Source organism: Lepidochelys olivacea, assembly GCF_965140295.1.
Source record: "Lepidochelys olivacea isolate rLepOli2 genome assembly, chromosome: 6".
Classification (NCBI taxonomy): domain Eukaryota; kingdom Metazoa; phylum Chordata; order Testudines; family Cheloniidae; genus Lepidochelys; species Lepidochelys olivacea.
In genome coordinates, this window is record NC_140416.1 from 10427184 (window position 1) to 10496931 (window position 69748).

The 69748-nt window shown below is 49.9% G+C and overlaps 4 protein-coding genes across 5 annotated transcripts in view; 3 read left to right on the plus strand and 1 right to left on the minus strand.

The window, feature by feature from the left end:
* Nucleotides 1-6386: 6386 nt before the first annotated feature.
* On the plus strand, nucleotides 6387-37878 carry LOC311521436 (membrane-spanning 4-domains subfamily A member 4A-like). Its single transcript, XM_084629770.1, has 8 exons — nucleotides 6387-6436; nucleotides 32805-32974; nucleotides 33387-33504; nucleotides 34077-34187; nucleotides 34750-34806; nucleotides 34920-35069; nucleotides 36572-36694; nucleotides 37094-37878. The coding sequence occupies exons 3-8, from the start codon at nucleotides 33445-33447 to the stop codon at nucleotides 37139-37141; spliced, it is 549 nt and encodes a 182-aa protein (XP_084485896.1). The 5' UTR covers nucleotides 6387-6436; nucleotides 32805-32974; nucleotides 33387-33444; the 3' UTR covers nucleotides 37142-37878.
* Nucleotides 7874-11808, minus strand: LOC311522761 (uncharacterized protein). The gene is made up of 4 exons (XM_084632235.1): nucleotides 11714-11808; nucleotides 8923-9080; nucleotides 8388-8506; nucleotides 7874-8176 (listed from the first exon to the last, which is right to left on the minus strand). Exons 1-4 carry the CDS (start codon nucleotides 11790-11792, stop codon nucleotides 8152-8154), a joined length of 381 nt encoding a protein of 126 aa, XP_084488361.1. The 5' UTR covers nucleotides 11793-11808; the 3' UTR covers nucleotides 7874-8151.
* Nucleotides 37879-46938: 9060 nt separating the features above from the next.
* Nucleotides 46939-53017, plus strand: LOC311521434 (membrane-spanning 4-domains subfamily A member 4A-like). Of its 2 annotated transcripts, XM_084629767.1 has the most exons (8): nucleotides 46939-47010; nucleotides 49190-49313; nucleotides 49621-49731; nucleotides 50189-50245; nucleotides 50913-51068; nucleotides 51469-51591; nucleotides 51966-52087; nucleotides 52811-53017. In XM_084629767.1, exons 2-7 carry the CDS (start codon nucleotides 49254-49256, stop codon nucleotides 52050-52052), a joined length of 594 nt encoding a protein of 197 aa, XP_084485893.1. In that variant the 5' UTR covers nucleotides 46939-47010; nucleotides 49190-49253; the 3' UTR covers nucleotides 52053-52087; nucleotides 52811-53017. The 2 variants fall into 2 exon arrangements, with proteins under 2 accessions (XP_084485893.1, XP_084485894.1); XM_084629768.1 differs by lacking the exon at nucleotides 49190-49313 and having other exon boundaries at nucleotides 46940-47010.
* A 15380-nt stretch (nucleotides 53018-68397) lies between these two features.
* Nucleotides 68398-69748, plus strand: part of MS4A1 (membrane spanning 4-domains A1) — a 14933-nt gene continuing 13582 nt past the window's right edge. Inside the window, exon 1 of the mRNA XM_084629771.1 lies at nucleotides 68398-68478. The gene's annotated coding sequence lies outside the window, so the exon portion shown is untranslated. The remainder of the gene's footprint in view (nucleotides 68479-69748) is intronic.

The following is a 69748-nucleotide window of genomic DNA, read 5'->3' on the forward strand; positions in this document are numbered from 1 at the left end:
CTAGGGTTCATCAACCAAACTATGAGCAAAGACCTACCCCAGCAAATTGGGCCATGTCCTTTCCCTCGGGTTCTTGAGTCCCACAACCCAAACGTCTCTTGAGTCCAGCAATCCAAAAATCACCCAAAGTCCAAAAAGTCCAACAACCCAAAAGTCCAGCCCCAGAGCTCAAAAGTTCATCTGCAGAGTGACAGGTTTCAGAGTAACAGCCGTGTTAGTCTGTATTCGCAAAAAGAAAAGGAGTACTTGTGGCACCTTAGAGACTAACCAATTTATTAGAGCATAATCTTTCGTGAGCTACAGCTCACTTCATCAGATGCATATCGTGGAAACTGCAGCAGACTTTATATATACACAGAGAATATGAACCAATACCTCCTCCCACCCCACTGTCCTGCTGGTAATAGCTTATCTAAAGTGATCATCAGGTGGGCCATTTCCAGCACAAATCCAGGTTTTCTCACCCTCCACCCCCCCACACAAATTCACTCTCCTGCTGGTGATAGCCCATCCAAAGTGACAACTCTTTACACAATGTGCATGACAATCAAGTTGGGCTATTTCCTGCACAAATCCAGGTTTTCTCACATCCCCCCCACCCCCATACACACACAAACTCACTCTCCTGCTGGTAATAGCTCATCCAAACTGACCACTCTTCAAGTTTAAATCCAAGTTAAACCAGAACATCTTGGGGGGGGGGTAGGAAAAAACAAGAGGAAACAGGCTACCTTGCATAATGACTTAGCCACTCCAAGTCTCTATTTAAGCCTAAATTAATAGTATCCAATTTGCAAATGAATTCCAATTCAGCAGTTTCTCGCTGGAGTCTGGATTTGAAGTTTTTTTGTTTTAAGATAGCGACCTTCATGTCTGTGATTGCGTGACCAGAGAGATTGAAGTGTTCTCCGACTGGTTTATGAATGTTACAATTCTTGACATCTGATTTGTGTCCATTTATTCTTTTACGTAGAGACTGTCCAGTTTGACCAGTGTACATGGCAGAGGGGCATTGCTGGCACATGATGGCATATATCACATTGGTGGATGTGCAGGTGAACGAACCTCTGATAGTGTGGCTGATGTTATTAGGCCCTGTGATGGTGTCCCCTGAATAGATATGTGGGCACAGTTGGCAACGGGCTTTGTTGCAAGGATAGGTTCCTGGGTTAGTGGTTCTGTTGTGTGGTATGTGGTTGTTGGTGAGTATTTGTTTCAGGTTGCGGGGCTGTCTGTAGGCAAGGACTGGCCTGTCTCCCAAGACTTGTGAGAGTGTTGGGTCATCCTTTAGGATAGGTTGTAGATCCTTGATGATGCGTTGGAGGGGTTTTAGTTGGGGGCTGAAGGTGACAGCTAGTGGCGTTCTGTTATTTTCTTTGTTAGGCCTGTCCTGTAGTAGGTGACTTCTGGGAACTCTTCTGGCTCTGCAGAGTGTTACTTCCCAGTCTGGGTGAAAAATGTGCATGTGTGGGGAGGAAGAGGTAAGGGGGCACCTTACGTGATCTGAAGCTGACTGCCCCACAGCTCCATAGGGCTTCACTCCAATCCGCTCCACAAGCCGTCCCACAAACTGCTCTGCTCAGCGTCCCACAAGCAGCTCCCACCTTCCCAGGAACTGCTCCACCAGGCAGTCCACAAACAGCTCCCCATCTACTTAACACAGTGCTCAGTGATTTCAGCTCTTAGTAATTTTAGCTCTTTAGTGATTTCAGCTTGTAGTAGTGGGAGCCTTAATGCACTATAAGGCCAAAGTGAATTCAGCTCAGCACCTGTAGCTAGACTCCTAATAGACCCAAAATTAGCTCTGATATTCTACAGTGGAGAGAGACAGAGGTGCAATTGATGGGCCTGGACCAGTACTAATACCTGTCTCCAAACTCTCTCCATTCACAGAGTTTTGGAACCCATGTCCCTTGCCTAGCGAGTGCTACACAGTTGATGGCGAGTCCCTCTATCATAACAAAAGGCCAAGTACAGTTCCACTGTCCTTGATTCCCATAATCAGGGTAATAACAATTTATTCTTCCTGTCCCAAAAACAGAGACACTGGGGATCCCACAGCAGCCAAAGTGACCATTTGGGCAGCTATGGCCTCATTCTAGGCGGGGTGGGTGTACCTATGCAAATGAGTTCAGCCCCTGAAGTTCTTTTCCACAACTTGCCACACCTCACCACCAGATGTCAGGGTGGAGCTCATCCTGACTCTGCTTACACAAGGATAGAACTCAAAACTGGGTTTAGAAGGCCGTTGATTTCACAGAGGGAGGGAGGAGAAAATGAATACAAAACAAATTGGGTCTATTTCTTGTTTTGATACACTTCATCTATCTTTATACATCTTGCTGGCAGCAGACGGTGCAGTACGACTGCTGGCCACCATCATCTCCTGGGTGCTCAGCAGAAGACAGTGCAGTATGACTGCTGGCCATCATCGTCTCCTGACTGCTCATTAGAAGACGGTGTAGTAGGACTGAATCGCCATGAGATGAAACTTAAAAGGGTAATGACCTGGCTGAATCACTCCCATGTTTGCCCAGGAGCCCCTGACAGACCTCACCAAGGTTGGCTATTAAAAGAGCACCCTGGAGTACGTCAACGACGGCTACCAGTCATACTGCATTGTCTGCTGCCAAAAGGCAATGAGCTGCTGCTGTGTAGCAATGCCGTACCACGTCTGCCAGCACCCAGGAGACATACGGTGACAGTTAGCTGAGTGGGCTCCATGCTTGCCGTGGTATGGCGTCTGCAAGGGTAACCCAGGAAAAAAGGTGCGAAATGATTGTCTGCCGTTGCTTTCACGGAAGGAGGGAGGGAAGGGGGGGCCTGACGACATGTACCCAGAACCACCACGACAATGTTTTAGCCCCATCAGGCATTGGAATTTCTACCCAGAATTCAAATGGGCGGCGGAGACTGCGGGAGCTGTGGGATAGCTACCCACAGTGCAATGCTCCGGAAGTCGATGGTTGTCTCGGTACTGTGGACGCACTCCGCCGACTACATGTACTTAGAGCATTTGTGTGGGGACACACACAATCAACTGTATAAAAACACTTTCTACAAAACCGACTTCTATAAATTCGACCTAATTTCGTAATGTAGACATGGCCGTGGTTGTGATTGGGAAGGTGAGTGGAAAGTGAAGCTGTAAATAGGGGCTTAACAAGCAGTGTGCTGGAGTCAGGATATCTGTGCGAGCTAAGAAAAACAGGAGCACCCTGATGCCAGGGTCAATGGACAAGATAAACCTGGAATGTAAACATGAGGTTATACCTGAGCAGCACATGGACAGAGCACGTGGCACAGGGTTAACCAAAGCCGATCCCAAAATGTGTGATGCAATGGACACTAAATGCAATGTAATGTGTGAATGTATCTAAAAGAGGAGGTTTGCTGGGTGCCTTTGGATGCATGGTACACCCTACACTCACGCCCTATGCTTGAATCTGATCAACTCAGTGTAGCTTTGCTGTATGCCAACTAAAGGAACCTGAGTGACAAAATCTGCAGTCAGACAGGGTTTTGGGACCCCAGAGAACTGCGTGAAGTGTTCTCCCAGAACAGAACAATTCTGGATAAGCTGAGTAGAAAAGGCCTCGGAGGGAATCCAACACGGACACCCTAAGGAGTCAGCTAGGTGCCTGGTGGATTGTCTTGCCTGATTTTCTGAGGAAGCCAGCAGGCTGGCCCTTAAGCCCAGCAGCAGCAGTAGCTCTCTGGCTGCTCAGTGCAGACACCCATGGATTCTCTACCTCCCTGTGCTCATCTCTCTCCAAGCACTGTTCCTGCTTTGCTTTTCCACTGCTCTAGTTCAGATCCTGCCCCGCATCCAAGTCTTGTCCCCGCCCTGCTCCTGCCTCACAACCAGTCCTGCTCCTGCCTTCTCTGACTCCTGGTAATCCGGTTCCGACCTTTGGCTCTGATTCCCCACTCCAACTCTCTCGACCCTGGGCTCTGGCATTCAGGCTCCAACCACTAGCCCTGACTGCCTATGACCCTGTCCACTGACAGTTTGAGCAGCCCCAAAATAAAACAGAGGGGATGAGGCTGACAAGTCCAGATCGGTGGCTAGTATGGATCCCTCCCTGACCAATGTTTTCCTGCTGGACATACAGGTTGCCTTACAGACCCTGCAGGCTCAGGTCAGTGCCCGGCAGGCCCATAATGCAGCACTGCATAAGCAGGCGGCACCACCCTCCCCGGCTCCACGTGAGCCAAAGACTGCTCTGATACGTTAAACATGAGTGGGGCACACTTCTGGGGTTTCTCAGTCAATGCCAGCTCCTATTTCTGCTGTGCCCATAGTTCCCCACTGAGCAATGCAGGGTGAGGCTGATTATCAGCCTGCAGACTGGGAAGGCTCTGGCCTCGGCATCCCTGCTCCTAGAGAAAGCAAGCCCACGCCTGCACCAGCTCAAAAACTTCATTCGAGCCATGGCCGTGATCTTCAATTACCCTAGTTGTCAGCATACAACCACAGCCACCCTTCAGGGGCTGAGGCAGGGACACCAGCTGGCTGCTAAGCACGCCATGGAGTTCCATCGCTTGGTAGTGGATACTGAATGGCATGAGGCCATGGGGCATTATCATTTCTGCTTCGGCCTTAATGATAACATCGAAGATGGGCTGGCACAAGTGGACTACCCATTCTGGATGCCTCGACTGACCTCCGCATAAAGATTGACAACCATCTGATGGGCCCCCTCAGGGAGTCCACTCGCTCTGGACCCCTGGGGCCTCCGCTCCCAGAGGGAATAATGCAACCCTGTGCTCCAGACTGGAGCGATTCTCAGCCAGCGTAAAACAGGAGGGTTTATTGAGCATCTCAACACAGCATAGGAAACGCTCAGGGCCCTCAGGCCTAGCCTCCCTCAGCACAGTACATCTAAGTCTCCCCTGCATCCAGGTGGGCTCTGCCTGCTCTCTCTCTCCAGTCCAGAGACCCTGCGCTTTCCAGCTGGGCATCTGATATCCCCTGCCCCCAAGCCCCACCTCTGTCCTTTGTCTTCTGTCCAGGTAAACAGGGTCACCTGGGCCTCCTCTCCTCTCAGCCATCCTTTGTTCCCCACTGTCTGGAACCAGCTGGTCAGGTCACAGGTCCTCTCTCCGCAGCCCATTGTCCTCCCACTGGCCAGAACTGGCTGTGACATCCGAGCTGGGCCTCCTGGTCACCAGATCACCTGTCCCTGGGGTATCCATTCTCCCAGCCATTGGCCGGAGTCCCAAGTTCCGTCGCGGGTCCTCTGTAACAACAAACTCCCTCTCCCATCACCTCGTTAAACCAGTAACACCCAGGGAAACTGAGTCCCACCTCCTCTGCATGCAAACCATTGAAAAAAAACAAGAAAAAACCAAGGAAATCCCCTACTTCTCCACAGGGGTGACTTGGTAGAATGTGTAACCCAGGTTAATGGGTCTGATGAAAAAGGGAGCCAAGTTTGTTGATGGGGAAGAGTGCTCACCTCACGAAGGGGGTTGAGCCTTGTGATTGATTGGGCTAGCCCTGGGGGCTGGAAGACTGACTAAGCCACTCAAAGGGGATGAGAGGAGAACTACTGTGCCTCCGGGGAGCTTGGGCTCTCCCTGGGCCTGCCTGAGGGGAATGCTGGCCCTCCCACTGCCGCTGCCCTCTGGCTGGAGTGTTGCCTGTTTTGCCTTGAAAGGTGTTTTCTGAACTACTCTGAGAGAGCGCAACTGGACTCGGAAACTCTGAGGAAGCCCCCTGTGCCATGGAGACTTCATCCACTGAGTAATGCCTGTTGTTGCTGCCGAGAGTTTGGGCCCCTGAAAAAATCGGCGCCCTCAGCACCTCACCCCACCCAAGCACCAACAGGCCTGCAATGCCTCATCAAGGTACATAGGTTCCTCCGTGTTACAGAGCCCACTAGTGCAGAGTAAACCGGACTCGCAAATCCAGGGAAATCCACCCTGCAGGTTGTGTGGTGTTACTGATGTACCCACTCCACATCCATCTTTCCCTTCCCTTGATATGCTTCCTCTGTATTTCCCCTGGTAAATAAAGTGTTGGTTGCCGGTTCATGCATTACAGAGGTGTCAGAGTGTATGTACAAGGTATCCTGGGGGTAAGTGCCGGGTCAGGGACGGTTGAAACCACATGGTGGTGGTGGTGTGTGTGTGGGGGGGAGAAGGGGTATGGCAGAGTTCCTGACTCCCTTAAACAGTCAAGAGGAGGCATCACCACTTAGTAGCTAAGAACCCAGGCTGCTGAAACCCACTGCGGCCAAAGCAGAGGGACACCGGGTAATGGTCCCTGTTGATAATTAGCTGCCCATAGGCGTCTGGCATCCTGTAAAACCCCCTTACGGGTGCCTTTCAACACTCCCTCCCCTGCTCTGCATAACTCTGCATTTGTTGCATGCTGATCACTGCAGGGTCTGGATCCCAGGGGGCTGCTGCTGCATCACATTTCCCAAAGGTAGGAGGACCTCACCCACAGCTGTGCGGATTCCTCCGTCAGCTCCGATCCTCCCTGTGTTGTGTTAATAGTGCAGGTGGTGTCCTTGCTTTGCTTACCATTGCTCTGCATCAAAGGGTGGCTGAGGGGGAGGCCTGGGCCAGTCTCCATAGGTTTCATTTTAAAAGGCAATTCTGTTCACAGGCTTGTTTTGTCCTTTGCTAGGAAAAAGATGCCTTGCCCCTCTATTGGCAGCAGGGGGAGCTCTTGCAGCTGCAGAAGGCAGAGAGGCAGCTGCCACCAGGTTAAGCATTAAAGCACCAAGACTTTGCAGGCCATCAGGGCTGTGGTGCTCTATGGGACTGCAAGGCCCTGTGCGGGGTGCACAGAACATTAATCTCTAGCCCTGGTGCATCCAGTCAAAACAGGCCAGGGTCAAAGGGGCAAGGGGAGGCAGGTGTCAATCTGAGTGCATTGGAAAAAAACCTTTTTCACTAGAAAGCCTTGACCGGCTCCAAGTCCCATCGCTCTCTCTAGCCCCCTCCCCATAATTTCCCCCCCATCTCCCTAGTCAATAATCTCAGAGTGGGTCATGGTGGCAGGAGTGGAGTGCTGGGAGGGGAGGTGCTCACAGAAAGAGCCATCTCCAAAGACACAGCCCACAGCATGGGCGCCTCCTCTAACCCAAGTCCCTGATCCAGGACTCTGATTCCTCTCGGTTCTTTCTGTGGCGGCTTTCTGGGTGGGCCCACAGCTCTAGCCCTTTTCCCTGCAGTCCCAGGGCAGTTTCCACACAGACTCAAGAGGAGAACCCCCCAGCGGCACTTGTTGCTGACCAGACTGGTTTTGAATCGAGAAACCTCAGCACTAAAAGCTGGGACCACCACTGCTAGGGCTAAAGGATTATGTCTGCAGGCTGGCACCTGAAGGAAAGTCATCACCCTCCCATTGAGACCAGCCACTGGTAGGGGACTTGGACTCAGCATGACCCAGAGTGGGTGAGACAAGGAGCCCAGGCAGCGCTGCTGCTGGGGATCCAGGCAGAAGGAGGGTTTAGCTGGGCTGTTGACACCATTAGCCTCCCATTCTCCACCAGCAGTGCCCTCCAGCCTGCCCTGCTACACCAAAAGCCTTAATGACCAGCCACTAACGATGCTACACCTAGTGCCACAGCAAGGGAGAGTCCAGGCCTGGGGACTGACTACTCAGTGCCCCGTTGGCCAGGGCCCCAGAGGGGATGGTGTGGTGACTCCATGGTGAGCCCAGTGCTCCATTGGCCAGGGCCATACGTTAAACGGGGTCTCGAGGGTAAGCCCTTAACTATGTGTAGGTATGTGACTCTGCTGTGATGCAGCCCTGTGGCTGTGCTGTGTTTCCAGATGGAGGTTGCCCTCCAGAGGCCCTGTTGCCCACATTCCCAGTTTCTCTTTGCCTGGAATAACTCTCACGGCGCAGACGGCTGTTGCAGAGGGTTTATTTCAGGAGTGAGGGACAGAGACAGGCAGAGTTTGGGAAACAGTCACAGACATGAATACAACACACAGTCATCCCCAAGGGTCCATCCCACCAAGAGGGAGATACCTGCTCTGGGGGAATGGGTGGGGCTGCTGAACCCTGGCATCCCTCACAGTAGAAAGGCCAGGACAAGTTTTGCCTTCATGAGCACTCCTTGTCCTCAGGCTGGCCAGTGCCCTGGAGCTGGGTATTTGGAGAACCTGACCTCCAGCCTCTCCCCATCAGGGACGGCGTAGCACCCAGCACCTGGAATATGAGGAGAGGAAAGGGAGGGTAAGGGATGCAAATGAGGTCAGTGGCCCCTCAGTGCCAGCCACCCACCTGCATGTCAGCCCCTCCCTGGGTCGGTCTGTCTTCTCCTGGTTCTCAACCGCGTTCTCTTGTGCCTCTCACCCTCCGTTCTTCCCCCTCCCCCCCCCACACTTCCCCCTGCCCCCACTCTCCCCTGCTGTCCCACCTAGTGTCAGCGGGATGTCGTTGCTCAGGAGCTGCCAGTAGGTGTGCTGGTTGCTGTCTTCGTGCAGCCCCTGCACGGAGGTGATGTATGCGCCCCACACATACAGTGTGTACGTGAATCTACAGAGAGACAGAGTGAGTCCTGCAGGAGCCCTGGTTACCATTGCCTCATCGCCTCCCCAACCCGCACTCCATAGGGACATGCAACCCAGGCCACTGTGAGACTGAACCCCCATGCCATATGGGTGGGGGATTGAGAAGCAGCCGAGTTGGCCTCTGCATGAGTTCTGATCTCCCCACCCCAAGGAGACCGTGTCCAACTGAGTGATGTGGAGGAACCAGCCTTGATCCCCCGATACTTTAACTCGCCCACAGCAAACTGCTAGTTCTGGGAGTCATGCAGGGTGGGGTAGCAGGGGCATTTCCCCCCTGTGATCCTAGGGACCCCCTCCAATTTTTCCATCTCAGTTGCCCTAGTAGTGCCATGCTGCCATCTAGCCTGCTCTCTGCCAGGGGTTGCCAGGCCGAGCAGGTACCTGAATCTTCTGCAGTCTATGGGCGACCGCCATCACATCAAAGAAGGAGGAGCCCTGGGGCACGGTGAGAAAGATGGAGTCATTAAAGGAGTGGTTCATGCCATCCACAACAGTGTAGTAGACATCAGTTTGGAGTTGAAGATGGGTGCGTGGAGCAGCTGTGGGGGTGGAGAGAGGGAGGTTGTCTGTGTGGGTAGGAGAGAGGGTGAAGACCAGCCACTTATACCTTGGAGGGGGGTGAGTCTCCCACTGCAGGGACTCCTGTACCATTGGAGTCAAGGGGAGATCCACAGATCCTACCAGGAATGGGGTGGAGGTACAGGATTGCAAAGGGAGAAACAAAGACAGAGAGGATCTGGGTGATGGCCCTGTGGCCAGGAGGTTAGCTGGGATTGAAGACAGGGCTTCTGGATCTATGACTCTCTACTGCTTGAGCTAAAAGCCAAGGAGCATTAACTTGAGCACTAGAGGAGATCCATACATCTCTAGGTCATCCAGCCACTAGAAGGAGACACAGGACTACCTATAGAGCTGGCCTGGAATTTTTCAGTGAACAAATTTTTCACTGAAAAAGGCCAAATCAGTGTCAGAACTGTTCAGGAAGCACTGCTGGATTGGAAGATACTCTCACCTTGAAAAATGTTTGGTTAAAAAAATGTCCATATTGGAAAGCTTTGGTTTTTCAATTGAAGCAACTTTTCATTCAGAGATTTTAGTAAATTTACACAGAAAAAAGGGAGAAAAGTGTGAAGTTGAAACATTTCAAAGTTATCAAAAGGACACATTTTGATTGACCCAAATTGTGGGTTTTGCGTTGGTTTGTTTTAATTTGTTTTTTTGGATTTTCAGTTCATGAACATTTTTGAGATTTTTTTTTACTTTTTGGCCTCATGCCAAAATGTTTTTGAAATGTAAACCAGTCTCATGGAACAGGAAAACAATCCCACCCCACCCTCCGCCAGCCTTGCTGCATGTGCTTCTGTCTACCTTCGATACTTTAGCTGGCCCTATCACCATCCTTAACAACCCCCAATGAGGCAGGGCAGTGCTATTAACCACATTGTACAGATGGGACTGAGACACAGAAAGACACAGGGTACATCCACACAAGAAAAAAACAAGCAAACCAAAAGCCTTGTGACAGCAAGTCTCAGAGCCTGGGTCAACTGATCTGCACTTGCACTGTGGAGTTAAAAATAGCAGTGTAGACACTTCATGCTTGGGCTGGAGCCCGGGCTCTGAGACACAACCCGCTTGCCTGACACACACCCCCCCCCACCTCCACATCCCTCACTGGCATTCCAGCTATGCAGAGATGCTCTGTACAGGCTGTTCCCACGTGGTGAAGGGAGGGCACAGTCTCTGCAGCCCCCCAGGTTGATGTGGTATGACTCTGGCACCTGAGTCAGACAGCATCTCCAGTGCCCAATGCTGGCACAGTCCCATGCTGCAGGTCACCTGTGTATTAGCCCAAAGGCAGCTGCATCCTTGATCCCTGCCCCCCAGTGCCATGTGTGAAATTTCCCAGGCCGGGTGCAAGAGGCAAGAGACAGGGGAGGCGAGAGGCTGCCATGGCCTGCATGGTAGGGACAATGGTTTGGACGGTGGGTCAGGAAGGGAAACTCCTCCTGAGTCACCAGGAGAACTGGATGGCCCAGCTTCTAGGGAGTCACTGTGTTTGGGCAACATCCACACTGCATGCCGGTGTCAGCAGCAGGGACGGCAGGTGTAGCTGGTGCCACAGTGAAAAGCAGGCCATGCCCACACGGTGGTGTGCAGCTACACGTGTGAGGGGAAGCCTCCAGCAGCTCCCCACTGGTGGAGCCTTTCACTGCTGCAGGGGTCTTTCCTTGTGGTGGGAAAAGGCTCTAGCAGTGCTGATGCAGCAGGACACTGCACTGCTAAAAATAACAGTGCAAACTAGGCTAGGACAAGCAAAGAGCCAGGTAGGGTGTGTGTGTGGGTACGTACCCAGGCCCCTTCGGGTGTGTCTTTGCTGTACGCGCCTAAGCCACAAGCTGGCCACTCACCCGTTCCTGGAATACCGGACGTTCCGGTACTTTGGGGAATGGCAGGGGCCTGCCCTGTCAGCATGACCGTGCATGCAAGATCCTGCTCTCTGTGGGGGGAGGGCACCATTTTTAAGAATTGGAGGGGTAGAGTGGTGTTTCCCATCGGATACTGGACAGAGCAACGTTCGGTTTGGTCCCTGTACAGATCAGGAAAAACCTCTGAAAAAGAGGACTGTCTGGTTTAATATCAGACAAGTGGCCTCCCTACTAAGCCATTCCTCATCAGCTACACTACGACTTATACCTGTGCTAGTGGGGGCTACTCGTGTACGCACTCTACATGCCCCCAAAAGCAGGTAGTGTAGATGCACCTATAGACTCAACCTGTTTCCTGGGGGGAGGGGGGTGTCTCTTTGTATCACTATCACTGTGAGCGAAGCTGGTCTGACTCTGAACTCCATCCCCCCGCCCGCCCCTAAAGTGATGCTGGCATCGCTGGGTCTCTCCCATGCTACTGAGCTGGGGCATGGGGAGAGGGGCACTCTATCCCATGGAGCATGCAGGGGGCAGTGTGTTCTGGAGGGAGGAGTCCAGAATCCAGGGTTCACACCCCAGCTGGATCACCCAGTTTCCCCATGCATATGAGGAGCTCTGCAGAGGAAGGATTATTGACATCCTGCAGAGGGCCTATCACTCTCTGGGTTCTTTCCCTTCCCCCGCCACCCCAGCAGACACACCACAGAGGGGAGGGGTACATGGCACAAGGCCATTTGACTCACCACAGCCCTGGCACAGCCCCCCAGGGGCAAGGTGCAGGAGCAGGAGCCCTGCTAACATGATCACCAAAGTCTTCATCATCTCTCCGTCTCCAGTCACTCCCTGGCTGTTCTGAGACCTGGACTGGGACCTGGTATTTATCAGCTGGAAGGAGGTGGGGACACTAGGGTGCCCTGCCCTCCTCCCCTGGCTTGCCTCACCCTGCTGTTTGCCCAGAGCAGATGGGAGACATTATGCAATGCCCAGCAGCATGGGCAGGTCTGTGCCCCAGAGACCAGCACAGACAAAGATGTCCGGGGCTGTCAGACCACTACTCCCTCCCCATGGCCTCTGGGTGCTGCGAGGAGCCAACTGCACCAGAGACCTAGATGGAATTCTCCCTGTCACAATCCATACTCCCACTGACCCAGGTGACTTGGTGTCACAGGGCCCCGGTCACATCTCACTGGGGGCCATAGGACTGTGAGACCACAGCTGGCTAACGCCTCCGCCCAGACACATGGACACCATGGGCCACCCCAGGGAAGTTGTGCACCAGTGTAAGTGAGAGGGAATTTGGGCTGCTTGGTTTTATCCCTGCCTGGTTTCCCAGGTCATTGTGTGCAGTTGGTCCTGGCTGTAGGTGGGAATGAGGGGCATTAGCAGAGCTGTGGTGGGGAGCTCAGGGGTGGGCTAGCAGGGGACTGTGGGTTGCAGTTGAGGGGTATCAGTCAAGCAGTGGGTGGGGGGAGTGCAGGGCTAGGATACCAGAGTATTGAAGTTTGGGACTGAGGGACCTCTGCAGACTTGTGGGGGAGGCCAGGGCTGGGGGGACAGGGGACTGTGGGTTGGGATTGAGGCTCATCACCAGAGCTGTGTGTGACGGGGTCCCAGGGATGGGATAGCCGGGGTCTAGGGTCAGGTTTGACAGGCATCGGCAGAGCTGCGTGGGGGCTCATGATGGCACTGAGGTGGGTGGTTCTGGGGTCCAGGAGTCAACTGATTTCAGCTGAAGCCAGGGCTGCCCAGCACCTCTGAATAGCAGGCCCCAGGAGTCTCAAATTAGGCACCCAAAACTAGTGGGTGCTTGAAAAATTAGCCTTTGAATGTTCTGTGCCTCAGTTTCCCATCAGTATAATGGGGGTGGTCATCCCTTCCTCACTCACCAACTGAAGTGGGGGGAGAGTTAGTTCATCCATCTGTGCGTAGCACTGGGAGATCCTTGCCTGGGAGGTGGGGTGTCATGGTCTTGCCTGTGTATGAGGGTTTCATCCCCCAGTGCTGAAGGGATACAGGGAAACAATGGGCAGAAACTTTACAAACAAACAAACCCAGTGTTATCACAAAGGGGCTGTGAACAGACATAAAGTCTCTTACAGAAGTGGGTAGGTAGCTTTTAGTTTACCCTCACTAGGAAAGGGGGCAGAGTTACCATCCCTGGGAACTGATGCTACAACCACAAGGGCTCAGGGTAGCACACATCTACTAGATCAGGGGTGGGCAAACTTTTTCGCCTGAGGGCCACATTGGGATTGCAAAACTGTATGGAGGGCCGGGTAGGGAAGGCTGTGCCACCCCAACAGAACAATCCCACCCATCCAACCCCCCCTGCTCCTTGTCCCATGACCGCCCCATCCCAGGACCCCCTGCCCCCTGAGAGGCCCCCCTGGGATTTCCCCCCCGACTGTCCCAACCCCTATCCGCACCCCTGCCTCCTGACAGGCCCCCCGGGACTCCCACGCCCTATCCAACCCGACCTGTTCCCGTCCCCTGACCGGCCCCCCAAAACCTCCGCCCCATCCAACCGCCCCCTGACAGGCCCCCCAGGACTCCCACACCTATCCAACCACCCCCTGCCCCCTGACTGCCCCCCCCCAGGATCCACCGGCTCCAGCCCCCTTACCGTGCCGCTCAGAGCAGCATGTCTGGAGCCATGCCGCCTGGCCGGAGCCTGCCGCGCTGCCCTGCAGGAGCGCACAGCCCCGCAGCCCAGAGTGCTGCCCGCGCGACGGCAAAGCTGCGCAGGGGGGCCGGGGACGAGCCTCCCGGGCCGGGAGCTCAAGGGCCGGGCAGGACAGTCCCGTGGGCCGTAGTTTGCCCACCTCTGTGCCAGATGCAGCTCTCCTGGCTTTGGCTGGCTACTCTCATCTGCCCCTGTCAAAGCTGCAGAGGATGGGACCAGAGCTGTGGCCCATGCTGGTAATGGAGGAATCGCGGGCACCTGAGTGCTGCTGCCCCTGGTATTAAACCAGCCACTGGGGGCAGCTTCTCCTCTTAGGGCTGTTTCCTGTGTGGGGAGTGGAAGATGGGAGCTCCTGTGGGGAGCTGGGCTTCGCGCCTCTTAGTCACTGGTGCTTGGGCTCAAAATGCTTTGGGTAAAGTGGGGGGAATGAGGGGTGCCGGGTGCAAACTGAGCTTCTTGCTGTGGCTTATCCTCCAGCTTTGTGGGGCCTTCCTGCTCTAGCCTCAAGGAAGGGTTGCTGTGGGGCAGAGTTGGATCCAGGTCCTGTTGTCTTCTTGTAACTCTGGGAAAGTAGAGCCTGGGGTCTCTTGATAGGCATGTATTCTGGGCTCCTGCTCAGTGACTTATCTGCTGGCAGGGTGCTTACCAAACTTCACTTATCCCTGGCCTACATGGGAAACCTCAGTCTCCCCGCAGATGCTGGATGCGGAAGTGGCTCCGTGCGGTCGGTCAGTCCATATAAAACTCCACCCCCTGTGCAATTTCCCTAGGGGTTAAATGGCCACTCTCCTGTTCAGTAAACAGTGGAGGCTGCTGGTTAAGCCAGATGTTTAACAGTCTACACTCCAGCCTGCTGGTGATGGGGGTTGGGGTAACTGCTATTGAGCTATAAGCTGCAGAAAGGCGATGAGATACGGCTGGGGTCTGCAGTGACAGATCAACTGAACCCCAATGCTTTGACTTTGTCCCAGGCAGGATGGGTATGAGCAGTTCTTGGGTTATCAGACCTGCCTGCTCAAAGAACAAAACCCAGCACTGCTTCCACTGACCCAGGAAGACCGCCACCAAAAATGCATAGAGACAATAGGGAAGGTTTCTCTTGCGGTGGCTAAATTGGTGCTTCTGGTTGCATGAGGCCTACAGCACAAACAGCTACCAGCTGGACACTCTGCCTACCTGAGAGGCTTGTGGGGTAGTGTCCCTTGGTAGCTAGGGCGGGTGGGAGCTCTGAGTCTGGGGCCCTGGGTTCTAGTCCTAGCTCTGCAGGAGTGATGGTGATGAAACCAAAGCTTTCCAGAGCAGCTGCTGGATTTCTGGGTACCTCATTTTGGGGGTGTCTGGCTTGAGGCACCCGCAGATTCAGTGGCGCTGCCCCCCTCTGGCATGCCTGGTGGCAAGCTGCTGTGTACGTGGCATGGTGCTGTTGGAAGCATTAGTGCTTCTGGATGCCTTTTGGGTCCTTCAAGGAGTAATGCTCTCACTTTCTCCTGCCTCTAACCTGGCTTTATCAGAGGGATCTGTCTCAGCCGGAGAAACCTGCTGGCTGATGCAGAGCTTCCTTGTTCCTCCTCCACAATCAGGGGTAGATGGCTGAAGGCGGCTGTCTGGTATTTCAGCTCTGGGGTTGGTAAAGCCTGGCACTGCTGTGGCTCCAGTTTCCACTCCCCTGAAATGGAGAGGATTCCTGACGGCCCATGTGTGCGAGTAGGGAAGACGTGGGTGGCTGGGGACTGTTTGGAGACCTAGTGTTGGCAGACTGGGGCCAAGTGAGAAGTCGGGGGAACCCACATCCCCTAGCCAGGTATGCTGGCAAGCCCCCAAATGTAGATGCAGCTATGATAACAGAAGAGAACTTCTATCAGGTTAGCAAATGTCATTTGGGGATGGTGACAGTGGTGGTATTACTGTGCAGACATGAAAATCATCTTCTGTTGGCCTAAGCTCAGCCCACACTAGAGCACTCTGCTGGTATAGTTGTACTGGCAAAGCACTGTAGTGTAGATGGGGCCTGAAGCACCATAGACCCTGCATGTCCACAGTGGGCCATTGCAAATCAAAAGCCATCTGACCGCTGGGGATACGTCTGCACGGCAATTACACACCTGTGGCTGGTGCGTGTCAGCTGCCTCGGGCTTTGGCTGTAAAACTGCGGTGTAGACCTTCAGGCTGAAGCATCGGCTCCAGAACCTGATGCTCTAGCCCGAGCCTGAACATCTACACAGCTATTTTACAGACCGAGCCAAAGCTAGCTGACGTGAGCCAGCTGTGGGTTACTAATTGCAGTGCACACGTACCCTAGGAACTCCAGGGACTCAGTATAGGTCTCCAAGGACTAGAATCAATAAATATCAGGGTTGGAAGGGACCTCAGGAGGTCATCTAGTCCAACCCCGTGCTCTAAGCAGGACCAATTCAAACTAAATCATCTCAGCCAGGGCTTGGTCAAGCCTGACCTTAAAAACTTCTAAGGAAGGAGATTCCACCACCTCCCTAGGTAACGCATTCCAGTGCTTCACCACCATCCTAGTGAAAAAGTTTTTCCTAATATCCAATCTAAACGTCCCCCACAGCAACTTGAGACCATTACTCCTTGTTCTGTCATCTGCTACCACTGAGAACAGTCTAGATCCATCCTCTTTGGAACCCCCTTTCAGGTAGTTGAAAGCAGCTGTCAAATCCCCCCTCATTCTTCTCTTCCGCAGACTAAACAATCCCAGTTCCCTCAGCCTCTCCTCATAAGTCATGCGTTCCAGTCCCCTAATCATTTCTGTTGCCCTCCGCTGGACGCTTTCCAATTCTTTCACATCCCTCTTGTAGTGTGGGGCCCAAAACTGGACACAATACTCCTCACCAGTGTTGAATAGAGGGGAACGATCATGTCCCTCGATCTGCTGGCAATGCCTCTACTTATACATCCCAAAATGCCATTGGCCTTCTTGGCAACAAGGGCACACTCTTGACTCACATTCAGCTTCTCGTCCACTGTCACCCCTAGGTCCTTTTCTGCAGAACTGCTGCCGAGCCATTCGGTCTCAAGTCTGTAGCGGTGCATGGGATTCTTCCGTCCTAAGTGCAGGACTCTGCACTTGTCCTTGTTGAACCTCATCAGATTTCTTTTGGTCCAATCCTCTAATTTGTCTAGGGCCCTCTGTATCCTATCCCTGCCCTCCGGCGTATCTATCTCTCCTCCCAGTTTAGTGTCATCTGCAAACTTGCTCAGGGTGCAATCCACGCCATCCTCCAGATCATTAATGAAGATATTGAACAAAACTGGCCCCAGGACTGACCCTTGGGGCACTCCGCTTGACACCGGCTGCCAACTAGACATGGAGCCATTGATCACTGAGCATATCTGGGTCCTGGAAGTGGTAAATTCCAGGATAGGGGCTCTGGGGCTGTTGTGTCAGGAGGATGCTGTGGTTGTGATTCTGTTAACCCCTGTGTGTCCTGTCTGCAGTGTCGGTGGTGTGCGGTAGCTCGCAGCTTCAGATCACGGTGCTGGCGGATCTCTTTGGGAACAGCGTGACCCTCATTCCCAGGGAGCTGATGCTGGGGGCTGGCTGTGTTATGATAGCTGTTGGGCCAGATAGTAGGTTGTCATAAATATAAAGGGAAGGGTAAACACCTTTAAAATCCCCCCTGGCCAGAGGAAAAACCCTTTCACCTGTAAAGGGTTAAGTAGCTAGGATAACCTCGCTGGCACCTGACCAAAATGACCAGTGAGGAGACAGGATACTTTCAAAAGCTGGAGGGGGGGAGAAACAAAGGCTCTCTCTGTCTGTGTGATGCTTTTGCCAGGGACAGAACAGGAATGGAGTCTTAGAACTTAGTAAGTTATCTAGCTAGATATGCATTAGATTCTGATTCCTTTAAATGGCTGAGAAAATAAGCTGTGCTGAATGGAATGGATATTCCTGTTTTTGTGTCTTTTTGTAACTTAAGGTTTTGCCTAGAGGGATTTTCTATGTTTTGAATCTAATTACCCTGTAAGGTATTTACCATCCTGATTTTACAGAGGTGATTCTTTTTATTTTTTCTTCTATTAAAATTCTTCTTTTAAGAACCTGATTGCTTTTTTCATTGTTCTTGAGATCCAAGGGTTTGGTTCTGTGTTCACCTATGCAAATTGGTGAGGATTTTTATCAAGCCTTCCCCAGGAAAGGGGGTGTAGAGATTGGGAGGATTCTGGGGGGAAAGACGTTTCCAAACGGGCTCTTTCCCGGTTATATGTCTGTTAGACGTTTGGTGGTGGCAGTGATAAAGTACAAGGGCAAAAGGTAAAATAGTTTGTACCTTGGGGAAGTTTTAACCTAAGCTGGTAAAAATAAGCTTAGTAGGTTTTCATGCAGATCCCCACATCTGTACCCTAGAGTTCAGAGTGGGGAAGGAACCTTGACATAGGTATTCTAGCTGGAATCTATCGGTATGCGGAGCCACCATGGAGGTGAGAGCAGAGACCAGTAGGGGCTGGGTTTGTGGGTGAGTGTCAATTTCTTTTCCTGCTGAGGAAAGCCTGGTTTCAATCCTCAGGCCCCCCGACTTCCCCTTTATCCTGGGTAATGGAAATCCAGGCCTCTACATTCACCCACATCACTGCTGAACACTGCAATGAGCTCTTTTAAAAACTGGATACACCCTGTCCCATGCAGAAGAGGACTAATACGGGATCTATCTTGGAGCAAGCCCTTGGTGGAGGGGAGCCTGGGGGAGAGGCTTTTTGGTATTGGATGGGTAACCCAGAGCATATCATTTCCTGGCTACAGCTAAACTGGGGGTGTTGTCGGTCGGCTTGCGTCTGTGTTCTCTCCATGTGCTGTCCCAGCTCTGCGCAGGTAGCTGACGCAGCAGACCTCGATGGTAATACACAGAAAGACCACTGACTCCATCGGTGGAGAAGGGGCTCTGCCACGTTTACTGTCAACGAAGCGCAGTGTGATGCTGTGTATAAGAAAGGTGACTGTTTATATCACTGTTACCATAAATCTTGTACCAAGTAATTGTGTATGTCATGTAAGGTATCAATAGAAAAGTTATGAATTGCTAAGTATGATTACCTTATTTATATGCATATATCGTCTTTGTATCTGAAGTTATGGATATTGGCCATGTACTTGTATTTTATATGCACGTTGTATTCCTGGTTGACACCCCCAGATAGATCTAATCCAGGGTTAGAAAGTTATGTCTTGATGGCCCATTAAAGACACTCTACTCTCACAATGGGTCATTGGAGAATTTCATCCACCCAGTAGATCTTTCTGTGGACACCTCAGCCAGTGAGAAGCCAATGGCCACCCCAGGTGATTCAGCAAAACATGTAGAGGCAGGTAATATGCTCATGTAACCCTGGACTCCATCTTGGGTGGTATTTGGGTAAGACTAGAGATCCAGATTGACCTGGGGATAAGGGTCTGATCCTTTGGGATCAGTAAGAACCTCACATATGGTGAACTGGGTTTTCAGTTATCAGGGGGTAGCCGTGTTAGTCTGTATCCACAAAAACAGCAAGGAGCCCGGTGGCAACTTAAAGACTAATAGATTTATTTGGGCATAAGCTTTCGTGGGTAAAAAACCACTTCTTCAGATGCATGGAGTGAAAATTACAGATGCAGGCATGATATAATGACACATGAAGAGAAGGGAGTTACCTCACAAGTGGAGAACCAGTGCTGACAGGGCCAATTCGATCAGGGTGGATGTAGTCCACGCCCAATAATAGATGAGGAGGTGTCAATTCCAGGAGAGGCAAAACTGCTTTTGTAATGAGCCAGCCACTCCCAGTCCCTATTCAAGCCCAAATTAATGGTGTTAAATTTGCAAATGAATTTTAGTTCTGCTGTTCCTCTTTGAAGTCTGTTTCTGAAGTTTTTTTGTTCAAGTATAGCTACTTTTAAATCTGTTATAGAATGTCCAGGAAGATTGAAGTGTTCTCCTACTGGCTTTTGTATGATACTGTTCCTGATGTCCGATTTGGTCCATTTATTCTTTTATGTAGGGACTGTCTGGTTTGGACAATGTACATGGCAGAGGGGCATTGTTGGCACATGATGGCATATATAACATTAGTAGATGTGTAGGTGAATGGGCCTCTGATGGTGTGGCTGATATAGTTGGGTCCTCTGATGGTGTCGCTCGAGTAGATATGGGGACAGAGTAGGCAATGAGGTTTGCTACAGGGATTGGTTCCTGGGTTAGTGTTTCTGTGGTGTGGTGTGTAGTTGCTGGTGAGTATTTGCTTCAGGTTGAGGGGTTGTCTGTAAGCGAGGACTGGCCTGCCTCCCAAGGCCTGGGAGAGTGAGGGATTGTTTTCCAGGATAGGTTGTAGATCATTGATAATGTGCTGGAGAGGTTTTAGCTGGGGGCTGTATGTGATGGTGAATAGTGTTCTGTTATTATCCTTGTTGGGCCTGTCCTGTAGTAGGTGATTTCTGGGTATGTGTCTCGCTCTGTCAATCTGTTTCCTCACTTCTCCAGGTGGGTATTGTAGTTTTAAGAATGCTTGATAAAGATCTTGTAGGTGTTTGTCTCTGTCTGAGGGATTGGAGCAAATTCGGTTGTATCTTAGGGCTTGGCTGTAGACAATGGATCCTGTGATGTATCCTGGATGGAATCTGGAGGCATGTAGGTAAGTATAGCGGTCAGTAGGTTTCTGGTATAGGGTGGTGTTCATGTGACCATCACTTATTTGCACTGTAGTGTCCAGGAAGTGGATCTGTTGTGTGGACTGGTCCAGGCTGAGGTTGATGGTGGGCTGGAAATTGTTGAAATCCAGGTGGAATTCTTCAAGGGCCTCCTTCCCATGGCTCCATATGATGATGTCATCAATGTAGCGCAAGTAGAGGAGGGGCGCTAGGGGACGAGAGCTGAGGAAGCGTTGTTCTAAGTCAGCCATAAAGATGTTGGCATACTGTGGGGCCATGCGGGTACCCATAGCAGTGCCATTGACTTTAAGGTATAAGTTGTCCCCAAATCTGAAATGGTTGTGGGTGAGGACAAAGTCACAAAGCTCAGCCACCAGGTGTGCCATGGCCTCATCAGGGATACTGTTCTTGACAGCTTGTAGTCCATCCTCATGTGGAATATTGGTGTAAAGAGCTTCTACATCCATGGTGGCCAGGATGGTGTTTTCAGGAAGATCACCAATGCATTGTAGTTTCCTCAGGAAGTCGGTGGTGTCTCGAAGATAGCTAGAATTGCTGGTAGCATAGGGTCTGAGGAGCGAGTCCATATAGCCAGATAATCCTGCTGTAAGACTGCCGATGCCTGAGATGATGAGGTATCCAGGGTTTCCAGGTTTATGTATCTTGGGTAGCAGATAGAATACCCCTGGTCGGGCTTTGGTGGTGTGCCCTTGCAGATTCGTTCCCATGCTGTAGCAGGGAGTTTCTTGAGCAGCTTGTGTAGTTTCTTTTGGTACTCCTCAGTGGGATCAGAGAATAGTGGCCTGTAGAATGTGGTGTGGGAGAGTTGCCTGGCAGCCTCCTGTTTATAATCCAACCTATTCATTATGACTACAGCACCTCCTTTGTCAGCCCCTTTGATTTATAATGTCAGAGTTGTTTCTGAGGCTGTGGATGGTGTTGCGTTCTGTATGGCTGAGGTTATGGGGCAAGTGATGCTGTTTGTTCAAAATTTCAGCCTGTGCACATCTGCGGAAGCACTCTATGTAGAAGTCCAGTCTGTCATTTCGACTGTCAGGAGGAGTCCACGCAGAATTCCTCTTCTTGTAGTGTTGGTAGGAGGGTTCCTGTGGGTCAGTGCACTGTTCAATGGTGTTTTGAAAATATTCCTTGAGTCGGAGATGACGAAGGTAGGCTTCCAGATCACCGCAGAACTGTATCATGTTCGTAGGGGTGGTGGGGCAGAAAGAGAGTCCCCGAGATAGGACAGACTCTTCCGCCGGGCTAAGTGTGTGGTTGGATAGATTAATAATATTGTTAGGTGAGTTGAGGGTACCACTGTTGTAGCCCCATGTGGCATGTAGGCTCATTCACCAGGATGCCTACTAATGTGATATATGCCATCATGTGCCAGCAATGCCCCTCTGCCATGTACATTGTCCAAACCAGACAGTCCCCACATAAAAGAATAAATGGACACAAATCGGACATCAGGAATGGTAACATACAAAAGCCAGTAGGAGAACACTTCAATCTTCCTGGACATTGTATAACAGATTTAAAAGTAGCTACATTTGAACAAAAAGTATAGCCTCATTTTGCACCAAGCCCAGCGCTCCAGGCTCGTGCTCTCTACTACCTGGGGAAGGGTGCACAGACTCAGGTGTGCTGCGGGGCTGTGGAGGGCTTAGTCAGTGCTGCAGTAACACTGATGGGCTGGTGCAGCACAAGTGCTGAAGCAGATCTGTGAACGTTGGCTTGTGAAATTGCTTGGGTAACTCCTGCTTTACTCAGATGCCCACAGGTTCCTGCATTTACAGGAGGAAGTGGTGCCTGGGCTGATCTAAGGTGGGAAGTTACAGGTCTGGGAAATTGTAGAGCTGGAAGCAGTACCCCAGGCTCCCCACATACTCTCTGTGCCCCCATGGGAAGAGACTCTCCTATCTCTGTCTCCATTTCCCCCACCTGGAAAATGACAGACTAACTGCCCTCCACAGTGGGGAGTGGTCCTGGGGCTTAATTGTTATTCACATGTGATGATGCACTCAGTTGGAAGGTACCATTGTAACCCCTTCTTAAGGGCCCTGCATGTCCCTTCTAGTGGCTGATCCACAGAGGCTTGACTCTGCTACAGCTCCTGGCTAGGAGATGGATTTCTCTGGATCTTGTGGTAGCCGCTCCTGCTCCTAGGAGTCCCGGTGCTAGGTCCAAGCCCTGATGTTGGAGCAAGCAGGGCTGATGATGCTATAGCCATGAAGAATGAATTCTCTTCTCCCTCTAGCTGGAATCTATTTACTATTCTCCCCCTCGCCCTCCGCCATTCCCGGCCCCTGAATGTCAATGGGTGGAGGGTTGTAGGGGCCGACCCTGGTGCCCTGAGGTGTGTCTCCAATGGTGTATGCCCCTCCCCCTTCTGGTTGGTCACAGTAGCTATCCTCCTGGGCTATGGCTGGACAGGATGCCCTGCTGCTGGGTGGATGGATGAAGCAGGGTGCAGCTGAGTAGTCTTGGGGATACTGACCCTTGGATCTGTTTGCTCTGCATAACTCCTCCCTGACACCATCCACTACAGAAACTTCCTCTACTACAGACCTTCTGCCATGGGGGGCGTGATCTAAGCCAGCGCCTTCTCCCTCCCCATAGACTGCTTCTACCCCAGGTGAGTGAGCATCCTCCACGCAGTGCTGGGGGCTGAGAACGGGTCCCAACTTGCTTCAAGGACTCTCCCCCTTACCAGGACTTGTTCACCCTCTCGCCGAGGGCAGCCTTAGCATTGCAGGGCTGCCCCACTGAGCTTTGCAAATGGCCCAGGAGACGTGTCCTGCTGAGGATGGGATGTGGACAATGGGTCTGTCACACCAAGGCTGAGTGCAGCTCTAGTTAATCCATGTTTCAGCTGCAGGGAAGCACAATTGAGCAGAGCCTTGATGGGGCCTGATGGTCCACGTGACCTGCCTGTCACCTGCACCAGTGCAATGCTGACCTGCTAGTGCCATGCACTGGTGCACAGGGTGAGGTGAAGTGATAGAAACTGAAGCCCTAATGCACTAGGGCTCACGAACTTATCAGCTGATTTCTTCACCACAGCTCTGCTCTGGCCGCCATAATGGCAGGTGTCTCATGACAGTTTTGAGAGAATTAAAGCACTCTGAAGGCAAAGCCCATGAGTAATGGAGCACACAGTGTTCTCTTACCTCTGCCTTTCCAAGGGGATTCCTTGCTTCCTTCTGTACCACCACTGCTGCCTCAACCCTCATAGAGACCTATGAGAAGTGACTCCCAGAATTTCATTTCTTTGTAACGAAATATTATGGGGGGGCTTGGAGGCAGTGGTGGGGGCAGCCATGTGGGTTTGAACTAGAATTGATCAAAACACTCCTGAGAAAATGGGGGTTTGTTGACATTTTTCTCCACAAAAATATTTATTTGTTGACAACTTGCAAACAAGTTTGTGGTAAAATTGAAAGTTTTTGCTTTTCCAAAACCTAAAGCAGAAAATTCAGATTATTTTGGAGGCAGGGGAGGCAGTATGAGGTTTTCATTTCTCTCACTTTGCCCTGTCTACTTCTTTTTTTGGGGGGGGGCGGGGGGCGGGAGGGGTTGGAAGGCTGGAGAAAGCTTAAACAAACTGCTCCAGAAAGGAGCCTTCCAAAAATACTTGCTTTCAAAAACTAAAACAAAATCTTTCACTTTAAAATATTTGAATGAAATTTTTTTGTTAAAACAAAGAATTTCACTCATCCTTGTGACAAATGTTGATTCTTCATAAAATGGCCATAGTCTATCAGACCAATGGTCCATCGAGCCTGATATCCTGTCTTTCGACCGTGGCTGGTTCCAGATGCTTCAGAGGGAATGGATAGAATGGGGCGATTTATCAAGTGATCTATCTCCTGTTGTCCAGTCCCTGCTACTGGCAGTCAGAGGCTTAGGGACACCCAGAGCATGGGGTTGTCTGACCATCTTGGCTAATAGCCATTGATGGACCTGTCCTCCATGAATTTATCTAACTCAATTATACTTTTGGCCTTCACAACATCTCCTGGCAATGAATTTCACAGGTTTACTGTGTTGTGTGGAATACTTCCTTATGTTTTAAGCCTGCTGCCTATTAATTTCACAGGATGACCCCTGCTTCCTCTGTTATGTGAAGGGGTAAAGAACACTTTTTCTCCACAGCATTCATGATTTTGTAGACATCAATCACATACCCCCTTAGTTGTCTCTTTTCCAAGCTCAACGGTTCCAGTCTTTTGAATCTCTCTCTTCAATCCATTCTAATTTAATCTGTTCTCACAGAACCCTGCTGTCTCTGGGCATAGAATCATAGAATATCAGGGTTGGAAGGGACCTCAGGAGGTCATCTAGTCCAACCCCCTGCTCAAAGCAGGGCCAATGCCCAATTAAATCATCCCAGCCAGGGCTTTTGTCAAGCCTGACCTTAAAAACTTCTAAGGAAGGAGATTCTACCACCTCCCTAGGTAACGCATTCCAGTGTTTCACCACCCTCCTAGTGAAAAAGTTTTTCCTAATATCCAACCTAAACCTCTCCCACTGCAACTTGAGACCATTACTCCTTGTCCTGTCATCTTCTACCACTGAGAATAGTCTAGAACCATCCTCTTTGGAACCACCTCTCAGGTTGTTGAAAGTAGCTATCAAATCCCCCCTCATTCTTCTCTTCTGCAGACTAAACAATCCCAGTTCCCTCAGCCTCTCCTCATAAGTCGTGTGTTCCAGACCCCTAATCATTTTTGTTGCCCTGGATGGATGGATGATGCATGGATGCTGTCATAAATATAAAGGGAAGGCTAACCACCTTTAAATCCCTCCTGGCCAGAGGAAGAACCCTTTCACCTGTTAAGGGTTAAGAAGCTAAAGATAACCTTGCTGGCATCTGACCAAAATGACCAATGAGGAAAAAAGATACTTTCAAAGCTGGAGGTGGGGGGGGAACAAAGGTTTGTTTTTTTTTCTCTTTCTCTTTCTCTTGCCAGGACCAGACCAGGAATGCAGGTCGGAACTCCTGTAAAGGGTTAATAAGCAATCTAGTTAGATATGCATTAGATTCTGTTTTTGTTTAAATGGCTGATAAAATAAGTTGTGCTGGATGGAATGCATATTCCGGGTTTTGTGTCTTTTTGTAACTTAAGGTTTAGCTTAGAGGGATTCTCTATGTTTTGAATCTGGTTACCCTGTAAGATATTTACCATCCTGATTTTACAAAGGTGATGCTTTTATTTTTTTTCTTTTCTTTTCATTGTTCTTAAGATCCAAGGGTTTGGGTCTGTGTTCACCTATTCAAATTGGTGAGGATTTTTATCAAGCCTACCCCAGGAAAGAGGGTGTAGGGCTTGGGGGGATTTTGTGCGAAAGACGTTTCCAAGCAGGGTCTTTCCCGGTTATATTTGTTAGACGCTTGGTGGTGGCGGCAATAAAGTCCAGGGAGAAAAGGTAAAATAGTTTGTACCTTGGGGGTTTTAACCTAAGCTGGTAAAAATAAGCTTAGGGGTTTTTTCATGCAGGTCCCCATATCTGTACCCTAGAGTTCAAAGTGGGGAAGGAAATGCTGATTTCAAACAGGCACTAGTGCTCAAACCCTAAATGCAGCCCTAGAAGAGTGTTGATACATTGGAGGGGTTTCAGGGAAGAACCATGAAGATAGTTAAAGGACTGGAAAATGTGTTATAGGGACAGACTGGAGGAGCTCAATCTATTTAGTATAGGCCAGGGGTCGGCAACCTGAGGCACGCATGCCAAAGGCAGCATGTGAGCTGATTTTTACTGGCACGCTGCTGCCAGCCGGGGTCCTGGCTGCCGTCCCCACTTGGCCAGCTGTCTGCCTGCTGGTCTGGGATGATTCCCAGTGGCTGCGAAACTTTTGCAAGCGAAGGGCACTTTCATGGAACTCTGACTTGCTTTCCCCTGCCCTTAAGCACAAGAATACCAAGATGAGAGCAGCCTTCGCAGTTGACAAATGCATGGCAATAGCTCTGTGGAAGCTTGCAACACCAGACAGCTACTGGTCTGTTGGAAATCAATTTGGAGTGGGCAAATCTACTATGGGGGCTTCTGTGATGCAAGTAGCCAATGCTATCACTGAGCTGCTGATATCAAGGGTAGTGACTCAGGGAATCCCATTGCAGCAAAGCCATCCACTATGACCTGCACTTTTCCCAAACTGTGGTGGGCCATAGACAGAACCCATATCCTTATCTTGGTGCCAGAGCACCAAGGCAGTGAGTACATAAACTGAAAGGGGAACTTTTCAATGGTGCTGCAAGCACTGGTGGATAACAAGAAACATTTCACCAACATCAACGTGAGATGGCCAGGAAAGGTTCATGATGCTCACATCTTGAGGAACTGTGGTTGGTTTCAACAGCTGCAGCAAGGGACTTTCTTCACAGACCAGAAAATAACCGTTGGGCATGTTGAAATGCCTATAGTTCTCCTTGGGGACCCAGTCTACCCCTTAATGCCATGGCGCATGAAGCCGTACACAGGCAGCCTGGACAGTAGTCAGGAGCTGTTCAACTATAGGCTGAGCAAGTGCAGAATGGTGGTAGAATGTACATTTGGACATTTAAAGGGTTGCTGGCGCAGTTTACTGACTCGGTTAGACCTCAGCAAAACCAATATTTCCATTGTTATTACTGCTTGCTGTGTGCTCCACAATATCTGTGAGAGTAAGGGGGAGATGTTTATGGTGGGGTGGGAGGTTGAGGAAAATCACCTGGCCGCTGATTACGTACAGCCAGACACCAGGGCAGTTAGAAGAGCACAGGAGGGCATGGTGGGCATCAGAGAAGCTTTGAAAACCAGTTTCATGACTGGCCAGTGTGTGAAAGTTCTGTTCGTTTCTCCTTGATGAAACGCTCCCCCCTTGGTTCACTCTACTTCCCTGTAAGCTAAGCACCCTCCCCTCCCTTCAATCACCGCTTGCAGAGGCAATAGTCATTGTTGCTTCCCATTCATGCATACTTTATTAATTCATCACACAAATAGGGGGATAACTGCCAAGGTAGCTCGAGAGGGGTGGTGGAGGAGGGAAGGACAAGGCCACCCAGCACCTTAAAACCTATTGAATGTCAGCCTTCTCTTGCTTGGGCAATCCTCTGTGGTGGAGTGGCTGGGTGGCCGGAGGCCTTCCCCCACCACGTTCTTGGGTGTCTGGGTGAAGAGGCTATGGAACTTGGGGAGGAGGGCAGTTGGTTACACAGGGGCTGTAGCGGCAGTCTGTGGTCCTGCTGCCTTTCCTGCAGCTCAACCATACACTGGAGCATATGAGTTTGATCCTCCAGGAGCCTGAGTATTGACTCCTGCCTTCTTTCAGCAAGCTGACGCCACCTACCATCTTCAGCCCGCCACCTCTCCTTGCGGTCATATTGAGTTTTCCTGCACTCTGAGATTGTCTGCCTCTACGTATTTTGCTGTGCTCTGCCAGTGTGAGAGGACAGCATGAGGTCAGAGAACATTTCAGCGTGAGTGCGTTTTTTTCGCCTTCTAATCTTCGCTAGCCTCTGGGAAGGAGAAACATAAGCAGCTGGTGGAGGGGAAAAAAAGGGAGAGTGGTAGTTAAAAAGACATTTTATAGAACAATGGGTACATTTTTTCACGGTAAACCTTGCTGTTAACATTACACAGCACATGTGCTTTCATTACAAGGTCACATTTTGCCTCTTATTGAGGGTATGCCGGTTTGGTGTGAGAGATCACTCACACAGGGCTTGTAGGCAGCCATGATAAGCCACAGTCTTTTGGCTTCTTTAACCTTCATAACATGTGGGGATGGTGCCAAACAGCAGCACCCTCATTTCCCATACAAAGTAGCCTTTGGGTTACCCATTAAAAATGGGTTTGGCAATTTAAAAAGAGGGGCTGCGGTTTCTGGATTCACGTGCAGCAGAAACCCAGCTAACCCCCTCCGCCCCACCACATGCACCCAATTCTCTGGATGATGGCTTCACCCCTCCCCGCACTGTGTGGCTAACAGCGGGGAAGATTTCTGTTCAGCCACAGGCAAACAGCCCAGCAGGAACGGGCACCTCTGAATGTCCACTTACTAAAACCACCCTATTTCAACGAGGTGACCATGAATAATATCACTGTCCTGAGGGTAACACAGAGAGATAAAGAACAGATGTTGTTTGAATGCCAGCAAACACCGGGACCATACACTACAATGCTTTGTTCTGCAATGATTCCCGACTATGTGCTACTGGCCTGTGTGGTAAAGTGCCCTACCATGGAGGATGGAATGAGAAACCTTTTGCAAAGTCTTTGGGAGTACATCCAAGAGAGCTTTATGGAGATGTCCCTGGAGGATTTCCGCTCCATCCCCAGACACGTTAACAGACTTTTCCAGTAGCTGTACTGGCCACTAATGCAAGAGCAAATTAATCATTAAACATGCTTGCTTTTAAACCATGTATAATACTTACAAAGGTACACTCACCAGAGGTCCCTTCTCTGCCTTCAGGATCTGGGAGCCCACCTTGGGTGGGTTCAGGGTGTACTGGGTCAAGGTCCAGGGTGCTAAACAGTTCCTGGCTGTTGGGGAAACCGGTTTCTCCACTTGCTTGTTGTCAGCTATCTACAACCTCATCATCATCATCCTCTTCCTCGCCCCCAAAACCCGCTTCTTTGTTGTCTCCCACTCCTTCGATGGAGTCAAAGCACAGGGTTGGGGTAGTGGTGGCTGCACCCCCTAGAATGGCATGCAGCTCATCATAGATGTGGCATGTCTGGGGCTCTGAACTGGAGCAGCCGTTTGCCTCTCTTGTTTGTTTTTTTTTTGGTAGGCTTGCCTGAGCTCCTTAATTTTCATGCGGCACTGCTGCGGGTCCCTGTTATAGCCTCTATCCTTCATGCCATTGGAGATTTTTTCAAATATTTTGGCATTTCATCTTTTCAAATGGAGTTCTGCCAGCACAGATTCGTCTCCCCATACAGCAATCAGATCCCATACCTCCCGTTCGGTCCATGCTGGAGCTCTTCGGTGATTCTGGGACTGCATGGTCTCTGTGATGATGAGCTCTGCATGGTGACCTGTGCAAGTGAGCTCGCCATGCTGGCCAAACAGGAAATGAGATTCAAAAGTTCGCGAGCCTTTTCCTGTATACCTGGCCAGTGCATCTGAGTTGAGAGCGCTGTCCAGAGCAGTCACAACTGAGCACTCTGGGATAGCTCCCGGAGGCCAATACCGGTGAATTGCATCCACAGTACCGCAAATTCGACCCAGCAAGGCCGATTTCAGCGCTAATCCCCTCGTTGGGGGTGGAGTAAGGAAATAGATTTAAGAGCCCTTTAAGTCGAAAAAAAGGGCTTCGTCTTGTGGACGGGTGCAGGGTTAAATTGAGATAACGCTGCTAAATTTGACCTAAACTCGTAGTGTAGACCAGGCCTTAGAGTGAATAAATGAAGACTTGGCACAGCACTTCTGAAAGGTTGCCGACCCCTGGTATAGGCTATAGCTACTTAGCACAGCACTCTGTCCCCCTCTAGTGGTAGCTATGCCAACTAGAGCTTCTGTCTGCTACAGCTTTGGCTAAGAGCTGTCCCTTTTAGCTAGGGGCAGAAGAGGATCATGTATTAAGATCCAGAGGTCAAAGGTTCAATACTTGTTCCTGAGAACTGAACCCAGGGGGCATCAGTGTTACAATAATGTAAAGACAAATATTATAGAGTGACTTGATAGAATTCAAGTGCCCCAGGGGTCAGTCCTGGGACCGGTTTTGTTCAACATCTTTATTAATGATATGGATGATGGCATGGATTGCACCCTCAGCAAGTTCTCAGATGATACTAAACTGGTGGGGAGGGATAGCTCAGTGGTTTGAGCATTGGCCTGCTAAACTCAGGGTTGTGAATTGAATCCTTAAGGGAGGCCATTTAGGGATCTGAGGCAAAAATTGGGGATTGAGCAGGGGGTTGGACTAGATGATCTCCTGAGGTCCCTTCCAACCCTGATATTCTATGATAGGGTCCAGAGTAACCTAGACAAATTGGAGGATTGGCTCAAAAGAAATCTGATGAGGTTCAACAAGGACAAGTGCAGAGTCATGCACTTAGGATGGAAGAATCCCATGAACCGCTATAGGCTGGGGACTGACTGGCTAAGCAGCAGTTTGGCAGAAAAGGACCTAGAGATTACAGTGGATGAGAAGCTGGATATGAGTCAGCAGTGTGCCCTTGTTGCCGCTAATGGCATATTTGGATTCATTATTAAGAGTCATTGCCAGCAGATCGAGGGAACTGATTATTCCCCTCTATTCGGCACTGGTGAGGCCACATCTGGAGTACTGCATCCAGATTTGGTCCCCCCACTACAGAAAGGATGTGGACAAACTGGAGAGAGTCCAGAGGAGGGCAACGAAAATGATCAGGGGGCTGGGGCACATGACTTATGAGGAGAGGCTGGGGGAACTGGCTTATTTAGTCTACAGAAGAGAAGAGTGAGGGGGCATTTGATAGCAGCCTTCAACTACCTGAAGTGGGGGGGGGGTTTCAAAGAGGATGGAGCTTGGCTGTTCTCAGTGGTGGCAGATGACAGAACAAGGAGCAATGGTCTCAAGTTGCGGGGTGGAAGTCTAGGTTGGATATTAGGAAACACTATTTCACTAGGAGGGTGGTGAAGCACTGGAATGGGTTCCCTAGTAGGTGGTGGAATCTCCATCCTCAGAGGTTTTTAAGGCCTGGCTTGACAAAGGGATGATTTAGTTGGTGTTGGTTCTTCTTTGAGCAGGGGGTTGGACTAGATGACCTCCTGAGGTCTCTTCCAACCCTAATCTTCTATGATTCTATGAATCAGTACCTATATGGAGTACATAAACTTGAAAATTAAGGGCTCTTCAGTCTAGCAGACAAAGACTTACTTTCCAAGTGCTGTGGTGGATTCTCAATCACTAGCAAATTAAGTCAAGATTGGAAGTTTTTCCTAAGGATCAGTGCAATAAAAAAGATGGAGAAAAGTTGTTCTCTGTTGCCACAGAGGGCAGGACAAGAGGCAATGGGTTCAAACTAGAGCAGATTTAGATTAAACCTCAGGCAGAGCTTCCTAACTGTAAGAACAGTAGGACAATGGAACAGACTGTCTAGGGAGGTCGCGGAAGCTCCTTCACTGGAGGTTTTCAAAAACAGACATATGGCTGTCCAGCCTTGGAGGGCTTAGACACAACAAATCCTGCTTCTTGGTAGGGTGTTAGACTAGGTGGCCCTCCTTGTGGTCCCTTCTAACCCTGTGGTTCTATGATCTGTGCTAATTCAAACAGTAATGAATTCAGGGCAGCCCTGTGGCCTGTGCTAAGCAGGATGTCAGACTAGCTGATCACAGATGTCTCTTCTGGCCTTGGAATCTACTCTAGGTGGATGGTGTTGGCAGTAACTGAGAGAGTTGGTGTCTCTCTCTTACACGGTAATGTCTGCAGTGAATTGTATGTGGGTCTGTGATCCAGCCATCCCTACTCCAAGCCCCAGCACTGATTGTTCTAGGAGTGGTGGGAGGGAATGATGATTGCTGGTGAGGTGCAGGGAGGTAGCTGTGTACTAGCAGAATTGGTAGTCTCCTGGCCACAAAACCAAACCCACAAGGTTTACTGTTTGTGCATGGCTGATAGGATTGCTCCCAGAGAGAAGCCTTCTAAATCAACAGGCACTTGCATCAGCTTCCCCCAGTTGGGTCCTCTGCCTGGCCTGGAGGGGGCAAGGGCTGGGATTGCAACAGGTTGGTGGGGGGCTCTTGGAAGGGCATAGAGAAATGTTGCTGTCTATTGGGAAGTGAGGAGGCTGCTTGGGGCCAGAGTGTTTGTCTACCTGGGAGATGTGTTGGGTGAGGGCAGATGCAGAAAACAGCCTTGTGATTAGGCTGAGTGTGTGTGTGGGGGGGGGGGGGGCTGTGGCATGGGAACAATGCCAGCCCCTGCCCCCTCAGTAGATAATTATCACCCTGCGTGTGACTGCCTGAAAAACTGTCCCAGAGGGGTGAAGGCTGTGTGTGGGGAGAAGGATACCTGCCTTGGTGGGAAGACAGAGTGTTGTGTGGGTTCAATTGGGAGAGCTAGGGATGGGGTGGGGGGAGATGTGTGTACATCCTGGAGGAGATTGGGGCTGGGGGCAGCTCTCCAGGAATGGCTGGTGGTTGTGATAATCTCTCCCTGAGGGCCGAAGGGTAGTGGAGTGGGTGGGGGAGAGGGGTAATCTCCCTGTCGTGGCCATCTTGGTGTACGTCTCTTTTCCTGGTGGCCCTTCCCAACATATTCACGTTTCCAGAACGGCAGATCCCCTCAACCACCCTGCAGCCACTCATTCCCATCCCCTGGAGCCACCCAGCCCCACAGGCAGCTGCATGGCTTGGCCCCCAGATGGGCCATGCCCCTTGGCTCCTGAGGCACTGTGACCTTCCCTGGGCTGGATGGGAGCTGACAGGCCCCTTCCCGCCTCCGGCTCCCCACGCAGGGGGAGAGCAGGAGCACAGTGACTGTGCAGGGCAGCCTGTGCTGAGTTGTGCTGAAAGCTCCTTCTCTGTGCTAAGCATCCGGCAGCCCCACAGGAGGTTGGGACACTTCCTGGCAGGCCTCCAAGGAGACACAAGGGATCAGATCAGTCTGGGGGGAGCAGCAGGAGAACCAGGCGTAAAGCTGGTGATTGGAACCCACACTGTGAGCCTGGAGCCCACCTCAGTGTCAGGACAGAGAGACCCAGGTGAGTGTGGAGAGGGAGGTGTGTGTGTGTGTTGGGGGCATCAATGGGGAGGGCAGTAGATGGGATGAGGGGTTTGGGGGCTGGATCACTAAAAGAAGGGGTGACTGGCCTCAGGGGGGTGAAGGACCCCCTGGGACAGGACAGGACCCCTGGCCCTCATTCCCCCTGACCAGAGGAGTCTCTCATCCTGGGACACCTAAATCTGTGCCCCTATCATAGTCCCCTCTGCTTCCAACTTGTCTCCTAGCTAGAGACCAGCCTGTTCGCCCTCCCTTGGGGCTTTACCAACAGGGACCAGGCAGATACTCCTGGGGTGCCTCTCTCATAAGGGGGCTGCATTGGCTGGGGTGGGGGAGATGTGTCTGCTCCATGTCCTCCTCAGATTGACATTACCCCATTACCCCCTTCACAGGCTCGTTTGCAGGAGTCCACTCGGGGATTGTTCCGTGTCACCACGCCCGGGGGCCACCATGCCAGAGCTGGAATCCCTGCAACACAGCTTCCTCGGGGTGCAGCCCAGAGTCTTTGGGGTGAGGCCTTTCCCAGGGAGACACAGAGCTGGGGCTTCCCTCCCATGTCTCCTGCCTTGGTCTCCTTGATGTTCCCTCAACCAACAGCTGGGGCAGAGCTCCCAGACCTGGCTCTGTGGGCAGTGGGGACCCAGCTCTTTTGCCATCCCTTAGAGATGAGGGTGGCGCCCTGGGGGATGTGGAGAAGGTGGGTGGGGATCCAGCAGTGCCACTACCTGCTCTGGGAATAAGGAGAGGCCAGGCTTCTCCCGGGCCTGCTCCTCTGCTGCCAGGATTCCAATCACCCACCTAAGGGTCCTGAGTAGCCCTATGGGCTCTGCACTGGCCCATAGGGCTACTTGGGATCCCTTCTGATAAGGCTTGAAACTCAGAAGAGTGGGGGCAAGCAAATGCCCATGTGGTTTATCAGCACCCCGCCCACCCCAGCCCTGATGCCTGGCTCAGCAAGGCTGGCTTGTGCTCCCTGCATTCCAAGGGATGGCATCCCTGCACGCTGGTATCTGACTGGCACCCGTAGTGACTGTGATGCTCCCAGCCCCCTTGCCAATGGCTGTAGCATCTCTCATTGCCAGGCGGTGCTAGTGGTGGTGGGGCTGCTGCAGGTGGCCTTTGGAACCCTCTTCGCCATCGACAACTGCGCTTACGCGGATAGTGTCGGCATCCACTTCTTCCCAGGAATCCTGGTAAGAGAATGAGTTGTCTCAAAAAGAACAGGAGGACTTGTAGCACCTTAGAGACCAACCAATTTATTAGAGCATGAGCTTTCATGGGCTACAGCCCACTTCATCAGATGCATAGAATGGAACATATAGTAAGAATATATATATATATATATATACACAGAGAAGGTGGAAGTTGCCATACAAACTGTAAGAGGCTAATTAATTAAGATGAGCTATTATCAGCAGGAGAAAAAAACTTTTGTAGTGATAATCAAGATGGCCCATTTAGACGGTGAACAAGAAGGTGTGAGGATACTTAACTTAGGGAAATAGATTCAATATGTTGTCTCAGCTGCCCCTGCTGGCCCACCCACACACCCTTCAGTGCCCTTCAATCCTGACCTATAGCCCCCCTGCCCTGGGCTCCCCACATGCAGAACTCTGGTGCCTCTCAATCCCAGTCCTGCACCTCCTGCAGCTCTGCGGAGGCCCTGCAGTGCCAGCCCTGCTTTCCTAGTGCTGAGTACCCGTCTCTCCCACAAAGCCCTGACTGTTACTCCTTGTGCTCTGACTCTTTCCCTAGTTATTCTTGGCTGGCAGCATTGCCATCGCTGCTGACAGAGCACCTAGCATGGCCCTGGTGAGTGATCAATCCTGTTCCTCTGTATCTCTTTCTTTCTCCTTCCCCGCGCCACTCCCTTAGGCACCATGTTGATCCATAGCAGCATTGCCCATAGTTCTGCTGTCTTCCAGGTGAAGGCCTGTCTGGTGATCCAGATTATTGCTGCAACTGTTGTCATGGTGATCAACTTCCTCTACATGAGGGACCTGCTCTCCTATCTCAGTTTTGCCTGTGACCTCCAGGACCAACTCCAGAACTGCCGTGTGCACGATCAGATCCTGGTGGGTTCCCCCCCCGACCCCGTGTCTAGCCCTGCCTTGTTTTGGGAGGCCATTGACTGTTTTCTGGGGGAGATATATGATCCTGGGGGATTCAGTCTCCATCTTCTTTTATGCCTGGGCTTCCACTCCACCCCCTCAGTTGCTATAGATCTGAAGGCCAGGGTGGACTATTGTGATCATCTACTCTGACCACCCGCATAGCATGGGCCAGAGAATGTCATGTCTTAAGTTTTTCTCTCACCCCATTACTGTAGTATCTGAACACCTTACATGCTTTAATGTATGGATCCTGGGAGACAGGGCTGTGCTATTATCTCCATCTTACAGATGGGAAAGGCAAACTCTCACCACGCCTAAATACTCATGAGGATCTGGGCCTAAGTGACTTGCCGTAGATCACACAGGACATGGATGTCAGAGCCAGGGATGGTTGGACCACCCTTCCTCTCCCAATAATTGGACTTTACCCAATAATTTCTGCCCAGCTGAACCCAATACCTTGTGGGTTGAATTGCAGCACCTATCTTAGAGATCTAGTCTCAATTTAAGAATTCCAACTGGATTTCAGCCAATGGGAAGCCGTCGCAGTGGTCCAGTGTTCCAAGATAGGAGCCCACCACCACTAAAGCCCCCACTGGATATCTTTGGGGAATTCTGAGGGTTTTGTTTTTTCAAAATCCTGCTCAATTCTCCTTTTCCTCCCACCCCACCCCAGTTTGTATTGGAAAATCTGTGGGATAGTCCCTCGATTCCCCCTGACATGAATAGGATGGTTGGTGTTTGTATTGGAGGTTACTAGAAATCAAGTTGACTTTTATTTGTCTGATCATTCTGAGTTTTCAAACAATTCTACTGACTTTATGCAATGTGCCTCTGAAGCTGCATGTCTAAATTAGTGCAATCTGGGACTCAGGGGAGCTGGATTGAAGAAACCTTATGGTTAAGGCACTGATCTGGAAGCCAGGAGTTCTGGGTTGAGTTCCTCAGTCTGCCACAAACTTTCTGTATGACCTTGGACAAGTCACTTCATCTCTCGTTGTCTCAGTTCCCCATCTATAAAATGGGGATAACAGTCCTTCTGGTCTCCCAGCTTTTGCCTGTCATGACTATTTAGACTGTAAGATCTCTGGGACACAGATCATCTCTTACAATCTACTCTTAGGACAATGGGATCCCAAGCTTATAGGTCCTACTGTAATATTAAATTATAATCGTAGTCTGGTAAAGTGCCCGGCACATATTAGGTGCTGCATAACTAATAAATGAATGATGACTATTAAATATTCACACAGTGTAGAATTTCTATGGTGTACATTTCCTATAGTCCCTGGCATCACTTACAAGGGGGCTGGATGAAGCTCTTAAGAAGATATTGCAGCAGTATAAGCGACCATCCTCCACAGACTGCCTGTGGGGATGGATGTAGTTGTACACTCTAGTTTCTATGCTGGTTTCCAGGGATATGTCTGTCTGTAACTCTCTGTCCCTGGTCTGTTCTCTAGATCTACTGCACGGGCATGCGGGGCATTGCACTGTTCACAGCGACTCTGGGGTTGTGCCTCACTGTTTCTCTGGCAGCGTTTGGATGCAAAGCTGTCTGTTACCAGAACTCTGAAGATGATGCGGTAATTAAACAGCAGCTGAATAGGGGAGAAGGGGAAGAGAGAGAGAATAGGAAAATGGGATTTTTATTTTAACAAAATAGCTATAACTACAGACACATACAGCTCCAGTTTCAGCTTTGTCTGTCTTGCTGACTGCAGGTTACGCGTTGCTGGAACTTTATACAGCATGGACACCTAGTGGCTGAGTAATACAGTATACATAAATTATATCATTACACAGACGGTGGGTGAGAATGGAGGAAGGACTGGGGTGAAGTTCCCAGGTACATTGCCTTTTCATAGCAGGGCAATCAGGATAGGTGGGTGCTGGGAGGAAGCAGGATGGCGGCCTGGGGGTTGGGTTTCATCACTGCTGTACTTATGGATTATTCAGCACGCTGTGTTTCATTTCTTTTCCAGCCCATTGTTGTCCTTAGCTCTCATGAGGTAAAAGCAGATCCTGAGTGAGAGGGGCCCTCTTCATGCCACCAGCCTGAGTGACATCATCAGACAGCTCCCCCAATGGAGATCCCAGTGGTTTCCCTGCCCTGAGCAAGTGCTGCTTCACTTGTGAGCAATAACCCATGGCAAGGGGAGGGGCCAAGTACCCAAGCAGTGCAGGATGCTGTGCCAAGGGGCAAAGCCAGGCAGACTTTCTCCTTAGTAGAGATTGGCAGATTTCCCACCTTCCCCTGCCACAGTGACCATTCCCAATGGCTTCTCCACCCAGCTGGCAAACGGCCTGGATTCTCCCCTGGTCAATAAATGGCCTCTATTTCCTCACCTGGGTACAATTAAAAACTGTACCCAGCTAGGCAAAAATACAGTCCACTGGCCAAACAGATCAGAACACTTCCATGCCCCTAGGCCACTCAGCTCCAAAGGAGTGAGAAAGGATGGGGTTATCCACCAGAACAAAGCCACTGGGCCATTTGCAGCCCTGGCCTAGGGAGATGCCCCAACATTGACTCCAAAGGGAGTCTGCACCCATTTACACCCGGACTGAATTTGACCTGTTTTGTCACCACGTTACATGATGGTACATTATCCCCCAATGGGACCTGTTAATATAGGGCAGTACCATCAAAAGTGGGTGTATGCAGGGATAATAGAGCTGCTGGTGCTTGGTGAGTGTGTCTTCAGGGACAGACATGGGCATCAACTTGACCTGGGTTATTGCTGATCTAAAATGTCTCTTGCTTTCATTTTTTAAACAAATTAAACATTTAATTAAATCCCAGAGTTCCTTCTATTTCTGGTGTATCAGGAAAATGATCTTCCATGAATGCAGTGCTTCCCATCCTGATGGATGCCAGAGTCCTGACTTCAGAATGGTTCTATACACTAGAGCTGAGCAATCATTGGAATTTCCATCCCATAGGAAGTTCTGACATTTAGATGCTTGTTTCCATCTAAATCAGGACAAAATATTAATTCTTCACTGAACACAAAGTTCTGAAAATTTTTAATTCAGAAATGTCTAAACATTCCTTTTGCCATTTGCTATTGAAATGTTTTGAGATACTTCAGTATTTACAGCATATACCTTAGCTGCTGTAGTGCCTCATGGGAGTTATAGTTTGGAAGCATGATGCCCTCCATCTTCTTTATGGGCTTTGTTCTCTTGCTGGACTACATTTTCCATTATGCATCATGCAGCTTGGTTAGAGGGGAGGCTGAGTGGCATCATCTTTGAAAACTCATGGTGATCGGGGGAGGTCCCAGACGACTGGAAAAAGGCTAATGTAGTGCCCATCGTTAAAAAAGGGAAGAAGGAGGATCCTGGGAACTACAGGTCAGTCAGCCTCACCTCAGTCCCTGGAAAAATCATGGAGCAGGTCCTCAAGGAATCAATTCTGAAGCACTTAGAGGAGAGGATAGTGATCAGGAACAGTCAGCATGGATTCACCAAGGGCAAGTGATGACTTGGCCTGACTAATCTAATTGCCTTCTGTGATGAGATAACTGGCTCTGTGAATGAGGGGAAAGCAGTGGACGTGTTGTTCCTTGACTTTAGCAAAGCTTTTGACATGGTCTCCCACAGTATTCTTGCCAGCAAGTTAAAGTATGGACTGGATGAATGGACTATAAAGTGGATAGAAAGCTGTTTAGATTGTCAGGCTTAATGGGTAGTGATCAATGGCTCCATGTCTAGTTGGCAGCCGGTATCAAGCGGAGTGCCCCAAGGGTCAGTCCTGGGGCCGGTTTTGTCCAATATCTTTATTAATGATCTGGAGGATGGTGTGGATTGCACGCTCTGCAAGTTTGCAGATGATAATAAACTGGGAGGAGAGGTAGATACGCTGGAGGGTAGGGATAGGATACAGAGGGCCCTAGACAAATTAGAGGATTGGGCCAAAAGAAATCTGATGAGGTTCAACAAGGACAAGTGCAGAGTCCTGCACTTAGGATGGAAGAATCCCATGCACCGCTGCAGACTAGAGACAGAATGGCTAGGCAACAGTTCTGCAGAAAAGGACCTAGGGGTGACAGTGGACGAGAAGCTGGATATGAGTCAACAGTGTGTCCTTGTTGCCAAGAAGGCCAATGGCATTTTGGGATGTATAAGTAGAGGCATTGCCAGCAGAGCGAGGGATGTGATCGTTCCCCTTTGTTCGACATTGGTGAGGCCTCATCTGGAATACCATGTCCAGTTTTGGGCCCCACACTACAAGAAGGATGTGAAAAAATTGGAAAACATCCAGCGGAGGGCAACAAAAATGATTAGGGGGCTGGAGCACATGACTTATGAGGAGAGGCTGAGGGAACTGGGATTGTTTAGTCTGCGGAAGAGAAGAATGAGGGGGGATTTGATAGCTGCTTTCAACTACCTGAAAGGGGGTTCTAAAGAGGATGGATCTAGACTGTTCTCAGTGGTCATTCTCTTTAGTCCTGCCGACAGTCGTATTTTACCGTCTTCTGGCGAGCAGCCAGGAGATGAGAATGGCTAGCAGTCCTACTGCACCGTCTGCTGCGAGCCAAGTTGTAAAAGACAGATGGAGTGGATCAAAACAAGAAATAGACCATATTTGTTTTGTACTCATTTGCTCCCCCTCCCTTCCTCCCTCCATGAAATCAACGGCCGACAATTGTTTTGGTGAGGTCTGTCAGGGGCACCTTGAAAAATTTAATGGAGATTCAGTCCTGCCTGGAATACGAGAGGGCGGGATAGCCCAGTGGGTTGAACATTGGCCTACTAAACCCAGGGTTTTGAGTTCAAGCCTTGAGGGGGCCATTCTGGGTGACAGTTTTTTTGTTTCTCCTTGATGTAAAGCCACCCCCTTTGTTGATTTTCATTCCCTGTAAGCCAACCCTGTAAGCCATGTCGTCGGTCGCCCCTCCCTCCGTCAGAGCAACGGCAGACAATCGTTCTGCGCCTTTTTCCTTGAAGACGCTATACCACGGTAAACATGGAGCCCGCTCAGATCACTTTGGCAATTAGGAGCACATTAAACACCATGCGCATTATCCAGCAGTATATGCAGCACCAGAACCTGCCAAACCACAACTGAGCGAGTAGGGAATGTCAGGGTGGAGACGAGAGGGATGAGGACACGGACACAGACTTCTCTCAAAACAAGGGCTCTGGCATTGTGGGCATCATAGTGCTAATGGGGAAGGTTCATGCCATGGAATGCTGACTCTGGGCCTGGGAAACAAGCACAGACTGGTGGGACTGCATAGTGTTGCAGGTCTGGGACGATTCCCAGTAGCTGCAAAAATTTTGTGTGCGTAAGGGCACTTTCATGGAACTTTGTGACTTGCTTTCCCCTGCCCTGAAGCACCAGAATACCAAGATGAGAGCAGCCCTCATAGTTGACAAGTGAGTGGCAATAGCCCTGTGGAGGCTTGCAATGCCGGACAGCTACTGGTCAGTTGGGAATCAATTTGGAGTGGGCAAATCTACTGTAGGGGTTGCTGTGATGCAAGTAGCCAACTCAATCAAAGATCTGCTGATATCAAGGGTAGCGAGTCTGGGAAATGTGCAGGCCATAGTGGATGGATTTGCTGCAATGGGATTCCATAACTGTGGTGGGGCCATAGACGGAACCCATATCCCTATCTTGGAACTGGAGCACCAAGGCAGCGAGTACATAAACCAAAAGGGGTACTTTTCTATGGTGCTGCAAGCACTGGTGGATCACAAGGGACGTTTCACCAGCATCAACGTGGGATGGCCGGGAAAGGTACATGGTGCTCGCATCTTCAGGAACTCTGATCTGTTTCAAAAGCTGCAGGAAGGGACTTTCTTCCCAGACCAGAAAATAACCATTGCAGATGTTGAAATGCCTGTAGTTCTCCTTGGGGACCCAGCCTACCCCTTAATGCCATGGCTCATGAAGCCATACACAGGCAGCCTGGACAGTAGTCAGAAGCTGTTCAACTACAGGCTGAGCAAGTGCAGAATGGTGGTAGAATGTGCATTTGGATGTTTAAAAGCACGCTGGCGCAGTTTACTGACTCGGTTAGACCTCAGCGACACCAATATTCCCATTGTTATTGCTGCTTGTTGTGCGCTCCACAATATCTGTGAGTGTAAGGCGGAGACGTTTATGGCAGGGTGGGAGGTTGAGCTAAATCGCCTGGCAGCTGGTTACGCGCAGCCAGACACCAGGGCAGTTAGAAGAGCACAGGAGGGTGCAGTGCGCATCAGAGAAGCTTTGAAAACCAGGTTCATGACTGGCCAGGCTATGGTGTGAAAGTTCTGTTTGTTTCTCCTTGATGATCCCCCCCCCCATTGGTTCACTCTACTTCCAATTAAGCTAACCCCCCCCCCCTTCGATCACCACTTGCAGAGGCAATAAAGTCATTGTTGCTTCACATTCATGCGTTCTTTATTAATTCATCACACAAATAGGGGAATAACTGCCAAGGTAGCCCGGGAGGGGTGGTGGAGAAGGGAAGCACCGGGTGGGGATGGAGGAGGGAAGGAGAAGGCCACAGAGCACTTTAAAACTTATTGATTGCCAGCCTTTTGTTGCTTTGGCAATCCTCTGGGGTGGAGTGGCTGGGTGGCCGGAGACCCCCACCGTGTTCTTGGGCGTCTGGATAAGGAGGCTATGGAACTTGGGGAGGAGGGTGGTTGGTTACACAGGAGCTGTCGCGGTGGTCTGTGCTCCAGCTGCCTTTTCTGGAGCTCAACCATACGCTGGAGCATATTAGTTTGACCCTCCAGCAGCATCAGCATTGAATGCTGCCTCCTCTCATCACGCTGCCGCCACCTATCATCTTCAGCCCGCCACTTCTGCTTGCATTCATTTTGTGCTTTCCTGCACTATGACATTGTCTGCCTCCATGCATTCGTCTGTGCTTTGTCAGTGTGGGAGGACAGCATAAGGTCAGAGAACATTTCATCGCGAGTGCGTTTTTTTCGCCTACTAATCTTCGCTAGCCTCTGGGAAGGAGAAGATCCTGTGATCCTTGAAACACATGCATCTGGTGGAGGGAAAAAAAGGGACAGTGGTGTTTAAAAAGACATATTTTATAGAATAATGGGTACACTCTTTCTTTCACGGTAAACCTTGCTGTTAACATTACATACATAGCACATGTGCTTTCATTACAAAGTCACATTTTGCCTCCCCCCACCGCATGGCTAACCCCTCCCTCCTCTTCCTTCCCCCCACTGTATGGCTAACAGCAGGGAACATTTCAGTTCAGCCAGAGGCAAACAGCCCAGCAGGAACGGGCACCTCTGAATGTCCCCTTAAGAAAAACACCCTATTTCAACCAGGTGACCATGAATGATATTACTCTCCTAAGGATAACATAGGAGTAAAATGTCCTACCATGGTGGATGGAATAAGGCTGCCCTCCCCAGAAACCTTTTGCAAAGGCTTTGGGAGTACATCCAGGAGAGCTTTATGGAGATGTCACTGGAGGATTTCCCCTCCATCCCCAGACATGTTAACAGACTTTTCCAGTAGCTATACTGGCCGTGAATTCCAGGGCAAATTAATCATGAAACATGCTTGCTTTTAAACCATGTATACTATTTAAAAAGGTACACTCACCAGAGGTCCCTTCTCCACCTGGCGGGTCCGGGAGGCAGCCTTGGGTGGGTTCGGGGGGTACTGGCTCCAGGTCCAGGGTGAGAAACAGTTCCTAGCTGTCAGAAAAACCAGTTTCTCCGCTTGCTTGCTGTGAGCTATCTACAACCTCATCATCATCATCTTCCTTGTCCCTAAAACCTGCTTCCATGTTGTCTCCATCTCCATTGATGGAGTCAAAGCACAGGGTTGGGGTAGTGGTGGCTGAACCCCCTAAAATGGCATGCAGCTCATCATAGAAGCCAAATGTTTGGGGCTCTGACCCGGTGCGGCCGTTTGCCTCTCTGGTTTTCTGGTAGGCTTGCCTCAGCTCCTTAAGTTTCACATGGCACTGCTTTGGGTTCCTGTTATGGCCTCTATCCTTCATGCCCTGGGAGATTTTGGCAAATGTTTTGGAATTTCGAAAACTGGAATGTAGTTCTGATAGCATGGATTCCTCTCCCCATACAGTGATCAGATCCCGTACCTCCCGTTCGGTCCATGCTGGAGCTCTTTTGCGATTCTGGGACTCCATCATAGTCACCCCTGCTGATGAGCTCTGCACTCACCTGCAGCTTGCCACGCTGGCCAAACAGGAAATGAGATTCAAAAGTTCGTGGGCCTCTTCCTGTCTACCTGGCCAGTGCATCTGAGTTGAGAGTGCTGTCCAGAGCGGTCACAATGGAGCATTCTGGGATAGCTCCCCGAGGCCAATACTGGCGAATTGCGTCCACACTACCCCAAATTTGACCAGACAAGGCCAATTTCAGCGCTAATCCCCTTGTCAGGGGGTGGAGTAAAGAAATAGATTTTAAGAGCCCTTTAAGTAAAAAGAAAGGGCTTCGTCATGTGGACGGGTGCAGGGTTAAATCGATTTAACGCTGCTAAATTCGACCTCAACTCCTAGTGTAGACCAGGGCTTAGTCCTGTTTCTAAGAAGACTAGATCAAAGCAAACTAACCAATCAATGCCTGGAAGCTGACACTATTTTTTGTTGCATGAACACAGCATGAAATGTTTTTTTTAAAACCGAGATTGGGCTATCACTGATACAATCTTGTCATGGTAAAATTAAGCATCTGTACCAATGGCATATTACAGATGCTGAGTTTTGCATTCAGTCAGGAAGTGCCAGAGATTTAGGCCTTGGCTACACTTGCAAGTTAGAGTGCATTAAATCAGCCCCAGGCGCCCTAACTCCTGAGGTGCCCACAATGGCAAGGCACTTAGAGTGCCTGGATTCTGCAGCTGGAGCGCATCTGGTAATCCACCTACATGACAAGCATAGAGCTTTCTGTGCCCAGGCTGGAGCACCGGGGTATTAGTATGGTGATGTGTTGCATTTCTGTGCTGTGATTGGCCTCCGGAAATGTCCCATAATCCACTGAAGTCAAGTGACCACTCTGGTCATTGTTTTGAACATGGTACAGAACCAACTCCCACAGGGGATCACTCCAAAACCTTCCTCCTCAGAAAAGCTTTTCCAGCTGTGAAGGGATAAATACCCCATCTTGGCTTTGAAAGGGTTAATTGGCATGAGGATAATTAACTCATCTACCTGCCCCTGTAGGCCTAATTAAAGATGGAGCCCAGCTGGAGAAGAAGCTGCAAAGTGGTGACTATAAAGAAAGGAAGCACAGATTAGGAGGAGGCTGCTGGGGCAGAGGGAAAGAATGTCCAGTCCCTCTCTGGGGATGGGTGACTAGGGAGATGAGGAAGGTCAAGGGGGAAGCCCAGGGGGAGAGTGAGGTAGCACTGGCATCCTTTTCTGAGTAGAGAAGTCGGGTAAGAGGCTGGCAGAGGCAGGCTGTGGTGGTGAGCCCTGATAATAGGGCAGGCTCTGAACGTCCAGGGAGAGAACCCTGGAGCATTTCAACAGAGGAAGAGACACAAGGTCAAGCCTAGGGAGGGCAGAAGCGGGTTTACATTTGTCTTTTGGTTTGGGATTTTGGTGGGGGAGGGTCCTGAGAGAAGGGTGAACTTCAAGAGGTGGGGGTGTTATGCTTATAAGAAGCACATGGAATCTTTTTAAAGGGGATAAGGTAATATGCCACATTTATTGAGAGTACAATTTAAGCATTGAAATCAGCATATGCTTCCACACACACTCCAAAAGATTCTGCAGCTGGATCTTAAAGTTACCAGTCCTTGGGGTTGCTCGGTCAGTTCCAGTGGCCAGCTGAAACTGCACACAAGGGAGGGAAGCGGGGCCTCTGTCGAATGTGTTCGAAGCTCTGATGTTGATGCAGAACGAACCCAAAGTCCCATAGCAATACACACTTCTTTTATAGTGATAAGTTCCCATACAAGTCTATCGACCTTGCTGTGTCATACCGGAACTGTCAATCACGAGGTATTCAAAGTTGCTCTTAATTAGTATTATTTTGAGTTGTTACCGGGAGGTTCTGCAGCTGTTTCTTATCTCGTCCCTTTGGCTCAACTCCTTACCTCCTGCTTGGAGTGTGTGCCTTTGCTTGAGGGTCGTCAATCTGCCATCTGGGTGATTGATAATAAAGATGGTGCCTCTTGACTCCTCCACTCCCTTCTTGACCATCCAGCCTAGTTGTCCTTTCTCAGTTAATTACCATACATTCTTCACTCACACCAAACAGTAAATAAGGCAATTACAGCCATAAAACTCCTATCCTTCTAAGAACAAATGTTAACAAAATCAGCAAAGAATAAACTCAGAACAATTTCTTTTTACTAATTCAAGGCTACAATTTCTTCTTACTAATTCAAAGCTAGCAAAATGAAGTATATGGCAAAATAAGCAAAATGGAGTACAATTTTACTTTAGACAATTTCTTCCCATTAGGCTTTTGGCCTACGGGGGCAGGAGAAGGCCTGGAAAAGAGGCTACTCTAGGAAGAACTCCAGGCAGGTAGCAACAAGGAGCCTGAGGGAGCAGACCTTGGGAGGATGAAGGTTGTGTGACATGCCTTGACATTAGAGGGTAAGGAGTTTTGAGAGCTCTGACATAAGGACCATGGGGCCCACAGCAAACTCAAGGAGTGGGAATATTAGTTTTTGGACTTTGTTAAACGTGACCTCATTGAGTTGTGAGAAGATATGAACCACAGTGGGACTGAAGCAACCATGGACATGGGGTGCTAGAAACAAAAGACCTGCTACACCATGCCCACCCATGAGGGGGTGCACCTGCTGTGAGTCAAGTCTTGTACACTGACATAAGAATGATGCTTGTCCAACAATCAACCCCACCCCCACCTCAAGCAGAGTTTGGACCCTCTCAAGCGAGCAGTGCCAAATTCTGTTTCTCTCTGGCCATGTGATGGGAACTTGCCAATCCTGGTGATGATGCAGAACCCAATAGGCTCTGTGCCAGCTCAGGTCGGCCAGTGGGCCTCACATGGCAGGAGTGAGGTTAAAGCCTAACCCATCAGTGGGAGTATGTAGCAGGCATATGTGCTTTTGGGAAGTGGGGGTTACACCCCTACAAAATCTATGGCTGGAAAGGGCTTTGCAGTAGAGCCCTGTGAATAATCTACTTTGTGGGGTACCAAAATGTTGCGGGCGGGGGATTCACTTTTCATTGAACCACAACAAAAATAATTTCAACATTTTTGGCAAACCATAAAGTCAAGAAAAATATCATTTAGAGTTGAGTGGAAAGTTTCATATAACCAATGTTGTTTCATCTTTGAGCTATTATTTTTTAAGGGTTTCTTAATTTTTTAAAAAGGAGACCAGTTCAGTTTTAAATGAAAAGGTGTGTTGAATCAATAAGTCTGGTTTTGAAAATGTCAAGTTGAAACCTTTCAATTTTTGTTCGGAAATTTTTAGGGTTTTTTCCCCCTCTGATTTGGAGAATTCAACACAAATTTGCAAAATATTTCAGTTGATCTGAATCTGCATTTTTCACCAGAAGAAGGTTCAGGCCAAATATTTCACCTCACTCTCCTTTCCAGGAGAGGGAAAGCTGCCCCTGCATTGGGTCTAAGGCCGGAGGAAGTCTCCTGAAGGAGGAATGGGCGAGATGGGGACTGTGGATGGGTCACTCCCATGACTCCTGGGGGAGACTGATGTGCTAAGTATCTACAGATCCTTGAGCGAGGATGGGGGTGGGGAAGCAGACCAAGCCCGATGTTGAAAGTCCCTTGTTTGCGGTAAGCATCTGGCAGCCCTGTGGGAGGTTGGGACATTTCCTGGAAGGGGTGTCCTGGCTGTAATGTGACAAGGAGGATCGGATTGGTCTGGCAGGGGAGTGGCAGGAGAAACAGGCGCAGAGCTGGTGAATAGCACTCACGCCGAGAGCCCACCCCGTGCTGAGATAGAGCAACACAGGTGAGCGCCAGGGGGAGATGCAGGTCCCAGGCAGGGCTGGGTGTGTGAGGGGACAATGATGAGGGCAGTGAATGGGATGAGGGGTTTGGGGCTGGATCACTTGCAGGAGAGGTGGCTGGCCTGAGTAGGGTGAAGGACCCTCTGGGGCAGGACAGGATCCCTGGCCAGAGGAGTCTCCCACCCTGGGAACCCAAAATCTGTGTCCTTATCTGTTTCCTTATCCTCTGCTTCCCACTTGCTTCCTAGCTAGAGACTAGGCCTGTTCCCCCATCCCTTGGGGCTTCCCCCACAGGGACCAGGCTGATCCTCCCAGGGGTGCCTCTCTAAGGAGGGGCTGCACTGGCTGGGGACAGAGAGACTGAAAGAGAGAGAATGGATGAATTCAAAGGGGGAAATACAGAGGGATAGAGAGGGTGGAAAAGTGAGAGAGACGAGGCGAGGGAGACAGGCTCTTAATGGGGTCAGGACATGGAACTCCGTTAGCAGGCCATGGGAGTGATGCTGTCACTAAATGGGTTGCACGGAGGTGGTATAAGATCTCCAATTGCTCTCAGGTTTCTGGCTTGCTCTCAGGTTTTCATGGATTCCTAGATTTAAAGGCCAGAAGGGACTGTTAGATCATCTGGTCTGACCACCTGTGTGGCACAGGCCACAGAATGTCACTCAGTTACACCTGTGTGGAGCTCAGTAACTTGTGTTTGGCTGAAGCTTCTTCCAGAACAGCCTCCAGGTTGGATTTGAAGCCATCAAGAGATGGAGAATCCACCATTTCCCTTGGCAGCTTGTTCCATTGGTTAATCACCTGCACTGTTAAAAATGTGTGCCTTGTGTCGTCTCTGTATGACCAATAACATGAATAAACTCTGGTACTACAGATCTATTGTCTGGCACTCTTTGCCAAATAGTTTGCAGAACAACATTATTTGCAGGAACTGCTTGAAATTCCTTCAATTTCTGTTTGGCAATAGGCAAAGTAAAAGCTAATCAGATGTAGTGCAACATCAGCTTCCTCTGAACTTACTCCTTCATCATGCAACATGTAGACTCTGGATAAAGTGTCAGCAATTACTAATTCTTTCCCTGGTCTGTATCCAACTTCCAGTTGATATTTCTGGAGTATTAGCAACCACCTTTGAATCCTTGATGGAGTACTATGAAAAGGTTTTCTGAAAATGGCCTCAAGACACTTGTTGGTTGCAGCCTTTTCATCTGCACGTCAGCACATTCAAGGGTTAAACTCACTCGCACAGAGTCAGACACAATACCACACGCAATGGGGTCTCTACTGAGTGAGTCACACAGTTCTCCACATTTGGAGGATTGTGCTGCCAGTTTTCCATCAGTCGCACGCTAGTCTATATTTTCCCCATCTGTCTGACTTCTAGTGAAACCTGTGTTCCAGTCTCATACGGGATATTTCTTGGCAGTGGACAGTATGCCTCAAACTTCCTGTTTAAGACCTGATTTTTTTTTTAATCTACTGCATCATCAAATAGAAAAGCGTTAAATATGTCTCTCATTTCTTCACCTGCCACAGGAAGAAGTAATGCTGTTTGCAGCCACTCATCTTTTTGTCTGTGCCTCTCCCAGTGCCGTACAGCTTTGCTTCCATTTTCTCCAGTTTTCTGCTGCATTTCCTTCAAATGCAAACTTTCCTGGAGGCTTTAGTTGGTCCAGTGTTTTCCAGATTCATTCTCCTCTAGTCTTACTTTCAGTTTTGTTCTGACACCATGTAATAGCTGTTGCCAACTTGCTGTTATAACACCAGAAAAGACACCAGAGAGTAACAGTAAACACTTTCCTGAGTTTGTGGCTGAGAAATGTACAGATAAGTGTTGCTGGCTCGGCTCCAAATACGGCTCCCTGCATAATGATTTCCCCCATACAACATTATGGGTAACTGGTTACTCCAAAGTCTCTGCTATCATTACATGCCCTGTGTACGTTTTGTGCATGTTAGGCTGCTGAGCTGCCATAAGCAAGTCAGGCTCTTGTACCAGATATGGACTGGCTGCAGAGCCTTTCTCCCAGAGACGTCTTTGCTGTAAAATCCTTTCATGCACTGCCAGGAATGGCTTAACTAAGGTATATTCCACACGGCAACGCCTAGCAGAGGAACGGTATAATACAGTTTTGCATTCCAGTGCACCCCATGACCCAGTCCCTGTTGCACCCACAGGGCTGTCTTTCCTGCTCCAGAGCCTGTGAGGAGTTTGGTCTATATCAAGAGGCTGGGTTCTGTCATGTCGGAAGCAGGACCCCTGATGCAGCGGTTCCTCCAGGGGCAGCCCAGAGTCTTGGGGGTGAGCAACGTGCATGGAGGGTGGCTGAGGGCTGGAGAGTCTCTCTCTCTCTCGCACGTGCGCACACACACACACACACACACACACAAAGCTGTTGCCCCATCTCACAGCTCATCCCCTTGTTGCTCCAGCCTCACGCTCTCTGCCAGCCCTGCACAGCACCTGGGGTCTTTGGGATCCTCTTGTCAGACAGACCCCGCTGCCTGTTAGCCAGTGACTGGACACGGCGCCTGTCTCTGCCCCCTGCTGGTTGTCCTGCCCCCGCACAGAGCCATATGCTGATGGCAGGTTTGTTTCCCGTTTGCAGGCCCTCTTGCTGTTGGTGGGGCTGCTGCAGATGGCCTTTGGTGTCCTCTTGGCCATTTCCCCCTGCGTCTATAGGGATGAGCTGCACGTCCACTTTTACTCAGCAGTGCTGGTAAAGGGGTAGCTTTGGGGGGAGGGATAGCTCAGTGGTTTGAGCATTGGCATGCTAAATCCAGGGTTGTGAGTTCAGTCCTTGAGGGGGCCATTTAGGGATCTGGGGAAAAAATTGGGGATTGGTCCTGCTTTGAGCAGGGGGTTGGACTAGATGACCTCCTGAGGTCCCTTCCAACCCTGATATTCTATGAATGACACATTGCCTAAGCCTCCATGCCCAGCTCTGCCGGTGCCTCTCAGTCCTGACCCCCAACCCCTGCTATCTCACTCCTGGGTTCTCTCCCTACCCCCAGCCCTGCTGATGTCCCCCAACCCACAGCCTTCTTGCTATACCAGCCATGGGTTCCCCCCACCCACACTTCTGCCAATACCCCTAACCTGCAGCCTCCTGCTATCCCAGTCCCTCCCCACCCCAGCTCTGCCGATGCTCCTGATTATTTTCTTTTCCTTTCCAGTTGCTCTTGGCCGGCATCATCACTCTGGCTGCAGACACAGCCCACAGCCTGGCTCTGGTGAGTAACCTCTTGATAAAGCCTGGCCCAGGGCTGCATCAGGGCTTGGTCACATCCCTCCTCATTCCTCTCCCCAGACAAGCGACCCTCCTAAGAGGGACTGTACCCTCTGGGCCAGTTGGGGCTATAAGGCCCAAGGTAGCTGTGCCTTGCACTGGGGAATTCTGTCAGAGGGCGAGGTGGGGAGAAGAGGAGGAAGCCACTGGTGAGGGATGGGCCAGGAGCAGTGGCTGAGGTGAACCACATTTGTAGTGGTGCTCTTAGGGGCAGCTGGGGTACCCAAGGCCCAGCTGCATGAAGGGGACATAGAGCCATAGGCAGATCCAGGGGACAGAGCCAGGACATGGGGCAGCCCTGGGGAAGAAAGAGGTGATCCTGGCCCAGTCCTCAGGAGAGGCAAGGCAGAGCTAGTTGGGAGGGAAGGGCAAGTCAGGACAGGAGGCCAAGCCCATATGTCAGTGTGAGATGGATCCAGAGAGGGGCTGTGCTAGGAGGTGATCTCTTGATGGGGCAGCTCCCCTCTGTACACTGGAAGGACTCTAGGGGAGCACGCTGGGGTTTAGAACTACAGCCGTTATCTGTCCAGGAGCATTGGCAGTCCCCCATTCCTACTCTCCAGCACCCTGGTGCTTCCTAGCAGCGACAACCGTTTCCCTTCATCTTCCAGGTAAAAGCCTGCCTGGTCATCGACATCATCTGCACGGTGGTGGTGGGCGTGATCAACTTATTCTACCTGGTGGACTTGGTGTACGATCCCCATAATCGGTACATCCGGTGTCCTTCCAGCAACAGGTTGCACTGCAGGCGGCTGTACCAGGTCTTGGTGGGTGCCTCCTCCTTGGAGAGCTATAGAAGAGCAATGGTGGGGCAGCCAGCTGGCTGTGATCGGGGGATGGGACGAGGGATGGGAGTTGGAGGAGGGGATATATCTCCTGAGGAACTCAGGCCTGGGCTTCGTTTCTCTGTCCCCCTGGGAACTGTCTCTTGGGGTAGGTGGGGGATTCATTAATTCCTGGAATTCCTCCTCCTGTTGACGGCTTCTTGGAGCTTGACTCACTGGAACTGGACAGGACATGAGAATAGACTGCAGGGAACACTCCTTCCCATTCCTACCAGGGGATGGACAACGGAAACAAACAGGGCTGTCCGGTCATTAGTTCCTCTGATCTGTGCTGAGTCCAGGGGCTTGTCTGTGATTCCCCATCTCCTGCTCTGTTTCCCAGCACTATTGCACAGGCATGCGGGTCATCATCCTGATCTTAACTTCGCTGGGGTTCTTCGTTTCCATTGCCCTGGCAGCCTTCGGGTGCAAAGCAGTGTGTCGCCAGAACTCTGCCGATGATGTGGTAACTACCCCGCTGCTTCTGGGAGATCTGGGGAGGAGTGGGGTTAACACAGAGAGCTGGGGGGAAAGGGATGGAAGGAAAGTAGGGATGGACCCTGGGGGGATAAGCAGAGATGGCGAGAGCATGGGAGACAGGCAGAGGGTGGCTGAGTAGAGAAAGGGAGCAAAGGGGTAAGACTGAGAGGCAGATGGGAGTAGATGCTCCATGGGGTGTCTATGAAGTGTTTATGTCTGTGCCTGGATAAGGGCAGGGAGATACTAAAGAAATGAACAGACAGGCCAGGGAGCAGCTGCCCATGGCTAGGAGGTGATCGGCCAGGGCTACCCCTACTGAGCCATCACTGCTCACCCCATGACTTTGTGTTTTGCTCCCAGCCAGTCGCTACCCTGACAAATCTGCCTGCTTCCCATGAGGCCACCGCGGAGCCAGAGCCTGTGGTGTCAGAGGGACCCACAGCATGAGTGTCCCCTGGTGGAGAGACTGACAGCCCCCCTCAGTGAGCAGCTACCCCGTGCCCCTCAGTGAGAGGCGTTTCTGTTTCACCCTCTCTGCTTTTCCTCCATCAATCCCCCTTGTGGAAAACCCCTGCTAACTGCCATTGTGTGTTGTTGCTGCTCACATGTCCCCTGCTGAGCTGCCGCACCATTGCGCCATGGCACAAGCACCCCCCAAAATCTATTAATGTCCTGCAAGCCAAGGGCCTGTCCTGCAAAATCCTGGATGGGGAGAGGATGGCATAGCACCATCTGATGGGCCCTGCAGCTAGCTAACAGGAAGTGGGCTAGAGAGCAGCCCAGAGCCTGGCACATGTTATGGATTCCCTCAACCAAGCTCTGAACCCAGCTTCATCCATGATGTGTAATTGTTATCTGAAAGCATCTCCCTGAAACCTGGAACTCTCTGATTCATGGAGCCATAGATTCTAAGGCCAGAAGGCACCATTAAATCATCTACCCTGACCTTCTGTATAACACTGGTCAGTGCATGTCACTCAGTTACCCCTGCACTGCGCCTGATAACTTGTGTTCAGCTGAAGCCTCTTCCACAAAGGCATCAGTCTTGATCTGAAACCATCAAGAGATGGAGAATCCATCATTTCCCTTGGTAGTCTGTTAATCGTATGCACCATTAGAAATTTGTGCCTAATTTCTAATTTAATTTGTCTGGCTTCAGCTTTCAGCCATCGGTTCTCATTATGCCTTTCTCTGCTCGATTACAGAGTCCTGGTATTTGATCTTCCACAAGAAGTCTACCAGGGGCATCTCCTCCTGCTTTAATGAGTAGGTCTATCAGCGAAGCTGCAGGCATGGATCATGACATGCATTATTGCTCCAAGGAAATGGCTTTGCGGCTGATTGAGGTGTGCTGCCGTTCCCCGTAGGATGGTTTCTTAACATGTAGAACACCCCCTTCTTCAAAAAAATAAATAATCCAGTTTCACCTTGCTCGTGGTTTGGTTGGTTTGTTTGTCTCTGTGATGAGGTTTACAGACCCCACAGGAGTCAGGAAAGGATTAATCGGAGCCCAGTCAGCCCTGCCCTGTGACACCTGTGCAGGTGTCAGTCTTTGAGGGAAGAGCTAAAAAGGAAGAACCCAGCTCTGTTGCTGCCTGGCTGGCTAAGAGAGCAGATCTGACATGCTCACTGAGAAAGAGAGAAGGCTGGTGGAGGCCAGGAAGAGGGGGAGACTGCTGCTTAGTGCAGCCTCCCTGTGGGAAGGGAAGAGTTTTTGTTTCTTTGTGTTCAGTTTGGACTTTGGTTGCCCTGGAAGTGGTGGAACATTGATGTGACCTAGCTAGGGCTGCGTCACGTCAGCCCGGAAGGGGTTGAAGGCTGGGTGGATCAGCTGAAGGCCTGGAAGAAAACAGAGGCCGAGCTACTGTGGTGCTGGTGGTCTATGCTGTGAGGGCGTGCGGCCACAGTCTCCTAAAATCTCTCACTGCTGAATGAAAACATGGAGTGTTAGCCCATCAGCTCCAGTCACCTGCCCTGCTGGTATCCCCGCTGTGAGGGGATACTCATAGGAGACATTGCATCTTTCTCCTACTGGGGAGAGGTGGTGCCCTACAGGGACAGCAGGAAAAAGGGCAGAGAAGTCTTAGACACCCACATATAAGACGGAACCAGGTAGAGTTGGTGGAATTACTAGTGTGAGTAGAGAGGGGTGAAAGGTTTTGGCCAAAACTTTTTATCCACAACCTTTTTTTTCCTGGTGAAAAATGGAGATTCACTAAAAAACAACAGGTGAATTCATGTCCATGTTGCCAAATTGTTTGGAAATTGTTGGAAATAAACCTAAAAAAATTCCAACCCCCCTCCCAATTTTGTTTACACATTTTCAAAACTAAACTTGGGAGGGGAGGGGGTCCAAAATAAATTTTTGTTTCAAAATTTCCTTTAAAAAATTTAAAATGGGTGGGATTAAAACAAAACATTTTATTTTGTCAAAACATGCGTTGTTTTTTTTTAACTTTTGACTTGCCAAAAATGTCATTTTCTTTTCAATCCAAACCAAACTTTTTTAGACTTTCCTGCACCCCCAGGAATTGCCAGTGAACTGAAAAACCTGTTATTTGCACAATTCTGTTTGTGGGTAAATTATCAGATGGACTGATTTCAGAGTAGCAGCCGTGTTAGTCTGTATCCGCAAAAAGAAAAGGAGTACTTGTGGCACCTTAGAAACTAACAAATTTATTTGAGCATAAGCTTTCGTGAGCTACAGCTCACTTCATCGGATGCATGCAGTGGAAAATACAGTAGGGGGATTTTATATACACAGAGAACATGAAACAATGGGTGTTACCATACACACTGTAACGAGAGTGATCAGGTAAGGTGAGCTATTACCAGCAGGAGAGAAAAAGAACCTTTTGTAGTGGTAATCAAGGTGGGGCATTTCCAGCAGTTGACAAGAACATGTGACCCTCTACATTAACATTCCACACAAAGATGGACTACAAGCCATCAGGAGCAGTATCCCCGATAATGTCACAGCAAACCTGGTGGCTGAACTTTGTGACTTTGTCCTCACCCATAACTATTTCACATTTGGTACAATGTATACCTTCAAATCAGCGGCACTGCTATGGGTACCTGCACGGCCCCACAGTATGCCAACATTTTTATGGCTGACTTAGAACAACGCTTCCTCAGCTCTTGTCCCCTAATGCCCCTATCCACTTGCGCTACATTGATGACATCTTCATCATCTGGACCCATGGAAAAGAAGCCCTTGAGGAATTCCACCATGATTTCAACAATTTCCATCCCACCATCAACCTCAGCCTGGACCAGTCCACACAAGAGATCCACTTCCTGGACACTACAGTGCTAATAAGCGATGATCACATAAACACTACCCTATACCGGAAACCTACTGACCCCTATACTTACCTACTTGCCTTCAGCTTTCATCCAGACCACACTACATGATCCATTGTCTACAGCCAACCCCTAAAATACAACCGCATTTGCTCCAACCCCTCATATAGAGAAAAACACCTACAAGATCTCTATCAAGCATTCTTACAACTACAATACCCACCTGCTGAAGTGAAGACACAGATTGACAGAGCCAGAAGAGTAGCCAGAAGTTACCTACTACAGGACAGGCCCAACAAAGAAAATAACAGAACGCCACTAGCCATCACCTTCAGCCCCCAACTAAAACCTCTCCAACGCATCATCAAGGATCTACAACGTATCCTGAAGGATGACCCATCACTCTCACAGATCTTGGGAGGCAGGCCAGTCCTTGCTTACAGACAGGCCCCCAACCTGAAGCAAATACTCATCAGCAACCACATACCACACAACAAAAACACTAACCCAGGAACCTATCCTTGCAACAAAGTCTGTTGCCAACTGTGTCCATATATCTATTCAGGGGACACCGTCATTGGGCCTAATCACATCAGCCACACGATCAGAGGCTCGTTCACCTGCACATCTACCAATGTGATATATGCCATCATGTGCCAGCAATGCCCCTCTGCCATGTACATTGGCCAAACTGGACAGTCTCTACGTAAAAGAATAAATGGACACAAATCAGATGTCAAGAATTATAACATTAAAAAACCAGTGGGAGAACACTTCAATCTCTCGGGTCACTCAATTACAGACCTAAAAGTCGCAATATTACAACAAAAAAACTTCAAAAACAGACTCCAGCGAGAGACTGCTGAATTGGAATTAATTTGCAAACTGGACACCATTAAATTAGACTTGAATAAAGACTGGGAGTGGATGTGTCATTACACAAAGTAAAACTATTTCCCCATGTTTATTTTTCCCCCTCACATGCTCTTGTCAACTGCTGGAAATGGCCCACCTTGATTACCATTTTAAAAGGTTTTTTTTCTCTCCTGCTGGTAATAGCTCACCTTACCTGATCACTCTCATTACAGTGTGTATGGTAACACCCATTGTTTCATGTTCTCTGTGTATATAAAATCCCCCCACTGTATTTTCCACTGCATGCATCCGATGAAGTGAGCTGTAGCTCACGAAAGCTTATGCTCAAATAAATTTGTTAGTCTCTAAGGTGCCACAAGTCCTCCTTTTCTTTTTGCAGATGGACTGAGTCATTCTCCCTGGTGGGGAGCATGTGTGATTTTTTTCCTCACAAGTTTGTTCTTTGCAGCTGCCTGCAGAGATTTCAGTTTATGGGGTTGTTCACTTTGCGCTGTTGTGCTGTGTGATTAGTCACCTCAGTCAGGTGGTATTGCTGCTGGTCCTTGACTGGATGGGTAAAACCTTTGAAGCAGGAGAATAACCAGTAACAGAGAGCAATAACTTATCTCTGTAATTAATTCTAATTTGGGCTAAAATTTGTGAAGCTATCAGGACTTGCAGCTGCTTTCCCGAATAAAATGATGGCCTCCAAATACTTATGTGCAACGAAGAACATGACTGCAGCAGTGTCTTTGCTCTCTGCATAACACTAAGAATAGCAGGAATCAGCACGGGCACAGCTGAGTTCCAGATAACTATGTTTACTAACACATAAGGCCTATATATATATATATATATATATATATATATATATATATATATATGGTCTGTTGAGTTCTGGTGGCTTCTCCCATAGAAGACATCGAGGTTCACTAGATGACTCCAAACTATTTAAAGGGATGTTATCCCATTCCTATACACTACAAACCCATAAACTGTGGCAGAGCAGGCTTGCCGTGTTTATTTGCAAACCATATATTTAATAAGCTTCCAGGATTGTCACTCGGAAGCCTGTTGAGCCAGCGTGAAGTGATGGAAGTGGCTACAAGCGTGGCTGAGAGCTCTTTTTGATCAGAATATTACCAGCTTGATTCATCACTGGGATTCACCATCTGTTACCATCCAATTTTTTAAGTTCTCAGCCAGTAAATTACAGCCTGGGCTTTCAGCTAGTGTTATATACTTAATTAAGTGATAAAGAGTCAAGAAGGTTCCAAGAAAAATACTTAGAGACAGATCCTCAGCTGCTGTCAATTGTTATAGCTCTGTTGGCTTGAGGTCAATGCGCTATGACAAGTGACACCACTGGGGTGTCATTTAAGAAAAACTCATAGGGGAGAGGAGGCAATAGATGAGTAATGAATGCCCACCAGCATGGTGAAGGTTTGAGAGCTGCGTGACTACATCACATTGCAATCAACTGCATTCTGTACTGCTAGATCAGAAAAGAACAGTGTTTGAAAAACTGCACTTCTTCTAGATGTAAGCAGTGTCAGGATGAGCTCCACCCTGACATCTGGTGGTGAGGTGTGGCAAGTTGTGGAAAAGAACTTCAGGGGCCGATCTCATTTGCATAGGCACACCCACCACGCCTAGAATGAGACCATAGCTGCCCAAATGGTCACTTTGGCTGCTGTGGGATCCCCAGTGTCTCTGTTATTGGGGCAGGAAGAATAAATTGTTATTACCCTGATTATGGGAACTGTGCTTGGAACTGTATGTGGCCTTTTGTTATGATGGAGGGATTCACCATCAACTAAGTAGCACTCGCTAGGCAAGGGTCATGGGTTCCAAAACTGTGTGAATGGAGAGAGGCTGGGGACAAGTAGTAGTACTTGGTGGCATGGGCCCCTTGGTGAGGGCCTTACATGCTGATTGCACTTCCTCCTCTCTCCACTGTGGAATATCAGAGCTAATTTTGATTTCATTAGAAGTCTAGTTATAGGCTGCTGAGCTCACTTTGGGCTGACAGTGCACCAGCACTGGGGCTCCCCTACTATAAGCTGAATTCACCTAAGAGCTGAAATCACTAAGTGTTGTGTTAAGTAGTGGGGGAGCCTGAAGATATATTGTGGAGCAGTTTGCGGGACGGCTGGTGAAGCAGTTCGACGCGGAGCAGTGTGTGGATGGCAGGAGCTGCTTGTGGGCCGTGGAGCTGAGTTCGTGCGGCAGCTGAGCGAAGGAGTTGTGGGGCGGCTGGCGGAGCGGAGCGCAGCTGAGCGAAGGAGTTCGTGGGGCGGCTGGCGGAGCGGAGCGCAGCTGAGCGAAGGAGTTCGTGGGGTGGCTAGCGGAGCGCCGCTATGGAGCTATGGGGCGGTCAGCTTCAGATCACGTAAGGTGCCTCTTACCCCCGTCCCATTTCCACCCAGGTTGGGAGGTAAAGCTCCGCCGATAAACTTTCGAACTCTGGGGCTGCCCTGACCAGGGACAGAGACTTTTGGGGCATTGGACTTTTGGGACTTTGGGTGATTTGGGGTTGCTGGACTCAAGAACCAAAGGGAAAAAGGGCATGCCCCAATTTGCCTGGGGTGGGGTTGTTTTGCTCATGGGTTGTGTTATGAATCCTGTTGGTGGTGTTTCCCCAACATAATGCCACATTGTTTCTCTCTGTTATTAAAAGACTTTTGCTACACTCAGACTATGTGCTTGCGAGAGGGGAAGTATTGCCTCTTGGAGGCGCCCAGCGGGGGTGGTATATATTTTTCCCAGGTCACTGGGTGGGGGCTCGAGCCGGTTTGCATTGTGTTATTGGAATGGAACCCCTAGATATTGAACCCGGCCCTTGTTGCTGCCAACTCTGACGGGCAGAAGGGTTACATTTTTGGGGGCTCGTCCGGGATCGCCTGGGTCAGTACCCCTCGCAAGCACCTGTTGAGTGATCCACTACATTGGGAAACAATTTATATTTTTTTTTGTTTGTGCTTATATTTTGAGGAAATTACTGTTTGTATAATGGCTAATATGTCAGGTTTGTTGGGCCCTGGCTCAGCAGCTTCTAGCTCGGAGGCTGCAGCCTCGGCTGATGATTGGACAAAAGCTCTGGGGCAAATATTGGAAAAGGTTGTGCTGCCCCATGCTGAGTCAGACTCTTGTCGTAAGTTAAGATTATTTGCTGGGGAGGAGGAGTTTGAACCCTGGTTAGAGCATACCACTGAAATGCTGCAAGAGTGGGCCGTACCAGATGCAGAAAAGCGAAGATGCCTCATAGAGAGCCTTGGCGGCCCAGCATTAGATGTGATTCGCACCCTGAAGCTCATTGACCCTGGGGTCAGTGTGAAGGACTGCCTAGAGGCCCTTGAACACAACTTTGGGAGCGTAGAGGGCCCTGAAGACAGCTACTGTAAGTTCCTTAATTCCCGACAACAAAAGGGCGAGAAGGCTTCAGCCTACATACAGAGACTGGAGAGACTGCTTCAGAGAGCTGTCATGAGGGGAGCAGTGACTGCTGAGCAGATGGATCAGACCAGACTGGCTCAAATTGTAAGAGGAACTCAGTATCAGAACCCGATTCTACTTCATCTCCGGCTAAGAGAACGACGGGAACATCCCCCAAGTTACTCCCAGCTGATAAAAGAGGTCAGAGAGGAGGAAGAAAGGCAGGCTGCCAGTGAGTTTTGGGAAGCCCAAACATCGGAGCCAGCCAGCACAACACCACTGCAAATGGCCAGTGTACTGATGGTGAGCACCAGAGAGGAACTTGCCCAACAAATGCAGGTCCTGACGGAACGGATAGCTGAGCTGCAAAGTACCGTTGACCGAGTTAAGACTTCTAGGAATAAGAAGCCTCAAACTGTGGCGATTGAGAAGCCCGCACTTAGAGCCACCATCCCCCCCAGGCGAAGGGGGAAAGGTCAATTCTTCTGCTACCGATGTGGTCAGGATGGACACAGTGCTGCCAAGTGCCGTAATGAAGAAAACCCCTCCTTAGTGTATGGAAAGCTGAGGATCAGTTGGGAGAGATCCGGTAGCTGCCAGAGGGTCTGGGGACGGGGACCCCCCAGGTCTGCAGGATTTGAAGATTCCCCCAGAAAAGACTGTCCAGCTGGGATCCCTGCAGGACTGATAGGGCCTCGAGCAGAGGTCATGGTGAGGATCGAAGGGGTGGAGTGTAAAGCAGTGCTTGACACTGGATCTCAAGTGACTATTATATTTCAGTCATTCTACCAACAGATGCTTAGGCACCTGCCTATACAGCCACTGACTGGCCTTGGCCTATGTGGCCTCAGCATGGATGAATACCCCTATCAAGGGTATGTCATAGTGCACCTGGAATTCCCAGAGGAGGTTGCTGGGGTAAGAGAAGAGGTAGACACAGCTGCCTTAATATGCCCTGACCCTAAAGGGACTTCCGATGTGTCTGTGCTGATAGGGACCCAACTCCAGTCTCTTCAAGGTACTCGCGGATTACTGCAGAAGGCGGGCTGGGGACCAGTACCTGAATACCCTGATGATCCATACGCTTTGTGCTGAAGCCTATAGGAAAATTGAGAGCGCTAAAAGGGACACATCTGAGCTACCGCTTGGGGCACTGAAGTACGCGGGCACAACCCCCTTAGTAGTGCCTGCAAGGACGGAGCAAGAAGTGCTTGTCATGAGTACCTGTCTGAAAGGCAGTAAAGGGACGTTAGCAATGATAGAGCAGCCGATGGGAGGAGAGCTCCCTGAAGGAGTGCTGGTCCCCAGTGGAGTCATAACCCTACCTGCTGAAGCCCAGGAAAGGGTGACTATACTGATTGCTAATGAAACGAGTCGTGATATTTTTGTGAAGCAAGGACAAAAGATAGCAGACCTCTTTGAGCCTGAGTCGATTGTAAAACCCCAGTATGAAACTCCAGTTTCGGCAATAGACCCAGCAAAGTTTGACTTTGGAGATTCACCAGTGTCCGAGGACTGGAAAGATCGCCTGAGGAAGAAACTTTGTGAAAGATCCAAGGTGTTCTCACTGCATGAGTGGGATGTGCAAAAGGAGTAGAGCACAATATCAGACTACATGACTCTCGACCTTTCAGGGAGAGATCTAGGAAGATTGCTCTCTCTGAGATGGAAGATGTGCGACATCATCTTCAGGAGCTGGCTGCGAATGGCATCATTACAGAGTCCCGCAGCCCATACGCCTCACCCATTGTGGTAGTCCGCAAAAAGAATGGGAAAATCCGGATGTGTATTGACTACCGCACCCTAAACAGCCGTACTGTGGTCGACCAGTACACTATGCCTCGAGTGCAAGACGCCTTAGACTGTTTGCTGGGAAGCCAGTGGTTCTCTGTGTTGGATCTTCGAAGTGGATACTACCAGATCCCTCTGGGAGAAGAAGATAAGGAGAAGACAGCCTTCATCTGCCCATTAGGGTTTTATCAGTTCGAACGCATGCCCCAAGGGATTTCTGGAGCACCTGCCACCTTTCAACGTCTCATGGAGAAAGTTGTGGGAGACATGAATTTACTGCAAGTGTTAGTTTATTTGGATGACCTGATTGTGTTTGGAAGAACCTTAGAGGAGCATGAAGAAAGACTTCTTAAAGTGCTTGATAGGTTGGAGGATTATGGTCTGAAGCTTTCAATTGACAAATGCCAGTTCTGCAGAACCTCAGTGAAGTATGTGGGTCACATTGTGTCCCAAGAAGGTGTGAGTACCGATCCTGATAAAATAGAAGCACTCACTACATGGCCACGTCCAAGTAACTACAGAGAACTCAAGACCTTCCTTGGATTTAGTGGCTACTACCGCAGATTTGTGAAAAACTATGCTACGATTGTAAAGCCTCTGAATGATCTTACCAGGGGACATCAGTCCAGCAAGAACAAATCTAAGTCCAAGAATAAGGGGAGGTCCCCAAAGCCTCCTGTGCAGAGACACAATGGCCCCTTTGCACCATTTGGGCCACGGTGGGATGAGAGATGTGAAAGGGCTTTTCGAGAAATCATTACTTGCCTAACTCATGCTCCAGTCCTAGTTTTTGCTGACCCAAGCAAACCATTTATCCTGCATACTGATGCCAGTTTGGAGGGTCTGGGAGCAGTCCTGTACCAGGAAGTGGAAGGCAAATGTAAACCGGTAGCCTTTGCCAGCCGAGGATTGTCTGATAGTGAAACTCGCTATCCCACCCACAAGCTGGAGTTTTTGGCCTTGAAATGGGCCATCACTGAGAAATTTCGAGACTACTTGTATGGTGCTCAGTTCCAGGTGTGGACAGACAACAATCCACTGACTTATGTGTTAACAAGTGCTAAGCTGGATGCTACAGGGCAGAGATGGGTGGCCGCCTTGGCTAGATATGAGTTCAGCATTCAGTACCGATCAGGGAGAATCAATGTAGATGCAGATGCATTGTCCAGGCGTCCGCAGGCTCCAGAAGTTGCTGTGATACCCACAGATGGAGTGAGAGCTATTTGCAGTGTGAGTCGCCGAGAGCCAGAGGCCCGTGAAGACTTTCAGGGATGTGTTGCAGAAGCTTTGGGCCTGCCCCCTGAATGCATGCCTTCTGCTTCGGTGAACTATATTGCATTAGACCAATCTCCTTTGCCCATGCTCAATGCGGCTGACTGGCAAGAAGCCCAGCGGCAAGATATTGACATTCGTGATACACTACTTGCCAAAAGGGAGGGGCGAAGCCCAGCTGCGGTTGTCCCACCTAACCCGGAGGGTAAACTACTATTGAGAGAATGGACCAAACTAAAACTGATTCAGGGAGTGCTACACCGAATGACCACTGACCCTTTACAAAAACAACGAGCACAACTAGTACTGCCAAAAAAGTACAGAGCCCTGGCCATGAGGGCCCTGCATGATGACTTTGGGCATTTAGGGATGGAGAGGACCCTGGAACTTATTCGTAGTAGGTTCTATTGGCCCCGAATGGCTGAAGATGTTCGCAGGAAATGTGAGACTTGCGCTCGATGTGTTCAAAGGAAAACTCTGCCCACGAGGGCTGCATATCTCAAGAACATCACCAGCAACAAACCTTTGGAGTTGGTATGCATTGATTTCTTGTCTGTGGAGGTAGACAAGAGGAATGTTGGAAACATTCTAGTAGTGACTGACCATTTTACACGGTATGCACAAGCATATCCCACACGTGATCAGAGGGCCACCACCGTTGCTCGAGTATTGTGGGACAAATATTTCTCAGTCTATGGATTCCCGGCTCGGATACACTCTGATCAGGGGCGGGATTTTGAGAGTCACCTTCTGAAGGAGGTGCTGAAGATAGCAGGAATTAAAAAGTCTAGGACAACGCCTTATCACCCCCAAGGTGATCCTCAGCCCGAGAGATTCAATCGAACCCTATTAGATATGTTGGGAACTTTGCGACCAGAGCAGAAGGCAACCTGGAGCCAGCATGTCGCATTTCTGGTGCATGCCTACAATGCCACAAAGAACGATGCTACGGGAGTCACCCCATATCTCTTGATGTTTGGGCGAGAACCAAGATTACCCATAGACTTGTGCTTTGGTGTATCAGAGGATGGAGATAGCTATGAAACTCATCAGCAGTATGTATCCCGACTAAGAGAAAAGCTGCGGGATGCTTATCGCTTAGCTACCGCTGCGGCTCGGAAGAACGCAGACCGCAACAAACATCGATATGATGCTAGAGTGCGTTCACAGGAGCTCCAGCCGGGGGACAGAGTCCTGCTGCGAAATTTGGGTATTGCTGGCAAACACAAGATAGCTGACAGATGGAAGGCAATACCTTACCTGGTGATGGAAAAGCTGGGAGATCTGCCAGTCTACAAGATCAAACCTGAAGACGGTCCAGGGCAAATAAAGACGGTGCATAGAAACCTTTTGCTCCCTGTGGGGGAATTGGTAAGCACCCCTTGTGAGATGGGCCACGGCAGGGCCGCCGGGCAGAACAGAGGTGCTAGACCAAAGCCGCCATCCAACACAGACAGTGGGCCCCCTGCAGCTAACTTACCCCTATTCTGCACATCTGAGAGTGAGTCTGAGGAGGAAGACACAACCCTGGTGTATCCTGGGATGGAGACAAGATTTCAGTCTCGATCAGCTGAACCAAACGAGAGTTTTCCCTCTTCCGCCCTAAACCCAATGGCGGAACTATTTAGGCCCATTTCTGATACCCCGGTGCTGCTGATGAGACCCCCTGTGATGACACACACAGGTTATTGGACAATGGGGACAGACAGGTAGAGGATGTCCTGGGCACCTTGGACCCTCCAGCGTTAGAACTAGGAGTGCAGGGGCCTACGCCAGTAGCCGAGGGACCCTCCAGGGAAGCCTCTCCATCCGTCACTCAAGAGGATGTTCCCCCTACCTCGGCAACAGAGATTCTCAATAGACGAGACAGGGTGATAAGACCAGTGAAACGGTTAACTTATGATGCACCTGGGGTGACTAGTGAGGAGCCAATACATTTAGCACACAGGCTTGTGGAAGCTAAAGTGGGCTTCCTGAGGCCCTTTGGAGGAAACCAATGAGTTGGTATAAAGGGAGTGTGATTTGTCGGGACGACAAAGTCTCGGCTGGGGGAAGGATGTAAGCAGTGTCAGGATGAGCTCCACCCTGACATCTGGTGGTGAGGTGTGGCAAGTTGTGGAAAAGAACTTCAGGGGCCGATCTCATTTGCATAGGCACACCCACCACGCCTAGAATGAGACCATAGCTGCCCAAATGGTCACTTTGGCTGCTGTGGGATCCCCAGTGTCTCTGTTATTGGGGCAGGAAGAATAAATTGTTATTACCCTGATTATGGGAACTGTGCTTGGAACTGTACGTGGCCTTTTGTTATGATGGAGGGATTCACCATCAACTAAGTAGCACTCGCTAGGCAAGGGTCATGGGTTCCAAAACTGTGTGAATGGAGAGAGGCTGGGGACAAGTAGTAGTACTTGGTGGCATGGGCCCCTTGGTGAGGGCCTTACATGCTGATTGCACTTCCTCCTCTCTCCACTGTGGAATATCAGAGCTAATTTTGATTTCATTAGAAGTCTAGTTTTCATTAGAAGGCTGCTGAGCTCACTTTGGGCTGACAGTGCACCAGCACTGGGGCTCCCCTACTATAAGCTGAATTCACCTAAGAGCTGAAATCACTAAGTGTTGTGTTAAGTAGTGGGGGAGCCTGAAGATATATTGTGGAGCAGTTTGCGGGACGGCTGGTGAAGCAGTTTGACGCGGAGCAGTGTGTGGATGGCAGGAGCTGCTTGTGGGCCGTGGAGCTGAGTTCGTGCGGCAGCTGAGCGAAGGAGTTGTGGGGCGGCTGGCGGAGCGGAGCGCAGCTGAGCGAAGGAGTTCGTGGGGCGGCTGGCGGAGCGGAGTGCAGCTGAGCGAAGGAGTTCGTGGGGTGGCTGGCGGAGCGCCGCTATGGAGCTATGGGGCGGTCAGCTTCAGATCACGTAAGGTGCCTCTTACCCCCGTCCCATTTCCACCCAGGTTGGGAGGTAAAGCTCCGCCGATAAACTTTCGAACTCTGGGGCTGCCCTGACCAGGGACAGAGACTTTTGGGGCATTGGACTTTTGGGACTTTGGGTGATTTGGGGTTGCTGGACTCAAGAACCAAAGGGAAAAAGGGCATGCCCCAATTTGCCTGGGGTGGGGTTGTTTTGCTCATGGGTTGTGTTATGAATCCTGTTGGTGGTGTTTCCCCAACATAATGCCACATTGTTTCTCTCTGTTATTAAAAGACTTTTGCTACACTCAGACTATGCGCTTGCGAGAGGGGAAGTATTGCCTCTTGGAGGCGCCCAGCGGGGGTGGTATATATTTTTCCCAGGTCACTGGGTGGGGGCTCGAGCCGGTTTGCATTGTGTTATTGGAATGGAACCCCTAGATATTGAACCCGGCCCTTGTTGCTGCCAACTCTGACGGGCAGAAGGGTTACATATATGTTTGTGAAGAAAAGTTTATGATTGATTATATAGCTTGGGAAATGCAATCATCTTATGTGTGATTATGTTATTTCCTGCAAAGTCAGAGCGGGGAGAGGGCAAAAATGGAGCACATAGACCTAAGAAAAGTCTGGCGGGGGGGCGGTGGGCAAGGCAAACCACAATCTGGAGGGGGCAACTGCCCTCCTTGCCCTGTAGCAAATGACATCTCTTGACACCACATGAGGATTTGTCCCTTAGTGAAAGCTGACGTGCAGTAGATCCAGGGGAGGAGTGAGGACCCAGCTGGAACACTGTTTGTTTCATAACTGACACAATGTACTGTCAATTCTTTGAATTCGCTTTGTTGTTGTCAAGTCTGCGTGTTTGTGTTTTGACGTAGCGGAAACCACCGCAGCCAGCTGCAAAGCTCAGGTTTTTTCAATTTGTGAAGCATATTAAGAGCAGGAAAACCATCACCCGAGCTGATTGCTCACAGCAAGACCCAGGGGAGGTCAGTACAGCCCCCTTGTCTCCACAGGACATATGGGCTTTTACAGGGTTCAAGGCCAACTCATCAAATATCCCAAATAGAGACAGATCTCGCTGGGGAAGGGATTAAGTTATCTGGTCTATGGTAAACCACAGGAAGGAGTGTACCACAGCCAAACTAAAGCCATGAAGCACAGCTACTGAAGCCATCGACTCCAGTGGAGTAGCACTGATTTACACCAGCGGGGGATCTGGCCCATAGACAATTAGAACCAGATCCATTCAAATCCATGGGTGCTAGAGGTGTAAAACCTTTGAGGATCTGAGCCTTTGGGCTAGATTTTCAAAGTGCTTAGCCTGCCCCTGGCTCTCTCTTTTATCAGTGGGAGCTGTGGGGGGTGCTCAGTACTTCTGATTCATGCCCCGCCTCGTATTTATTCATCTGTCCATGTCTATCACTTGGCTAGGGTGCTAGGGTGGAGTTGGCTCAGGGCTGCAGGAGGTAATATGGTCACAGGTTTCTGAGTGGGACCTAACATATTTTAAAGCAAAGCCTCTTTACAAGGGCAGGTGACCGTTAGACTGATACATGGATGCAGCTTCTATAAAGAGCTCTGTAGAACCACTAGGCCCTGTGAAGCTACCGTTCCCTTTAGCTCAGCACGTGACTGTCTGCGGTTTCCATTGGTGGGATTTATCTCTGGTGGGACTGTGGCTTGCAGAGACAATTATTACAATGTCTAGAGCATCGCAGCTCTACAATCCACCCCCACAGGTCAGAAATCGTCAGACGGGGAGTGCTGCTACCTGGGTCCAGGCTGCAGAAGACTGGGCTTGTGAGGGATGGACCAGTCAATGGGGAAATCTCTTGCTGGTGAAACTGCTTAGAAATCTTCATGGGCATCTGCATAGAAACTGGACATGCAGCTCCCACAGGCCAATCTAGACACCAGTTAGTTGGGGTTGGTCCTGCTTTGAGCAGGCGGTTGGACTAGATGACCTCCTGAGGTCCCTTCCAACCCTGATATTCTATGATTCTATGATTCTTCTACCAGGTGGCAGGGAAAGTCCAATGGCTGAGGAAGGTTAACCCTCCATGATGGCCACTCAGAACAGCCATTGTGAAAGCCAGTGGCAGCAGATACAGGGAATACAAAAAGGCCTCACTGGACCCAGCAACTACACTCATACCACGGGATGCTGGTGACTTCCTCATCTAGGTCATGTAACCCTCACCCAGCCCACTGCTGCCCTGGCAACTGATTGATGGGCAAGGACCAACCCAGCCAATCATGACTCTTGGACAACTTTCCCAGGGGCCACCAGCGGCTGGCTGAAAGCCAGTTGAGTGCGCAGCAATCCGACCCCTCCAGCCTATCGGAGTGTGGGCAGCAGCATTCTCGCCACACCCTGATCAACAGCCACTGCGCTAAAGAAGCCTTTGTTGGCCGTGTCGTGGGAATGGCTGGATGGAGATGGCTCCAACCAAATGGGAAGCAGCAACAGATAAACTCAGGGTACCTGCCTGCAAAGAGCCACTGACTGTATTTGTTAGTCTCTAAGGTGCCACAAGTCCTCCTTTTCTTTTTGACTGTATGTGTGTGTGTGTGTGTGTTTCACACACACATACAACAATTTCTCTGATGATGCCAATGGATGACACTCTAGAGAAGTCAATAGAGCTCTTCCCCACCCCATTTACACTAGTAGAAAATCTGGCCCACGAATTTCTTTTAAACACTGAGGCCCAGATCCTCAATGGCATCTAACTCCCACTGACATCAATGAGTGTTGGGCATCTGTACACGTTGGAAGATCTGGGCCAAAGAGACCTGTCCTATTGAAGTCAAAGACAAAACTCCCATTCAGCTGTAATGGGACCAGGAGTGCTCCCAAGAAGAGCCCTTGGGGCAGAGAGATGCTCTGATCTTTGATTGTTTGGCTGGCTCCCTCGGCCACCCATCATGGCACTAAAATAATCAATTCACCACGTCTAGTTCCTTTACTTTTGTTCTGGCAGGAAATGAATGTTTCGTTTCTGACTGTATTCTGAAACCACATGATCGTGCAGCACAAGTTGAGCACCCAGTTGGCTACAAGAAGCTAAGAGGAGAGGCAAGAAGCCTGAAAGAAAGGCAGATAAATCCTATGTTTCCTTTGGAGGCGTCTTCCCTCTCTATTTCTGCTGCCTGAGATAAAGCTGGGTCCCAGCCCCGCTCTCCTGTTTGTCTTCACTCAGACAAGGAATAGGAAGTGGCTTTTTGAATCTACATTTGGACCTTGTCCAGCTCTTCATTGCTACGCAACAAAGGCGGCGTTGGTGGTCAACGGGACAGGTATCTTGTTAATTTCATGTACTAGCTAATGTGCATCAATAATTTCACAGTTTCTTACCTGCAAGAAGCTTTAATGAAAGTTTGTTAGCTCAGGAAATGTCAAGAGACCAACAGATTCTTCTCCAAGCTCTGAGGAATGGATGAAATGGCTTTTTGACTTTCGGGGTGAATGACAGTGTGGTTCTGAAATTAATGTGTTACCATGAATGGCTCAAATTTCACCCTAGCTTACCTCATATACAATGCCCCTGGAATTAATGGGGTTGAAGGGCATGTGATTTATGGCACATTTGGGGTCAGATCATGATCCCAGTGGCATAGGTTTAAATCTGGAGTGACTCCATTTAAGTTACTCCTGATTTACTCCAGCTAAAATGAGATCAGAACCCAGTCCAATGCTTCTTAGTACAGTTCACTGCATTGATGGTATAAGTGTTGTAGAAATACCTAGGTAAGCACAGGGTTATTACATGGAATTCCATGTATGATCTATGAGAGATGGGATTGTTCAGTGGTTAGCACATCCATCTGGGACTGAGGAGACCTAGGTTCAATTTCCTGCTTTTCTACAGACTTCTTGTGTGATGCTGGGCAAGCCACTGAATATCTCTGTGCTCCAGTTCCCTGACTGTAAAATGGGGACAACAGCACTGCCCTGCCTCACAGGGGTGTTGTGAAGCTAAAGACCTTAGGTAGATATTGCCTTGTGCCACTTGGTGATTGGAGAGGAGTTGCCACTGTACCAAGAACAAACTCTCATGCTTTCTTGAGCACGGAGGGTTTGCACTCAGTGATGGAAGTCCAGCTGATTTCAGCAGGAGCAGGATGGAGCCATGAACATGCTTGTTACATTGGCAAGATACACTCTGTGGAGTCGGGCCCAGCTGACCACGTTACGCCTCTTTGCACCATGTGCACTTACCCAGGGAGCAAAGCTCTCTGCCCCCGAACAACGCATGCCCTGAAAATGGAAATGTTTCCCTTCCCAAGCGGTGGCTGCTTCCCTTCCCAAGCGGTGGCTGCTTCCCTTTCCAAAGCACGAGTGGGGAGAGAGGCAGAGGTGAATGTGGGGGTTTGTAGAAGAGGCAGGCTCTGAAGCTTTGGGGGAATGGGAGGTGTGGAGCGGCAGCAAGATTGATTTTCTGTTTGCTGTATAAACTCACTCCCCCGACTATTTTTCTTCTGTGGATCCTGATGAATTTCCCCCTCCCTGTGCTGTGCAGCAGGAGATCTTATTGCCTGTGCCCTACCTGGCTCCTTCAGGCACCAC

Coding starts and splice junctions, on each gene's coding strand:
- LOC311521436 (XM_084629770.1), top strand. CDS start 33,445: ATGCCAGAGCTGGAATCCCTGCAACACAGCTTCCTCGGGGTGCAGCCC. Junction 35,070..36,571: donor GTGTGCACGATCAGATCCTG/GTGGGTTCCCCC, acceptor TCTGTTCTCTAG/ATCTACTGCACGGGCATGCG. Junction 36,695..37,093: donor AGAACTCTGAAGATGATGCG/GTAATTAAACAG, acceptor TTTCTTTTCCAG/CCCATTGTTGTCCTTAGCTC.
- LOC311521434 (XM_084629767.1), top strand. CDS start 49,254: ATGTCGGAAGCAGGACCCCTGATGCAGCGGTTCCTCCAGGGGCAGCCC. Junction 49,732..50,188: donor ACTTTTACTCAGCAGTGCTG/GTAAAGGGGTAG, acceptor TTTCCTTTCCAG/TTGCTCTTGGCCGGCATCAT. Junction 51,069..51,468: donor GGCGGCTGTACCAGGTCTTG/GTGGGTGCCTCC, acceptor TCTGTTTCCCAG/CACTATTGCACAGGCATGCG.
- LOC311522761 (XM_084632235.1), bottom strand. CDS start 11,792: ATGATGAAGACTTTGGTGATCATGTTAGCAGGGCTCCTGCTCCTGCAC. Junction 9,081..11,713: donor GGGGCTGTGCCAGGGCTGTG/GTGAGTCAAATG, acceptor CCACCCCCACAG/CTGCTCCACGCACCCATCTT. Junction 8,177..8,387: donor CGACATCCCGCTGACACTAG/GTGGGACAGCAG, acceptor CTCATATTCCAG/GTGCTGGGTGCTACGCCGTC.